A 66,025-nucleotide genomic window follows, 5' to 3' on the forward strand; every position below is an offset into this window, starting at 1 on the left:
GGAAAAACACTTAAAACCCAATTAAAAACAATTAGAGAAAAAAATAGAATTTTTTTAGTTACAAGGACCACTGCACGAAATGTGCTTATACACAAATAAATTTTTATCTTAGAAAGTTACAAAGCTACAAAGCTGAAATTTGGCACACATTTCCACGTGGGCCATCTAGACATTTTGAAAAAAACCGAACTGAGAAATCTCCCATAGGAAAAAAGTTAGCTCAGGAAAAGTTGCCGATATTCTGCTCTTATAGGCCATATAGACTGAAAACGCCCTATACCTAACTTTGCGAAATAAACCGATTTGGCCCATGTTTTGGACTTTCCCCACTGATTAGACCCCAGGGACTTGGAAAAACACTTAAAACCCAATTAAAAACAATTAGAGAAAAAAATAGAATTTTTTTAGTTACAAGGACCACTGCACGAAATGTGCTTATACACAAATAAATTTTTATCTTAGAAAGTTACAAAGCTACAAAGCTGAAATTTGGCACACATTTCCACGTGGGCCATCTAGACATTTTGAAAAAAACCGAACTGAGAAATCTCCCATAGGAAAAAAGTTAGCTCAGGAAAAGTTGCCGATATTCTGCTATAATGATTGTATACGAATTTAGTCCGTGCTATTTTTCAAAATCCTTTTTCTGCCTCCCTTTTGGGTTTTTGAAAGCCTACTTATTTTTTGTTTAGATTTGAAATTTTATGTCTGAAATTGCATTTTCTCTCAGGTTTTGGGAGATAATGATAGATTTATAGGCGGAAGGTTATTTCTAAAAATAGTGGTTTTGTGAGCAGTCCAAGTCAACTAAGTGTTGATATCCCGTACTGGTCTATTGGCTTAGTTGAGATTTGTTATGGTCATGATAGGCCAGGCTTTCATGTGACATATTGGAAAGTTTTCAACGAACTTTCTGGAAAAAATTATAGAGGTTTTTATTTGCTGTTTTAATATGGAAACAGATGGGCTAAATCCTGTTTGAACCCACGTAGGCCTAAGTTTTTTTTTAAATTGCTATTTTTCAAAAGTTGTGAATGATTTTGTATGTTGGTGGCAGTCTTGTGTTGGCTTTGCCAGAGTGGAGATGTATAGAAGAACCATGTAATTATAAACAAGACTAATTTTCTTTTCTTTCTCATTTTCAGAGGAAATAATACATTTTTAACTGGCATGGCATAACATCATTGAGAATATGAATGATCTACATCCTGCAAAGCACTTGGTAAGTCCAATTCTCTTTTTTTGTATCCATTAGGTGTATTTACTATTTTTCGGAAATTCATGAATTTTAAGAGAGAAGCTTTGTTCTCTTTGCTTTTAGTCTTCTTTCATTTTCCCCGTGGCACTCTATACTGTACAGTGATTGCAAAGTCTTAGGGGATAGGTTTGCCCCTAAAAACTCTGCCTTGGTCTCTGTGACCTTCTTTATCCCACTATTGGATCTTAGAATTGTAGAAGAAAGCCGTCCCATGGCATTTCTTCACACTCTTTGGAAGCGAAATGTTAATTGACTTGCTTTTCTGCATGTCTGTTTTGAAGAGTGTTTTGTCAATGGCCTCCTCAATCTGTCATTCATTTGTAGACTAGTTGTTTGAAGCAAGAAACATAGATCTGCTCCACCAGGTGTTACTATGATGCCACCACAGACCACAGAGTTAGAACGGCACCTTGAAAAGTCACCATCATAACACATAACTGTTGATTTCAGTAGTTTTGGCAGCTATTTTTTTTTATTTTTTCAATTTTTCGACATCTCTACAGTAAGTAGAAACAGCTATTTGATGGCAAGACTACACCTGGACTTAATGTGTTGACTCAATGTTTCATTTCTTTCTCAGATGTAGATTTGTAGATTTCCTGTGCATCCCTCATCTCCAGGACAGTTAACATCAATGCTTGTGCCTCTAAGCCACACCCTTGTCCAACAAAGTTTATTTTGCAACACAGCACTTATGATATATTTCTTATCAGTGTTTGCATCACAAGCAATACCAATAGGTTGAGATGTTGCTTGGTCTGGTTATTCACTGTGTCCTATGGTGAGACAAGGAAATGTATCCACAATTGAGGCATTTTAGTAGATATTTCCATCCAACTCCCCTTTTGTTTCTGTGTTGATCTTAAGCATGAGCCTGAATGGCTAAATTCCACTATTTTTTCCACATTGATTATCCTGTTGCCTGATACTTCATTTTCATCATAATTGCTTTTTTTCTAAGCCTTGGTTGAAAAACCTTGTAACTACCCAGAGAGTCTACTTCCATGTTAAAATTGTTCATTTTTTTCTCTTCAGACACAGAAGAAGTAGATGGAAGAAAATAATCAGCTTGTGTTACCTGGCTAACTTTCTTTATATGACCAGGTAAAAATTGTGAATTTTTTCTTTTTCTGTCACCCTTCATTTTCAGAGTTTTGAATGAGAAATAAGTGAATTTCTCATTTTAGTTGCTGCCATATTAGTCTAAGACTTGAGGGAAGTGAAAATATCAGCAGAATGATGTATTTATTATTTGACAAAAGAATAGACATAACAATTTCCATTTACAAGGTGAACAGGATACACCTATAAATGAGTTACATGATAGTGGTTACATTCCGCTTTTTTGTAGGTCGAACAAATCTGTGAAAACTCTACCAAAACCAAAATCTACATGTAACTTTTAAAATTTTATGCTTTTTGTACGCTGTTACAAAATAGTGAAATAAACGCCTAATTTTAGAGTTTTCTAAAGATTTCAACCAAATATACCGAGCCATTATAAAGCCAATCACCCAAACCGCTTAATTAACAATTAGTACTCTCAGTTTTTAATCAACACTTTTAAAACAAATTCAGTTTAATCAAGTAGATACGAAGATATAAAAAGCATACTTAAGAAATATTTTCAAGTATAATTTATGTTTGATGGAAATGTTTTACAAAGAAGCGGAATGCCCCTTTAAACTCACTCACTAATTGAAGTATGGCCTTTTAAAAGTCATTCTAGAAAACATTTTGGTCTATGTTATTTCTATTCCTGCAACTGTCATTTAAGAAAAATTGTGGTTGTTGAAATGAAAACATGTGGAATCAAGTTTACTATTCGTTAATATAGCATAAACATCCCCATTTGCATACTTTTAGGTTTATTTCACAATTTTGCGACAGGTTGATCCAAAGATGCCAAAAAAAGAAATTAAGACAATGAAAAACATTTTGTGTCCTTGTATGTATATATAGTATTCTGTCGTTGACAATACATCTATTAATTACTCTATGTTGACAATACCACTTTTCAAAGAAAGAAAACAACAATAGGCGAATGAACTTGACCTCCATTAAGGTCCACAACAATAGAACAGTAGCCTATATTCAAATAATGACTAAACCAAAACATTCGGTACTTTCTCATCTTTTTTCCAGCGATTTTCAAACGCGTGTCGTTCCTCCGTACTCTAAGTTTATGGTAATTTATCTGGTGTTACATGAATATTACAGAAGGGGATAAAGACCTAGAATTAAGTAAACATAATGCACATAATGAATATTGTTCGTTATATCTCAATTTCTTAACAAGGCAACACTTGGAAACTTGTATGATCCGATATAAATTTAACTTATTTTAGAATTTCATTCGAATCGATCGAAGAGTAGAGCAACCAGGCGTATGATGTAGTTTGCTAGAGCAAGGGAGGTAACTCAAAACTCCCTTGTCATACATATTCAGAATAACTAGGCAGTAACATAGTTCCTTGTCGTTTTTAAGATGTTCAGGTCTATTTTGGGCCTGACTTCTAAATTATTTTCTGCGATCTACAAAAACAGGATCCAATTTTCAGCAAGATGTATTCGATAAATTCAGAGAGTGTCAGTACACTTGCGCCAAGAAATATCCCCATTTGTCCACCAAGAGTAGCTGAAGAAAAAACAATACTTCATTAATTGTGTGAGATCTGCTCACAGTCTTTGCAAGAGCTAACCTCAAGGGTTGGTGGATTTACATGTGAATGGTTGGTACAAGAGGTACACGTAAATGGTTGGTAAAAGAGGTACACGTAAAGGGGTTAGTACAAGAGGTGCACCGTAAAATGGTTTGTACAAAACTACATATAGAAGGGCTACAAATTAAGGGTTGTTAACGAGCTACATGAAATAGTTGGTACAAGATGGAAACGAAAATTGTTGCTACCAGAACTACAGGGAAATGGTGTACCCATGAGTGGCACAAAACGTCGGCAAATGATTGCAAAGGATTAGTGAAAGATCTAACCGTTGGAGCAACAGCTATATCATATGTAGAATGCTTGAACAAAATGTTCGCAAAGGGAGTCAATTTAGGGATCAATCCCAGTTCAAAATTATTGTTATATTAGCCTATATAATTATTTGAATGCGTATATAGAGAGGGGTTCACAGAAGCCGTGGCATTCTTTTACAACTTATAATTATATAGAACCTATCTCCGAAAAAATAAGGAGCGACCATCGAAAGTTAGTTATATTTCATCCATATTATGCTTACCTAAAATACTGTCAAATGAATAAATGGCGCTTTGGTGTACCCTTGTTTCCACCAAATTTTCAAAGAAAATTCTCAATTCAGCAAAATTACTTCTCCTGCAAAATTATTGATGGTTCTTATAAAGCCTGGTTGTATCCTCGTGGTCAGAGAAAGAATGAGAATGCCACAAAAAGCAGAAACGGAAGAAACTTTGAAAGGATACCGAGAAAAGAAGAGAAAAGACTCATATATGAGTAAACTTTTAATGCTATAGAGAATGGCATCAAATTTTCCAAAAGCAACCGGTGTTTCGCCTCGTACTGTTGTTTTAAGTCTTACTTACTTTAGTGTCAAATTAGGAAATATCTGTTCTAGGTGTTTGATGTTGAGATCTGATGGATAGAGAGCTGTTGATAGTTTGATATCAAACTGAGTTGATTCACATGGTTTACCACAGCTACAGATTTCTTCCTTCACTTGATTAAATCGAACTATATTTGAAAATGGACATATCAAAAAATTGAAAAATACTTGTCATCATTGTCGCGGTTGAAATTTGTAACGTGGTTAATGTTATCGGTGTCGATGTAGACGTCATCAATAATAGCCTAGTGGTTGACGTTAGTAGTTTCGTTTAAGACGTCATCGGTAGTATGATCGATCATTGGTATCATTGAAGACGTCAGCGATATCCTTGACGTCATCAGTAACGTTGTTGATGTCATAATTGTCATCGGGACCATAGATATCTTACACTAGACTATATTACTGTATTATAAGATCGTTCCTGATGTTACGGAACTACCATTGGATTATTCGTTGTTAGTGAATCGATTTTGAAGATATCATTGTCGCCTCAATCGTTATATTTGTGTCACATTCAATTTCGTGTGTATTTCATCGCCATTATAGTTTCATCATTATCATCATCACCATCATCTATGTAGAAAATCGTTTTCAATGTTAATGCTGTCTACGCCATCGTAATTGCCGTTTATGTTATGGTCATCGTTGTCAAGTATAGATTTCATCATAGAAATGTTCTATGATTTCATTAATTAATGTAACTCAATGTTACTTACGTTTTTCATATTGAAGACATGTATAGACTTCCTTAAAGCTACATATGGTTTCAGTGCCTAAAAATGCAAAAAACTTTTGTTAGATAGAGAATTGTCTAGGTACGGCTGTTGCACAATGGGATAGAGCTTTAAATTTGGTCTCAGTTTGTCATTGTATAAAGTGGTTGTTTTCTTTTTCTTTTTCTTTTAGATTGATATAATAATGTGTTACCTCTGTCCGTATAGTCCACACAACCGCATTTTTTCATGAGAAACGTCGATCTACACTCTTGAAAACAGATCGTTTCGTCGTAAACGCCCGTCGTAGTCAGTGGATTTTGGAACACTGCATTCTTCGTGTCTAAGCAGTAAGTATTGTCAAATGCCTTATATGGAAATGGCATGAATTTATACTGGAATATACAAAATACGTACATATTACGACTTGATATTTTCGTTAACTTGATAATATATGGATATGACTGTATATGGAAATTTGATTTTGATTTCAGTAAATATATTTGATTGGCTACGACGCTGTAAGGTCAAAGTTCGTTTGATTGTAAAATTTATTTTGGGCGGGTTACTTCAATATACTTTAATATCTACAAAATAAGGATAAGTAAATCTAGATGAATGAATGAAACGCATTGCAATTCAACTTGGCTCACTTACGTTTATGACATTCGCGCTAGCATAAGTAGTAAAACCAGGCGGAACTAGAAATCCTTTATTAACTATATCCGGTTCTGTCCCCGTTTGGTGAAGCATCACCTAAAATTAGAAAAATAAATTGTAGAGAGTCCACATTATTTTTTTCATATATTACATTGAAGAAAGAAGTGAAATTAAGTGGAGTTTTATCAATAGAACTGACGTGAAAAACTTACTTTGAAACCAGACGCCATGTCGTTATTGTAAACGTAATCATCCTGATTTACAATTAAAGAAATCTGCAGACCTCTTTGACTTCCGGTCATCTTGGTGGTAACTCGGTCTCCATGATCCATCTTTCTGGTGGTGAAGCACAAGCCCATGTCCGTCAGCCTTGTCTCAAAAATGTTGCCACATACACCTATAGAACTGCCCTCAAACGAACAATATGTTAGCAGCGACGATAAGTCGTTTGACAAATTTAAGTAGTGTTCTTTTGGGTGTCGTTCAAGGGCGAACTGGAACTCTGGGAGGCTGAAGTTTATTTGATCCATGAGCCAACCAGTTGGTGACATGGCAGCCATTAGAGTCCATATTTCTGGGTTATAAGAGTCGTTCAGTTTTGTAGCGCTCAGAGGCGAAATACTGCATATCGTGACTTGTGGATATGTCTGTGCGGTCACACTGGCCACGCTCATTTCGGTCCTCGTTGGATATTTGTAGTAGTTGATGACGATGTTGCTTATGGTGTAGGTTAAAAAACTCGCCATTGCTATTACCCCTAACAGCCACACTGTCCTACAAATCAAAATGCTCATAAGTAAATATAGAAATACGAGTACAAGTAGAAATTCAATAACTCGCTGGAATCTTGTAGACAACACAGTCCAGAAAGTCTACACACTGGATGTCACTTGTTATGTTATCCAATCTGGAATATTTGATGGAAGCCCTTGCCGATATACTTACTATCTCAGCAAACCCATAGCTACATGTATATCAAACTCCGCTATACTTGATGTCACTGATGCACACGGAAATTAAAAAGAGAGTGATTCTGATATGTTGATATCTTGTTTACGCTTCAGGAACAACCGTTGTCGCTCTGAAATTGCGGCATCGGAAAAAGCAGATCTTGATCGTCCGGATTTCTACATCAAGAGACAACAACTGGGAACTGTCGTATTCATAATCAAGCACCCCTTGGCGTTCTCTTCGATGAGCTGTTGCATAATGAGAAAGGATGGAAACACTCCTGATGATTTATTTCGAATGTTTGAAGATCCACTACTAGGTGTCGGTATATCCTGTCTAAATCTGAAGTCACTGTTGGCATCGTCATGCATCCAGATTAACTATGGATCTCAAGAAACCTTTTTGTAGATGTCAATAGCATCTTGGTGCACTACGAAAACCTCATGCCACTGATATGTGAATGATTTGGATAGCATCGCCTGCAATTTGGATGTGACCAGGCCCAAGATAAAAAAAAAGGTGGAAAGAGGGCAAGCCATCCACTTACCTCCGAATTCTGCTCCTTCCATCGAAAGCATGTTTAATACCGTGGAGTGTTGTTATCTGGGTGAACTCTGGCCAGTCTACGATTTCTCTGGGTCTCACGTCTAGTGGTCTGGGTTCTTTATCTGTAGTTTCGATTGGGTCACAATAACTGGTCACTTTGATTGTAGGCATTGTAACTTGAAGAACGGCTCTATGATCAAATAATGTAACTCGTCCACATTCTGTCCATACAACAAAAAGTCTACAAGATGATCGGAAGCGTGGAACAATTAACCATACGCATATGAATACAAGTCATACAGCACTGTACAAGCGTACTCAAAGATATACACTTGCAAGCCACATGCTTAATGATTTACAGGCGTCTTCAAAGATGTACACTCGCAAGCCACAAGCCATATGGTTTACAAGCGTCCTCAGAGACACTCGCCAGCCACGATATTATGTCTTATAAGTACAACTTTTTATTCGCGCTCACAGCGATTGAAAACGGCACACAACGATGTACAACACTTTTCGTAGACGGAACTCATTATAATTCATTTATAATGCGAAGTTTTTTTAACTGTTATGTGAGACATAAAATTTAACAAAAAGTGGAATAAGTATGAAAGGTTGGAGGCACTGAATTGGATCCATGTAAAGCTATCGTAACTCCATCATCTGAAATCCTATTTATTTGAAGTTTCTATCTGGAGAACTACACACCTTTTAGATATCTCGTTCCCTTTAGATTCGGTCGTTTGAAATATGAAAATAACCTATGCAGAAGATTATATGAAATACATCACTGACAATGGTTAGTTATCCACTGTAATTCGAAACAGCCAGACAGCATTAGTTGTACCAAACCAGCAAACCATCGAAATACCTAGTATGCGATATCCTTCAGCTGGAAACGGAAGTTGACTTGTCATCAACTAACAACTACCTAATCTGCGATATGTATTAGCTGGAAGCTTACACTACCATCTACCAACCAACAGAATATTTTTTTGTCGGTTTGTGCAGCACGAAACATCGACTATCACTCAAAAAATATATACTGCGGCGGACAATGGAAGCTATTAAAGTCTGCTATTATTTCCATCGATCAATGCCATTAACACAATCCAATGACTAATCGGAACAACTAAACATTGTAGACTCTTTAAACATTCCTCGCCCGATAAATCATAGAGGTCAGCTATTCTAACGTATTGTAGCCCGTTTATCTATTTCTATTGTTTCATATTTTGTCATTCATCTTTTTAATCAGATAACTGAAAATACATTTTTGAAACATCCACCGATAACAGAATATTGACAATATGGCATACAATTACAATCATAGTATTTTCCGATTCTATTGCTAAAAAGAATCTGATTTCTATTATGATCCTGAAAACATTTCGTTCGAGAGACAATGGTAATTTTGATGAGATCTCGGATAATTTGGATAATATTGCTATGAAAAATTCAACATGTTTATCTGACAGTAAAATGAGATGTTTCTGAATTAATGTTTTTGAACTACAAATGCATGAAGAACTTAAATTTGTAGTTTAGTAACTAAAGACTATTTTGTCTACTATGATGACGGCGACGGCGACAATATTTTTTTATATGTAACTGTCCATGGATCTTTCACAGTCTGTAGCTGTTGTGCGCCAAATACCACATATGAACTTATGTAAGTAAAGTATTAATGTTCTTTCAACCCAAGAAGGAACAATGCGTAAATTTATTTCAGTAATTGTATTGTATCGTAAATAAATTGTTATATAAGTCATACCTGACACGTGTTTTTATTTAAAGTGGAAGTATAGGTCGATTTACAATCTATATTTTGAATTCATTATATCATCTTGGTCTTAAAGCATACGAAATGAGTTCATCAGTGAAAAAATTGGAAAATCCAACTGTTATTGACATTTAATAATGCATAATAATGCATACGAATTATCGGTTCCCCAAAATATGCTGTTAGCATTAACAGAAAAACAAAAATCTTGTTCAATGGCAGAATAGATTATCTCCAAGCTCCTGATATTTCAAGCTTTCTTTGACAAAATGTCTTCAAAACTGGTAGTTTTATCTTGGATGGGAGAAAAGATTATTTTGCATCTCCTCTTAATTCCAAGCTTAATTTGTTACTATAAAGTTTTTTTGTTTTTTGTTTTATGTAAATATCAAAAGAACGTAACAATGTCTAAAACACTAATAGTGTTATGTTCAATAGGAGAAAAGATAATCTCAGCTCATGCTACAGTGAAGGTTTTTTTTCTGTAAATAACAAAAGAACGTAACAGTGTCTACAAAACTAAAACTTGTCATGCTCAATAGGAGAAAAGATAATCTCAGTTTGTGATACTTTAAGGGGGTTTTTCTGTAAATAACAAAAGAACGTAACAGTGTCTACAGAACTAAAACTTGTATGCTCAATAGGAGAAAAGATAATCTCAGCTCGTGATACTTTAAGGGGTTTTTTGTAAATAACAAAAAAGCGTAACAATGTGTACAAATTCGTAGTTTTACGTTAAATAGGAGAAAAGATAATCTCAGCGCATGTAACTTTGGAGGGTTTTTGTAAATAACAAAAGAGCGTAACAATGTCTACAAATTCGTAGTTTTATGTTAAATAGGAGAAAAGATAATCTCAGCTCATGTAACTTTGGAGGGTTTTTGCAAATAACAAAAGAGGGTAACAATGTCTACAAATTCGTAGTTTTACGTTAAATAGGAGAAAAGATAATCTCAGCTCATGTAACTTTGGAGGGTTTTTGCAAATAACAAAAGAGCGTAACAATGTCTACAAATTCGTAGTTTTACGTTAAATAGGAGAAAAGATAATCTCAGCTCATGTAACTTTGGAGGGTTTTTGTAAATAACAAAAGAGCGTAACAATGTCTACAAATTCGTAGTTTTATGTTAAATAGGAGAAAAGATAATCTCAGCTCATGTAACTTTGGAGGGTTTTTGTAAATAACAAAAGAGCGTAACAATGTCTACAAATTCGTAGTTTTGTGGTAAATAGGGGAAAAGATAATCTCAGCTCATGTAACTTTGGAGGGTTTTTGTAAATAACAAAAGAGCGTAACAATGTCTACAAATTCGTAGTTTTGTGGTAAATGGGGGAAAAGATTATCTCAGCTCAGGTTACTCTAAGGGTTTTTTTGCAAATAACAAAAGAGTGTAACAATGTCTACAAATTCGTAGTTTTACGTTAAATAGGAGAAAAGATAATCTCAGCTCATGTAACTTTGGAGGGTTTTTGTAAATAACAAAAGAGCGTAACAATGTCTACAAATTCGTAGTTTTGTGGTAAATAGGGGAAAAGATAATCTCAGCTCATGTAACTTTGGAGGGTTTTTGTAAATAACAAAAGGGCGTAACAATGTTTTACAAAGCTCGTAGTTTTATGTGGGAGAATGTATTCATGACAGCTTGTGTTAATTGAAACTATTCCGCACAGCTACTTTAATTGTTCAATATATTAGAATAGGTGTCTCAATATTTACTTTTCTAGTGAATGAAACAGACCAACAAAACAATTTCCTTTGATTATATATTGTTTGTTAATTATGTTTACTTATCAACTTAATCTAGTGCTTTTGACACGTGTTTCAAATTACAATACAATATAATTGGTTATGAAATGATGTTATAAGTTCTAGGGACATAAGAACTAAGTAAGTGGATTTAGGGCACTCACTCATTTGCACTAAATAACTTAACAGCTTGTCTTTTGGACACAACCCGGTAATTCACTTGCTATTTGTTAAATCACGAAATTCAACCGTTTCCAGAAATCTCGTTGAAAACTTTCCAATATGTGACATGAAAGCCTGGCCAATACTTAGTTTCTGGAGAAAAATTCAATATATCATGACCGTGAAAATCTTGAGCTAACCAAACTGAAAGTAGACCTCTACATTTTATCAACATCCGCTTGACTATCACTGCACACAAAACAACTATTTTTAGAATTATTCTCTGCGTGGAAATCTCTCCTCATCTCATAAAATCTGAAAGAAAATGCAATTTCAGACATCAAATTCCAAATCTAGACCAAAAAGTAGTCAAAAATAGGCATGCACAGACCCCAAAAGGGAGTGAGTAAGAAGATTTCTAAAAATAGCACGGACTGCAATCATTCGCATAAAATGTTTTACTGGGGTCGGTCTTATATAATGTCGACCTCGACAGGTGTCCCCCCTTCCCCAGTGATCTTTCAGCCGATTTAACAAAATTTGCTGAACATTAGTTTTTGTTGGTATAACTCTGTGACTCTTAAACTTTGAGACAAAAGATCAGTTTTGTTCAAAAAATTATTTCAAGAAACCGCAGACGTGACATAAATGGTGTATGGGGATTATTGAATGGCATGAATATCCCATCTTTACGAATGTATCTGGCGGGTCTGAATTAAATAAATAGGTTTAAAAAAAGGCAGTTTTCGAACAAAAACAGTTTTTTTCTGTCTCTACACCGGCCGACAACTTTCAAAATAGCTTTCAATGGCTGCAATAGAGGAATATGTTTCACCCTATATAAGGATATGATATTTACGCTAGCTCTAATGATTGTTTTTCATCAGATATGTTAATCTTGTTTATTTTGTTAATTGACTTTAATCAATAATTACCCGGTAAACACTAAAAAATGCATAGTAAATGCATCAGGAAATCCCCCCATCCAATTCCATTACTACTAACCATTTTATTGTGTATTCTGATCTTATGAAGGAACTTTCTACATGCATAGGACTATCGCTGCATTCTAATAAAAATTCCATTCTTTTGTTACTGATATTTTCGTTTCTATTGTGATCTAATAAGTTTTTTTCCCACAGTCCGTTCTATTTATCGTTCTTCTGTTTAACCAAAGAGTAGGACGTAAAACTCCATTCATTTCATTTCATTTTTTAACCAAACAAAGAATGTCGTGTAAACCTTTTGGCGTTAACATAATGAATTGTGAGATAACCAAACCCAACGTAGAGCAATATGACAACCTTTTTAGGTTCCGTGTTACACAATTATTCATCCTCGTTTTCAAAAACGACTGGTTAAAAAATAACGGCATCAGACTGTGGTAGAAAACTTGTTTGATTACAAATGGAGACTATAATAATTGTATGAATATAATTATACGAATGTATTAGATTGATAAAAATTTGACATCTTCATTAGTCTTGATATCTTCGTTTCTCCCATCGCTAATATGTTCAGGTAGTCTGATTTAACTTATAGACTGACACCTTCATTATTTTGTGAAACTGCCTCAATAATTAAAAGAAGTCCATGTCCTGTAATCAATAGAGTAGACCATCATTCTAATTAAAATTAAACCAAACCTTCGTTCGGTTTTGTTTTATTAGCTTTTATTTTGATATAGCCACCTCAGTTCGGGTCTAACAACAGCCCTCTTGAACGTTCGTCAAATTAACCTTTTGACCTAATCTGATGCCAGCGCTGGAAAATGGAAAATTTTGATTGGTTAAAGCAGACGTCATCGAGTTAGGTTAAAAGGTTAATTTGATGAACGTTCAAGGGGGCTGTCGTTAGACGCTATAACGGTGGCTGTATTAAAAATAAAAGCTAGTAAGAAACCGACGAAAGTTTGGTCTGATTAATTTAGACTAATGAGACCATTTTATTGGGTGAATTAGTGAACAATCATTCCTCATATATGTCGCTAGATCACCGCAGTCATAGTATTGTGATTAGATTGTCAAAAAAGTTTGAAGTTGTACAACGTCGCGAACGTGAGTTCTAATGAGCGCCTTGTGGTTTTGGATTCTGAAAACACATCACATAATCTGAAATCCATTCGGGAAGAGTCGGTAAGAATCTAGCTAAGACCTGGGCATCATTCCCCACTACATAGCGATATTTCGGGTGCTTCGCAGATACTGCGTGAACGTATGCGTCAACGACTTTATCGATGTCGGAATCAGCTTTGTTGATTACTTCTACAATCAAATCTCTGCCTGAAACAATAAACAAATAGCCTAAATAAGAGCTATTGAAGAAGTGAACAGAAAAATGAAAAGAATGAAATAATCAGTTTTACAAGGATAACTACTTAAGGTGACAATAGACAATGTATGGTGTTCGTGTACGGTGCGAGATTATCGATACAGTAGAAAATAGTAATAGCATGTGTTCACTTCTTCTATTTTTTTTTCTACGAAAGTTAGTTAAGTGATGTCATCTAACGCTCTAAAAGACTTCGACCGAAACAGCCTTTGGTAGTAATTTTGACAGTTATCGTTTGGAGTAGAGACAGGAAAACTATGCCCTGTTTTGTATATATAGATGGGTGGAAATGTTTGTAGTTCAGTCATCATCATTATTGTCACGTCTGTGGTTCCAACAAAGTTTTTTCTCATCGGCCAGTTCAAAATCCCATACATCAGAGCCTAGATTTTCTGACTCTACTCCAGTCGAAAACTGTGAAATTAGCTGTCAGAGGCTTGAAGTGAGGCAGATGTTTCGGACTATAATCGACTGTACTTCAGAACCACTGCGTGGCATGAAAACGATAGAGAGGGGGAATTGGAAGCAAATCCGAACACCAACGAGCAGTACTCACTCTTAGGTAAAAACTGTGGACCGAAAAACTGCTGGAATTCCACACTGCCTTGACTAAAATATCGTTGAAGTTTTTCCATTAGCGACTCCGGGTTGATGATATCCGTATGGAAAAATCCTGGTTCTAAAATATGAACTGTGATGCCTTGATGGTAGACTTCCCGTCTGAAACACAATGAAACGATTAAAGTTACTGCGAAATCCATTCTCCCAGTGTTACAAATATATGTGTTTTTGTTAAAAGGACACCTTTATGTGTTATGTGCCATCTTTATAAAAACGTGAGTTTGAAATTCTTTCTTCCAGTATTCAACAATATATGTTATTATTAAAATGGGAGTGGGTGCCAGCTTTATATAAATGGGAATTGGGACTAAATCCTTTCTACCAGTGTTTATCAATATATTGTTTTTGTTTATATTGATAATTTTGTTTTTTCAGATAGTGTCTGGAAATGCTAACCGTGCACTATGGGACACCTAGTTCAATTGGAATCGTACCGTAAGCAGTCGGAGTACGCTTCCACGCCATATTTAGAGATACAATATGGTGCAGGAATGCTGGAGATGCGTCCAAACATACTGGCAATGTTCACAACTCTACCACGAGCCTTGCGGATTAATGGCAAACAGGCTTTCGTCACGTCAATAACTCCAAAAAGATTCACGTTCAGGCATTCCAAATAATCTGCTCGGCTTAAACATTCTGAATAGCCAACTGGTCCACCAATACCCGCGTTATTTACTACTGCCCACAATCCTTAAAATACAGTCAAATTTTAAGATTACGTTTTCGCTAAAATACGCTTTACGACGTCATTGATCATGCTTTTAAAATGACGTCATTATTCAATTCCTTAATGAGGTAATTTATAAGATTAACATTACAACGTCATTGATTAGATTTCTCAAATAACGTTATGGATCTTGCCGTCATTGATTAGATTTTAAAGGTAATATCCTTTACTTGTTGACGACAAACCATAGAACTGCATATAGTATATATGGAAAAACTATGACGCCATTAATCGTGTTCAGTATATGACGTCATAGATAAAATTTCGAGTCGACGTCTTTGATAATATTGTCATGTATATGACATCACTGATTTCCAGACACACATAATGTAGTAGCATAGCGTATACATATTATTTACCTGCATCGGGTGATAAAAGAGATTTGACGTGTTCAACGACTCTAACAATTTCCTCTTCATGAGCTACGTTCAACTGTACCGTCTTTAATCGGCTTGAACATTTGTTTTTGAGTGTTTCAATTCCTTCGATGGTGAGGCAGGCAGCTATGACGTGGAAGCCCATACCGTCCAATCTTTGTGCCAAATGATGACCGAAACCCGAATCGCATCCGGTGATAAAAACATATTTTTGTGTGATGTTGGTGATTTTGAATTTACGACGCAACCAATCGAAAACAAAATAACCAACTATTGCTGTCAATATCAAAATCCACATTTCTACAATTAAAAAAAAAACAATGAAAAGACTAGATTAAGAATCTGTTACATAGCTTACAATGGGCTTAAATATACCTTGGTCAGATTCGCCCAGTGGCAACACCGTATAGTCTGCTTTACAGTGTTCAAATTCATCCTCTACAGAGTGTTCAAATTCATATACAGAGGCAAAGAATTACCTTGCTCAAATTAATAGCCTACATAGGCATAATTATCTGAATAGGCTTAGAGTTCAAATTTATACAAAAGCAATGCATTACCTAGTTGAAATTGATAATATATATAGACCACAAAAAGCAAACTGTAGTCTAATTAACTGTAGTCTGATTAACTGTAGTCTGATTTTCTGTACACCTATGTAGTCTCCCTTGTGGTGTGTTTATTTGTCGCGAGAACTAACCCATGAAAAAGTTAACTGGACATGCAATAAACAGGGATTTCATATGCGATTTGATATAAATAGCTAACATCCAATATACTTTTAAAAAAAAATTCAATGGTAACGGAACTTAAATAGTGAAAAGACTTGCCTGCAATTTGTGGTGGAAACGAAACTTTGTAGAACGGCCTAAAATATTTTAATCACGTGACAACTGATATGGGTCAATAATGCTGATACACTAGTTTTTATACGCCCACATGGAAATGTGGACGTATATTGCCGTTGGTCCTGTCCGTCTGCCCTTCTGTCCACTTTTTTGTATGCACGATGCATGTAACCTCTATCGTGCATACAACTTTTATCTGATCTGTATGAAACTTAGTATGCATGTAGGCCTATATAGATGACATCTCAGTGCTGTTAAACGCGTTCACTCCTGAACATTTTCGGCCTTTTTCATGGTCGCCCCGAGTTCATTCACCCTGTGCCCGTTCGCTCCACAATATTTTGTGAAACAATAATCCATAATCCACAAGTTTTGAACAAAATGTTTAAATATGTGTTAAATTGTCGAAGTTATTCACTTATCAATTAAAACAGCTATCATGTGACTTAAAAAATAATGACTTGCTAGTTTTCATTGAAACCATTTCCAATTTGTCGTCCAGAAACTTGCCTTCACTAACACATGTTGTTTCTCCAAACGATTCTTTATTCCTTAAAGTGTCTAGAATTAACATGAACTTCGAAACAAAGAAATAAATTATGTAAAAACCGCAATTCCTTAAAATTCTCGAGAAAGTGGTAACATGGCCCACTTTTCAACTCGATTCATGCAGCATTGGACAATTTTATTGCACCCAGGACAAATATTTTTTTTTAAAGGGACAGTTACGCCAATTTTTTAACTAATCATACTTTAGTCTCAGAAACGGGATTTTTATTGTAGTAGCAGTTTACTGTAGTATGTAGTAGAGGTCAGTAATAATACAGATATTGGCAGTGTTTGACTGTAGTTTGTAGTAGAGGTCAGTAATGATACAGATATTGATAGTGTTTGACTGTAGTATGTAGTAGAGGTCAGTAATAATACAGATATTGATAGTGTTTGACTGTAGTTTGTAGTAGAAGTCAGTAATGAGACAGATATTGATAGTGTTTGACTGTAGTAAGTAGTAGAGGTCAGTAATGATCCATATATTGATAGTGTTTGACTAGTATGTAGTCAAGGTCAGTAATAATACAGATACAGATATTGATAGTGTTTGACTGTAGTATGTAGTAGAGGTCAGTAATGATACATATATTGATACATTTTGATTGTAGTATGTAGTAGAGGTCAGTTATGATACATACATTGATAGTGTCTGACTGTAGTATGTAGTTAAGGTCAGTTATGATACAGATATTGATAGTGTTTGACTGTAGTAAGTAGTAGAGGTCAGTAATGATGCTTATATTGATAGTATTGGACTGTACTATGTTGTCTAGGTCAGTAATGATACAGATCCTGATAATGTTTGACTGTAATATGTAATACAGGTTAATACTGATACAGATATTGATAGTGTTAGACTGTAGCATGTAGTAGAAGTAAGTAATACAGATATATAGATTAATACTACAGTCAAACACTATCAATATACGTTTTGTTAACCATAAGAATTGTTTCAACGTGTATTTTGAACTCATCGTTTGCATTCCGTAACATCTGCCAAGAACTGAAGAGTGTGTTCAAGCTTGAAATAGAACGCTTTTCAAAAAACAAGGAAAATAACTAATTACATACTTTTCAACACTTTTAATGAGATTTCTAAATGGTTTTTATCAAGTTTTATGTAAATTTATCAAAATTTATCAATAATTGTGCCTAACTCACTAACTCAGATGATATCAAAACTATCTTTATCAGTTCATAAACATTAATAAAAACCCTGTAATGATAATATTAAACAATTAGATATATATACAACACAAATATACAATACTATATCTTACAATTATCACAGTAATATTATCACAGTAAAGCCTAATATAAATCTATGCACATAAAATATCTATTTACACTTACACTATTACTATGTTAACTAATATATGCCATGGAGGGAAAACTTATGAAATGGACTAATGAAATATATAATATAATGTAAAATAAAACTAACCCTTAAGATGGGGTTTTAAGTTGATATTGACATTTACAGTATATAACTAAACTAAACTCAGTACCAAAACCTGTGAACTAATTATAATTAAAGATAATTATAATACAAATAGTTATAGATAATATAAGTTTAATATTGAAAAAGAAGGTTTATAATTCCACAAAGCATATAAATTAAAGATGGCTGCCATTACTAACTTTAAACTACCATGGTTACAATTGCACATCTCTCATACAGACAATTACCCTAGAAAATACCCAAAACACACATACCTGTGAAGTTATTTAAAGAAAATAACTAAATGGTGAAACAGGATAAATTTGAAAGTAGGAAATATTTCATAAAAGGTTGAAACACACTTCCTTCAACTTCAAGGACTAAGATAAAAGTAAAGTTTCTGACTGGATAGGTGATGAAACTCACTGAAAGCTCAATAAACTGGCCAATCCAAAAGGTGGCAAGGTCAGGTGAGATCAGTTAAGTTAAGAAACTAAGAGAGGGCACTAATTAAGACTTTAGTATTAGGCCAGTGTAAGGTAATTATGTGCTCATTAAAACAGTAGTGGTGCATTAAGATAAAACAACAATTAAATAAAACAACCAGGTTTTTACAAAAATGCACCCTGCCACACTAACATGGTGACATTGGCCTAATTTAACAAGTTACCATGCCGTGGTATATAGCTGTAAGAGGACTTATGACTATTTACCACGCTTACCACGCCAGTGGTTAATAAATGTGCACGGCATGTAACATACATCTTGTGATCTTGATGGGTTTCGATAGGCAATGAAGTTAAAAAACAATTCTTGAGTGGCGAGAATAGCTTACCCCCCTTTACCTCAACTGGCGCCGTCACCGCTTGAAAGACCTCTTCAAAACTCAAAGACAAAACATCCCAAAAATCCAAAAGCAATGTTTTAATCTCTTAATTTATGCTCTGTGTTCGTTTGTGAGAAATATTTGTTGTCTGGAGTTTTCAAAGGGAAGCTACTTTATTGAGGACTCTCCGGAAGTCGATTGTTTACATTGGAAACAATAACATTGCTATCATCGTTTAAGTAAGTGTTTGTAAATTTTACGTAATTTTATGAAATCCTGGCGTGTATTTCTTTCATATTTTATTTGTTTTGTATGAATTGCACATTTTCCTATCCCTTGACAAAAATTGGTGTCTAGCCCTTCTCTGCAGTGACCCCCTAAATAAATCAAAAATAAAATGCATTTGCAGTATAAAACACTGTCAACAAAAACAAACCTTATAATATAATTCTGTTCTTTTGTTCTTTTGGATTTATCACAAATTACAATTAATACTTTAGTCTTGTAAAATTTATGGTACTGTAATAAGATTTAAAGCACAGGATAGACTGTAACTATCTTTTGTTTTACACAGTAGCCTTTAAGCAGTCTGTTTTTTTTTTCGCTACTTTGAAGGCACATCAAATTTGGCTTGTAGGCACTATAGAGGCTACAGTTTTATTCTGATCTAAATGAAACTAAGTATGTTGTATATATGGAAGACATCTCGGTAAAATTTGAAATTGGTTATAATCAGATGAATTGTTTCAGACTTATTGCCTGTGACTCAGGAACACATCAAATTTGGCTTGTAGACACTATAGAAGCTACAGTTTTTATCCAATTTTAATAAAACATGGTATGCATGTTTAAGCTTATAAGCTTATATTGATGAGATCTTAGGTTTGAATATTGTTTCAATCAGATAGATTTAAGCTTCATAAAATTATGAAAATTCATTTTCAAGTCACTAAAGATTTTGTCATCATTTCTGGCAGCTGGTAGTGGGCGTATTTAAACTTTCATAGCAAGCTATCTTTCAGTTTTGAATAGTACTGAGAGTCATAAAAAACCATGGAATTGATAAATAAGCGTAATATAAAGTTTGGCAATGATACATTCAGAAATTTTAAAGATAGCTTGCCAGGCAAGGTAACATACACCCACTGGCAGCTGTCAGAAATGATAAAACAGTCTTTAGTGACTAAAGTATGAATTTTCTCATAAAGAAATTTTAATAGTTTGAATTCAATGATATATATATTTACTGCCAGTTATTTATGCTGAGAAATACCACAAAATTTTTAATAATCAATATCATTAACCCAAATACATCAAATAATTAAATTAATATACATGATCACACCATGTTTCATTAAAATCAATTGAAAATTGTAGTGTCTAATGTGTTCACAAACAAATTTTGACACGTTTCTCCTAAGTCAAGGGCAATAACTAAAAAAATGTTCATCGAAAGATCGTCAAATTGGAACTTGACCAAGATCTCATCAATATAAATGATTACACCACATTTCATTAAAATCAGTTAAAAACGGTAGTGTCTAATGTGTTCACAAACAAATTTTGATGCGTTTTTCCTAAGTCAAGGCCAATGACTAAAGAAAAGTTCATCGAAAGATCATCAAATTTGAACTGTTTTTTTGCAGTAAGGACAATGTCAAAGGTGAGTTCAGCTGATATTTTTTAACAACAGCAGCAACCATTACCATCATCAGCAGCAAAAAGATGAATCAATATAGATCTTTCTCTGACCTAAGTGAACTTGGTTACAGTGGAGCTGCTTTCAGACCAAAGTAAGTGTATTTTATAGTGGTGAGACCCTTCAGAAAAGCTTTTTTTCCAAAACACTCACCCGATAGTGCCTGAACACATACTCCATCGTCTCACACACAGCCAGCTCACCCTTAAAGACATACTCCATCCTCTCACACACAACCCGCTCACCCTGAAACACATACTCCATCATCTCACACACAACCAGCTCACCCTTAACGCATACTCCATCCTCTCACACACAACCAGTTCACCCTGAAACACATACTCCATCCTCTCACACACATCCAGCTCACCCTAAAACATATAATCCATCCTCTCACAACCAGCTCACCCTGAAAAATATACTTCATTCTCTCAAGCACAACCAGCTCACCCTGAAACACATACTCCATCCTCTCACAACCAGCTCACCATGAAACACATACTCCATCCTCTCACGCACAACCAGCTCACCCTGAAACACATACACCATCCTCTCAGACACAGCCAGCTCACCCTAAAACACATACTCCATCCTCTCACACACAACCAGCTCACCCTAAAACACATACTCCATCCTCTCCCAAACAACCAGCTCACCCTGAAACACATACTCCATCCTCTCACACACAACCAGCTCACCCTGAAGCACATACTCCATCCTCTCACACACAACCTGCTCATCCTGAAACACATACTCCATCTTCTCACACACAACCAGCTCATCCTGCATCCTGAAACACTTTCTCACTGCAATCCTATCTGGATAGCCGCTTTTGCACATGTGATATTCTTATCAAGATAACTTCTTGTTTGATTTCGCACTGCTACTTTTTAGGATCATATCCACTATCCAGATGAAATAAACCTCTAGAGGTAGATTTTTCTATCTGGATAATTTCTGGTTGTAAGTTTATTTGCCAGAGTGAAAGCAACTGGAAGTTATTCGGATAGAACTGGATCATATAACTGAATTACTTATGAAATGGGAAAAGGGTATTACTGGCACAATACATTCAATGAATCAATATATTGTGTTAGGACATGCCATGCTATGCTTTTCATGTATCATGATTTTGTATAGAATACTTTATGATACCAGACAAATATATACATATTTCTTTTAACAAAATGTCATTCGAATACAGGCTTAACTTATCAAGTTGTACGGAGTTTTTTGTGCAATCGTGTTAAGTACAGAAACATTGTACAATATCTAGTAATGGACTCATTAATGGTTCAGCTTTGTGATCTTTTGTGCCTCTAAACGTTCCTATATCCCATCAATATTTCACATCTGAGGAATGGTTAGAGTTAGATTTGTCTGGCTACTATCTGCATTGCACAAAAATAGTTTTGATAACCAACACTTTTACTTAGATTATGGATAAAATATGGATAAAAGTGTGATATTGAGCTGTTGAACTGATTAACATAGCTACAGAAAAACAATTCTCACTTCTGAGATTAGGTACAATTGATCAGACAAGGATTGAACATTCAGCTTTAATAATCCTTTTTTGAATATAGTCAAACATAAATACAGACTATCATATGACTCATTGTACCTGCCTTTCAAGTTCACCCATTGTTTAATTTTCAAACGTGACATGCAATGGAAGTAGAATAGAATAAAAGTTGAATAATAAAATGAAAGTACACAGAAGGCAATAAAATCATTGTAATCAATAACTAACACTGTGTAAGAAATCAATGAAAAAGTTCATTGAGTTTTGATTAATTGTAGTTTAGCAGGTGAAGGCCTAGTACAGCAGATAATGTGCAGACGACACTTCAAGTTCCACTCCAGCATTAGCAAGTCACAATCTGTTCATGTTGAAGGTCTAGATATGAAGTTCTGTAGCAGATGACAGTCGTTGTTTCAAATTTTGATTGGATCAAATCTGGATATGACTAGTCTCAATCTGTTGATGTTTTAGGACTATACGTCAAGTTCTGCAGTTTGTGTTTCAAATTTTGATCAAACTACTGGTAGCTTTTAGTTTGACATTGCACATGACACTGTGTTCTGCAGAAAAGATTTGATCTATAGAAAAAAAGATTTTTCTGTGAAAATAGTTTGGTATCTTCTCTGTAAGACATTGAGTATTTCTTGTATCTGTGGCTCTATGGAATTTCTTACTACCCTGATACACATGTCTTGGATATGAAAAACATCATCAGCTGATTTCAAAATGTTCTTTGCGATTCCACAAAATTAATTTGAGTTTTTTTATATTGGTATACTTGGATTACTTATCTAAAAATGTAAGTTTTGGTTTTTGTGACTACTGAAATGATGCTAGATGTTAGGATAGTTTGACAAATGTTGACTGAGAGAGAAAAGCTACCGTATTGTTAATTTCTTCGGTCGATTTTCTGACTAAAAGGTTGAGATTTTTCAATCCCTTTTCTCAGAAAGACCCCATAATTGATTAAGATTTAATCAAGGGATATTTAAAGAGTCAAGCTAATGAGAATTTCTATCAAAGCACACTAACTCAGTTAAGGAACAGTTGAGAGTTGTCAAACTCATTTCTCAAGGGGTAGCAGATCTAAAGCGGTGGGGGGATTTGAGAAAAGGCAGAAGTGGGTAAGTGAGTTAGACGCTCAGTAATCTCAAGGTTCAAGATTCAATCCCATAAAAGGTCGAGATATTTTTCGGAATTTTCAACAAAGTTGGGTGGAGATGGAAAAAGCGTCTAGTCGTTTGGATGGGACAATAAACCAAGATACTATGTGCTACAGACTGTGCAGTGTGCACGTTAAAGATTCCTTGATAGTTGGAAATCAAAACAGTATAGGCTAATGTCACTGCCCTGGAAAAATTTCCCTCATTGCACACTGCATGGCATTACCCAATAAGGTGGAGAAAACTGGGCAGTACAACTTCATATATTTGATTTCATTTCATTCTTCAGATGCATAGCCAATGTTTTTAAGATTTGACAAGGTGTTGGTTCTCAACCCGATTGAAAACTGATTGAACAATGAATAGGCTATTGATCTATTGATTAGGGTGATTGATCTATTCTATTTCAGTAATTTGAATACCAGAGTATTGTATACACTAACAATAAGTAACCATGTAGTGTATAAATGCTTTTTTACTCAATATACTATCAGCCTGTATATAACCTTTAGGCCGAGACAACTTTTAATGGCATATGTATATTTGAACATTATGGGGCCTTGAATTGATTTCAAAATGGAAAGATGTTATCATTTTTTTAATACTGGTATACTACTTAAAGGTATACTACCTCTTAGGATGACCAAATATTTGAAATTCCAAAACTTGTTAAAATGAGTCTTTGTTCATCAGTGGACTTACCTTGTAACATAACTATACAACATTATCCCTCTACATAAAACCAAGAATATTATTCATTAAACTAAGTAATTTTGAAACATGCTTAGAAGAGTGTTTCCATAATTATTTTAGTTTAATGGATAAGCTTATATCGTCTTATATAGTGATTTTATTCTATAGTCAGACACCTGGTAAGTCCAAGTGATGGATATACACTTGTCTTGTTGACAAAGTTTGAGACTTTAAATTTTATGAATATGCTTAGAGGTAGTATCTCTATTTCCAATATCGAATCTTTGACCAGGATGTAATACCATCAGCATCAAACATGTTTAAATGTTTTTTTTCAGGTCGTCACCTGCCAAAAGATATCATGGTAAAAAATCACATAAAATCAACAGACCAAAGACTGCTGCAGCTGTTTTACTCAGCAGAACAGAGTAGGTACCTGCCAAAATTGGCTTGAATGAAGTTCAAAATGGGATGAGCTTTCATGATGCAAATTAAAACTTGGCTACGATGGTTTGGACTGTTGTCATTTCCAGGTTGGCATTTCAGGTTCAGTACCCTCGACAATAAGTGCTCATAACATCATGAGCCATTGTTTCCACAGAATTAATTTTATAGCATATGAAAGGTATTAATAGTTGAGAGCTGACATCGGGCCTTCTATCCGAAACACTGGCTGTGGCATGAGAATTGGAGGAGGATTCAAATGCCAATAGCACCTTATCACCTTGCAGTCAACAATCAAACTCGCTACCACAGAATGCAGGGTCTTTTGGTGGCTTTGAAATAGTTATAGTGGTGTAACCAATATTTGTGCATATAAGGATTCAACGCCAATTAATTAAAAAAAAATAAAAAAATTTTCTTCAGATATTCTATAAAATAATTAAAATTGGTTTGTTTCGATTTTCTTTATGAATCCCCCACTTTGACCCATATTTCATGAGAAACCAACTCGACAATGGCTGCAAAATGCATGTACAATGTTTGATCTATAAATAAAGCGAGAAAAACACGTTGTATGCATACCCAGTGGTATAATTAACTTCTCTTAGTATTTATCTTTAATATCAATTCATTATAATTATAATGACAATTCCTTCAAAGAACAATGATTTAAAAAAAAAAATAGTGACTGACAAAATATCAGATAAGTAAAACGTTAGAGTGTTTTATTGCTAAAAGTCATTGAAACATAAGAATATGACCCACATTGTGTTCGATAGAATTTTTCTGCTGACACGGAATCCGCTAGTTAGTCACATGACTTGGTTCATTGGACTATATTCTAGCTGATGACACTTGGAATTCCGATTACAGCTTGGGATTATAAGGAAAAACAGCCTGTAGAAAATTGTGATATTTGGTAATAATTGGAATCGGCAATTTTGTATTTGTCAAAGTATACATTAATACATTTTATCTTGCTTGAAACTACTGAAAGCACAGATTATTGAGTAAGAATACATATTATTTTTTTTAGATGCGATAGAGTAAACCAACTTCAACATGAACCAACCAGACGCCATAATTTTGAAAATCATCTTCCAGTTCGTAAACCAAAAACACCGGCATGGCAGAAAAACTTAGATGTAAGTATTATCAGTGATATGTACTGTGTTGGAATGTTAGTCCCCTTTTTGGAATGTTAGTCCCCTTTTTGAAAACTAGCTATCCTAATGATATTGACCGTGAAGAAAATATTACTTTGACATGTAATCAATTTTGAAATTTTGATAATCGATAATCAAAATAATAGATTCCTAGCGATGATAATTGATTATTTTACTCAGCTCTAATCTTATTAAGGTAAATGGTTATCAAACAATTGATCATCAACCAACAACTCTCACCCTACCCAGTTAGTCAGATGTGATGTATCATCACTTGATAGAGCAAGACATCAAATGTCTTATATCCTTTTCATCCTGACTCATTTTCTGGCACTAGCTTTTGAGCCATTCCCCATGACAAAAACCAAATTCGTCATAACTTTTGGTATCTATACAAAGCTGAACCATAAAACTCTTAAAGACATTACCAGATATTCTACTTACACCTTTCCCCTATAGCTATTGACCTTTAACCTTTATATTTCTGTATATTCAAGCCTCCACCAGTACCTATAGTAGTGACACCAGGCTATGTTTTATCTAAAAGTAAATCAAAATGTTCAGTTATATTGAGAGAAGATTTTTTTGATCCAGGAACAGAAAGTCCTGTTTCACCTTCCAGCCCACTGTCTACCAGGTCAGTTTTTAAAATCTAATAATCTATGGATCAGTCTTCTTTTTCCTTATTCCAGTCAACCCAGCTGTAAATGATTACTGAATAAGTCATCTTTTAACATTATTCCAGTAGACCCAGCTGTAAATAAGTACTGAATAGGTCATATTCCCCCAATAATTTAAGTCAACCAGCTGTAAATGGGTATTGATAATACTGGAAATATCAATGCCAAGAAGTTTTGGTCAAGGAACAGCTGGTCAAAGGGATTCTCTTGAACCTAAATAGTTACCCTTGAAAAGGGTTTTTTTTATATCTTAATTCACCAAAAAGTCTTATTGATGTATAGATGTATATATTTGGTTTTTTTTTTGCTTTTTACTGTGGGCTACCTCATTCATTCTTAATCCTTTTATTTTCTACAGTTTGAGACAACATTCCTTTAAAACTCAAGTTTGACATTGAATTACAGAAATTTGGTTTTTTGTTTCTTTTTTAGAAGAGCTGTGAACAAGGGTGATCCTGAAAGGTAATTTTATTTTTCAATTTTTTAATTAGAATAAAGTGACCTTTTCTGAATACTTTTTAAAGTGAAAGATTTCTCATACGTTTGACTTGTCGTTACCTCGTAACTTAAATTTTTTAAGCTAAGATTAAAGCAGAATTTGATATGTTTACAGAGATAGTTTGATAGCCACACTACAAGAACAGATTAACGATTTAACTTTATATCTCGAGGAAGAGAGGCTAAATCATCGTCAAACCAAACAAAAGGTAGGAAATTCATTGTCTTGACTTCTCAACATTGTTTTGACTTCTCAACATTTTTTTGCTCTCTCAATATTGTCTCGACTTCTCATGATTGTTTTGACTTCACAACATTGTTTTTACTTCACAACATTGTTTTGACTTCTCAATACAGATTTTTCTTCTCGATATTGTTTTGACATCTCCACATTATTTGGATTTCCCAATTGTTTTGATTTCCCTATTGTTTTGATTTCTCAATATTGTTTTGACACATCCACATCATTTTGATTTCTCCACATCATTTTGATTTCCCTATTGTTTGACTTTTCAATAATTTTTTGACTTCTCCATATTGTTCTGATTTCAGCCAAATATTGTTTTGACTATTGAACATTGTTTTGATATCAGCTGAACACTATTTTGACATCTTAACATTGTATTGACTTCCTTATGATTTTTTCTCATTTTTCAGAGTGAAGAATATTTAAAAGATAGATTGGAAGATTTAGCTAATCAACACAAACATCAAATCAAGTAAGCAACTGTTTTTGCTCATAGAGAGAGCTTTATTTCATTTGCTTATACTTCAGATTCGCCATTGGTTTAACCAATCTTACTTTGAAACTTTGTGCAATATACCATGAGGGAAATAGCTTAATATTACTGATTTCCAGCAGATTTCCCTAATGGTAACAGTCTATAGGGCCTTGAGTTATTGTCCAATCCAAAGGTTTTTTCTGGGCCTCTCTGACTTGCACCTTGGCTCTTCTCAGTTAGATAGGAGCTGTATCATTTAGTTTTTAGTTTTTCCATCCAACATCAAAATTGACTGTGTGAAGAATAGAACCTTCAAAGAAATAATGTATATGCAGGTACCCTTGATATGTCTCAGAATGGAAATCTGATGTGTGATAAAAACTGTTTTTGAAATTGAGCTCTATAAGATGATTCCATTTTTCAGAGAGTTAAAATCAGAACATAAATATAACTTGAAGAATTTAGAAAATGTAAAAGAACAAGAATTTAATGATTTTAAAGAGAAATCGGACCAACAGATTCGTAAGTATGCAGTCAATTACTCAAGTTTGTCAAAGAAGGTATTTGTAAAAGCACTTTTGATATTTGCAGACCAAGACTGTTTGATATAAGTTCTTTTTAACAATGACTAGAGCCTTTTTACATCAGATCCTATGGGACAGGACAAAAAATAAAATGAGGATTTCTGATTTTCTTGTTATATTTTCCAGATAAAATGGTGACTGAAATTGAATTCCTACAGGGGGCGTTTGAGTCGTATAAAGGAACATTGGAACAGGAAATGGAGTTGAAATGGAGCCAGAAAGAAGAGGAACTTAAACAACAACTAGAATCGGAAAAAACTGATGCTTTGGTTGAATTCAGTAAGTTTCATTTCCCAAAGTAAACTGTTAAAGGAACAGTATGCTCTAAAGATTTCTAAAGTATGATATTTACATCTATGTATCTACTTGATCAAACTGAATCTGTTTTAAGATAATCTTTGTAAGACATATAGAAATAGGAACATTAAGAACACAAGTTATGTGGATCAAGTAAAATGTATGTAGTATGTAATAAACCTAGAAGTAATATATCCATATATCTTGTGTTGTTAATTGTTTCAAAATATTTAGTTGAAAGGAAGAATACAAATTGTACAAAGTAAGTAGCTTTAACTAGTTTTGGTGCTAGGTCTCATAATAGTCTATGTTTTTAGTTGAAACCTTTAGAATTCTTAGGAGACATATTTCTCTACAATTCCGCATTTATTTTGCTAAATTCCGCAGAGTGGTTTTCTTTCACCTCCGAAAGAGCATGACAAACTTCATAAGTTTTGTGGTTAAAAATTTATCTGCTGGATTTATTTAGTTAAGACAGATAAATTAAGAGACATATTTTTCTAGATTTTAGTGTATAGTTTTCATAAATTTGAGTATAAAAATGACAGTCTAGTCTGATGATTTATCTTTAATTCTCATTTCAGAAAGCAAAGTTCAACAAGAAAAGACGTCTGATAAGTCTAATTTAAAACAAGAATTTCAACGCCAGAAAGAGGTCATGAGGAGAGAACATAAAAAGGAAATTGAGGTAGTTCACTAGATGTTTCAGAAAAAAAAGTTGGCTTATAAAGATGTTTTGGCATTATTTTCCTCATTGTACACTGCAAGACACATTCTATGACAATTATCCCAATCAGTTGTAGAAAAATAAGACATAACTACATATTTCAATTCAAATTATACTAAGGTTATTTTATGCTTCTCATAATGATTGTTTTGAATCTGAAACAAATAATATTGCAGGCTATGATACGAAGATACGCAACTGCTGCAGCTGACCTTGAAAGATCTCAAAGATTGAATGCTGAGCTAGAGGTAGGTTTACAAACACTAAGTGACGTTGAAAAAACTTCCATTGTGCCAAGAGGGTATCCAGTTAAAACAGTAACAAACCAAAACTGTAACAAATCTTGATAGTCAATAATCAAATGGGTTACACAAAATTTGTTAAAACAGTAATGTAATGCTTGCTTTTTTTTCTTTAGGAAGTAAAAGCTGAGTTAGCCCAAGTTAAAGCTAGTTATTTGGAAACTAGTAGCCAACTAAATATAACCAACAGACAACTGACTGATACTGTAAGTATGAGCTTGTTGTTGTCTGTAGCATGATTCAACAAGTAATAGAGTTTTCTCCATGTCAATCGTGCTACAAATGATACACTTTGGATTTTTCAAACTGGTTATCAATGTATGTCAGTTGGACTGATATTTAAAGCATATGGTTTTTCCAGTGGTACATAACCTAAGACACTGTTTTCTACAGTGATTATTCAAAATCCCTTTACAGTTTTACTCCAAGGAGTATTTGATGCTGTCCTGGCAAAAGTTCCCTCATGGAACACTATATGACTTTGCCTATTTTTATTAGCTTCAAGGAGCTTTAGTGGCTCAATAAACTAAAGGTCCAGGGTTCATCCATAGGTCAAGATAATATCTTCAGATTTCCAACAGAGTTTCCCCCTATCAGTGATTCACATCAGAGGGGCTTACAATTTTTAACATTAAGTATGATTTAGGTTTTATTCTTTTGTCAGAAAGTACATCTGTTAGAATATGAAGAACAGTTTCAAGACAAAGTTCAGATCATCGATGATAAATATCGGCAAAAAATAGATGATTTGATGAGACAAAATACAGAATTACGGTAAAATTAGAATAATGTCCTTATCTTCATTGAACCATATTGAAATTCAGTGAATTACTTTTGTATCTTATGAAAGTTAGAGGCCTTTTGGTATGAAAAATGTCTTATTTATGTTTAATGAATTCAGTGTAGTTCTATTTATTTAAGACAGAAATAGGAAGTTAAATTTCTGGATGTTTTAAAATTATTTTTTAGACAATTATATGTTAAGAAATGTGGCCAGTTATTTGATGAGAAAGCTGTGAGTGAGCGAACAGTCATCAATAAAGTTACCACAGCCAAACAAACCATGAAGGTAAGTCCTGTTTATAAAATGAGCACCAGAATATTATTAAGCATGTTCTTAGATGCAATAAATTACATCAGTGAAACAAACCATGAAGGTAAGTCATGGTTTTTAAATGTGCCAGAATGTTATTTAGCATGTCAATAAGAACAATCAGCTTATAAGAAACACCACAGCACATTGCAGAATTAATGTCTAAATTAATATTGTTGTCCAGAAAACGTTGTGGTGTTAGTGTTATTAGAACTGAGTGCAGCATTTGATATTGTAGACCAATCCATTTTAATAACGCGATTACAAGAAAGGTTTGGAATCCAAGGTAGTGCTCTGAAAACTACATGACCAGACTCAGTCAATAGTGATTGTAAATAGTGCTTCTGACCCAACTGCATAAGTATAGTGTTTCCCAAGGATCTTGGTCCTCTACTTTTCTCAGTTTATACATGACCTCGTGATATAATAAGAAACTGTAATCTGGGATATCATTTATACACTGATGACACCACCCAATTATATTTATCATTAAATCAGCTGAATGACAATTAGACTGAACTAACGAAAATAGGAATGGGATGAAACCTGGTAAACATAACTCAATAAATATCTGTGAATCAAATATGTCATACAATCTTGGTGTATTTTTTGATTATAATCTGTCAATGAACTCTTACATTAATTATGTTTTTAAAACTATAAAAATAAAATGACTAGTCGACTGATAATAAAAGAAAAAATAAATCACACGATAACGTGCAAATAGTAGGTAAAAAGTCGATACAATTAGAGTAAATGTAGCTACGTTTCGGGACTAATCCCTTTATCAAGCGTAAAAAAACAAAAAAGCGAGAAAGGTGCTATCTCTACGAAGAACAACACAAAATATTCAGCTTAGATGAAAGAAAATAAGTTTCTCAAGGGAGATAATAAACTCAAAAGATATAGGTCACAGAAATATGAGAACTGTTTGTTCATCCCTGCAGGTGCTAAGGCTCCAAGACGATGAATAATATTCATCTCACTGCGTTTCCTATTAGACTCACCTCCATAGAGGTGGGCGACACCAGTTACTGTGACGTGGGCTATAGAGTGTCCTGGTAAGTTAAAATGAGTTGCAACAGGGATAATGTTATCTGATTAATACTTAGGAGATAGTATGTACTTATATAGATCATATTACACAATTTGTAAAACTATTAACTTTTATTTGTATAATATTGGTAAAATTAGGAACATGATCAATAATGAAACCGCTAAGTTGGTAGTGAATTCTCTTGTGACTTGATCAACTTCAAAAAATTCAGAACAAAGCAGCCAGAATAGTATCAAGAACTAAACCGTGGGTACATATTACTGCTGTCACTGGTTCCCTTTAACTAAAAGAATTAAATGTAAAATTCCATCAATGACATGCTCAAGCATAAATGTAGATATTGCACCTCATTACTTGGAAGACCTTGTTAAGCCTTATAGCCCAGAAGATAATCTACGCTCCAGACAATCTTATCTGCTATTTGCTTTCTAATATGCTGCCCGATATCTATGGAATAATCTACCCTCTAATCTAAGAAAAATTTACACCTTACCATCTTTTAAAAAACAGCTCAAGTCAAACACAGATATTTTACCTCATCCGCATACCGTCAAAACATAAACAAAACTAGTCAATTTTATTTTCAGATTATAAAAACTGAATTATTTTAAGAGTATAAATCTTAATGATGTGTTATTGCTTGTAATATTGTTTTAAGTTGATAAGATTTTAGGTTTCATTGTTTTTTGTATATATTATGTTAATTTGTATATATGTTATGTTAATCTGTATATATATATTATGTTTTTTTGTATATATGTTATGTTAATTTGTATTATGTCAATATTGTATAACAGCGCCATAGAGCAGCAATTTTAGTTGCTGGATTAAAGGTGCTATATGAATTTATTATTATTATTGTATCAGTGTTTATTAAATAAGTATTACTTAGAAAGTCTTCGGGTGATAGACCCAGATGTTACATACTAATATCATAAGTAAATCATTGTTACCAGCAGTTGGATAATATATTCTCTTTATTTCAGGAGTTAATTAAGGTCAAAGAAAGATCAAATGTGAATTTAATAGCGAATGATCCAGATTTAGAGAAACGAGCAAGGAAACCAAAAACCCGTCCAGGAAGTGCTCCAACCACTCATATTGAAGGCATTACTGCGCACCTTAGTGCTGGCGAAACAGATCATTTACAAAAACATGCAGAATTCATTCGACCAAACACTGTTTTACCTACGGATACACCAGAAATTGAAAAGTTACGCAAAAACTTGTTTGCAGAAGGAGTTAAAGAGTACACAAAAGAAGACTTGTTAAAGGTTTTGCAGTCCTGAAGTTCTAGATATTTTTCATCATTTTTATCTGTGATATAAATTTTTATTTATTGTGTTAAATTATTTTGTATTTTTAACATAATGTGTATTTTTAGAAACAATATTTTTACTATATACTGTCTAATTTTATTTGCTCAAAATAATATATGATTTCATAGCCTTGTATTCATTTAAATACAAAGTCATCAGTAGTAAACTTATATTCTCATTTATATAATTGTAGAATTCTATTTATCAATGAAAGAATGTGGACAGAAGATTATTTTTGAAGTGATATTAAAGGGGTCCATTGATATTAACATGTGTTGGTAATGCTACCCTCTTGTCAAGACTGCAAGTGCAACCAGTTGCACAGAGCATGCCCTAAACCAGATGAAGGGAGCAGACTCTCACCTACTTGCAGCAGGGTTTCTGCAGCTGGGTGATAGCATTTATGTGTCTACCCTCTGCATTTGGATGATAGCATAAGGGTACAGGGTATCTTGCAAATGGTAGGGAGCATGCTCTGCAGCTGAGCAAATCTAGTCTATGCAGGTTGGTGACATAGTCTCTGCAACTGAGAGCATGCTCTCGACCAGTTGCAGAGAAAACGCTCTAAAAAACAGAGCATGAAAAAAAATATATATATATTAATTGACATTTATTTTAGTAAATATATTACAAACAAATTTATTTGTTTACAAATAGAGAGTCCAAGGTTGATTCCTGACCACATCCACACATCAACTGACTCTTGCAGGGAAGTAACCTTCTGAACTCTCAGTGACTAGATATAAATAGGACTTAATTTATACAAATAGAAAAAAGATTCGAACTTGAAACTTGAACTTGAAACGGTTTTATTTCCCACTCCTTAAAATTTTCTCAAAAAAAAAAATGTTATAAAAAAATTCACAATACTAATATATATTTTCAATGCTTTTGAAGCTAAAAAAAACTTCTTTAAATAAAAAGTAAGTTTTCTCTCTTGGATCCATGATTTGATCCCTGGCAAGGTATTTTTATTATGCATTACTATAAATCCATAAGCATTAGAACAGTGCTGGGGTAATTTTGCCCCAAAAAATGTAAAATGATGCTAAAAAAAACATTCCCGATTTTTTGTGAACAAATTTTAATCAGCCCCCATAGCCTATGAACCCCATGGGTTTAAAAAACTTTGTACAATATTATGCTTAAGAATATATTGAAGTACTACCTCATATCATAAGATTTCAATTCTGATAAGATTGAATTTCATCAAAAGTCTTGCCTCCATTTTAATTAAATCTTATCTTTCCTCCATTTTAATTAAATCTTATCTTTCCTCCATTTTAATTAAATCATATCTTTATATGATTGGCAAAAATAAAATGTTGGGTTGAAAGTCACCCAATCATATCACAAAAATTCTTAACTCAGTAGGATTAGAAAATCTCAAATATGATTGGACAACTTTAAACCCTCAATTTGATTTTGGCCAATCACATCATGCAAATTCTAAACTGGTTACAGTTCGATAAGATTATCTTTAATATGATTGGTTCAATGTTAATCAGATGGACCATGGAGCAGGCATTATAAGCTTTAAAGGAAAAATCAAGTCTAATTTTCTATTTCAATAGTAAGTTGAACCAGTTTTACAATTTAGAAACAAAATAATTTTTTGGTTGCTTATTCCTAAAATTGCCTTTTATATAAATTTGTGGTATCCTAAAGTCATAAATAACAATTTATTTAGCAATCTTTTCTAAATCAAATGTTTTTCAAGAAATTTTGGATGCAACAATGGCAAAGATCAATACCCTTTACTTTAGTGAATAAATAGATTTTAGGTCAGTTTTCGGATATAAATTTGGACAATTAGACATGACAACAATTAAAGCTTCTACATAATTTCTATGGAAAACTTTTCAAAACTTTCCTTTTCAAGAAAAAACTAAACAAAATATTAACTTATATCCATTAACAAAAAACAGAAAAACAATAATCATGTATTATTTTAAATTTGAATAAAAACTATTGATATTTAGATGCTTTAGAAGTTATTGCTGATAAATAGAATATTCTTAGTATTATCTCTCTGTTAACAATTGTTGAATCCAGTGCATTTTTCCAAAATTCAAGTGAAAAAAGTATAAGTTTAAAATTTTGATCATTTGAGACTAGAATCAAAAATCAAAAAATTTACATGAATGGATTGAGGTCAGAAAATCATCCAATCATAATTCTTCTTGTTGATCAAACTGGTTTATGTAAACTGTTGTGATTCTTTTTCAATTTATTTTCAAAAAAAATGAAATAACTATCATTTTAACAGGACAAAACATGCATATAACATCAACAACAAAAATAAAATCATCATTTTTCTAAAATGGCACATCACACTTTCCGAGAAACTTAAAACAGCAGTTATAAACAGCCTAGCTTATTATAAATATATTATATAAAATTATTCTTGTACCCTTTTATATTCATATTTGCGTATAATTGGTAAAATTCTAAAATAAATTTCAATACATTTTGGTAGTATTTTGTTTTAATTTTTGATCATTGAGTACCGGTAAGTAGCTTTAATCCCTGGCTGATATCTACAAAATAATTTCTATTTTTCGAGCACCAGAGGTTGGAATAACAATGTCTATTTGTAGAATTCAAGAGGTGTGGATATATATACTGTCTCTTTATAAACAAAAGGGTACAAGAATTTCTAGAAAGTTAAAATACTATTTACAAGTAAAATATATATATATTAAAAACAATTTCACAATATCTCACTATCTTACATATTGATTAATTATTTTTGGAAGATGCTTAATTTGATGTTGAATGATGATGGTAAGAATGGTGAAGAAAAATGTGATTTGAAAACTGATGTTTAAGTAATGAATGCATCAACCTAAAATAAAATTCCGCAGAATTGATTTCAAAATGGATGACAATTAAGATTTTGTTTTATTTCATTTACTTTCATCCAACTCTGATCTCATATCAACAAATGTTCCAAAGGAACTGGCACCAAACAGTAGGGTGGAACCAGAAATTTATTTATCGCCCCAGTTTACATGGAAAAACATAGAGAAATTAGCCTGGGTGTACTTAAAACAGCATCAGATAACTAAATTATTTGGTTACAGTTTCTTTGGTAACATGTTCATTTACAAAGCATCTATCCAAACAATTATCTTTTATCTGTATTTTTTAAAAATCTTCGAAAATTCCGCTAACAATGGATTAAATAATACATTCATTAACATAACCACACAAACAAACTTAATAACGAAGCAGAAAGCTCCTCGTCAAGATTATCAACCACTTCCAGAGTGCCAAGCTTCATGCTAAAGAAAATCTATAGCGTGAATTCAATCATTAAACATTCATGATCTTGTTGTTTACAAGACTAGATATAATAGACTATAACTATACTTTATTTCTAGTCTTTGATTCAGGAAGTCTCATCTCATGTTGGCTTTTGGTAGCAAACACACTTCAAAATAAGCAGAAACTAATTAACTGTACTACAGCCCAAAACATAATCAAAAATCAGATGAATCTCTCTCAGAACTCTTCACCACCACAGTTCCATTTGGCAAAACATTGTAGAGAATAAAACCTAGACTATTTTGCCACTTTCATTGATCATATTTTGTTCAATCTTACCTCCCATTTCAATTTCAGTTGAATACTATCTAATTTCATATCTTGAAAAAAACTTTTTATTTTAACTTCACATGAGATTTGTAAGCCACTCTAAATCATCACCACAAATTTAAGATTTACTACAGTCAAGAAATATTCCATATTTGTTCAGACTGTTTACCACGGCCACATACCATGATTTTTGTCCATTAAATGAATGAATGATGATAATAAATAATTGTTCACAATAGAAAAAAATTGATGCTTGAACATGAACAAATGACGAATCTAATTCACAAAACAATACCGTTTTTATGCTGCATTAAGAATTTATACTTGTCCCATCATCAATGGGGGGTTAACTGTGTCTCTTTGTTTCTCTTAGGGGGAGGAGGGGGCGGTTTTGGTTTTCCGTTAGTCATTGCTTTCACTTCCCCAGTAGTTTGATAAATATCCAAGAGCTCTGGAGGCGGTAATGGGAGATCATTTATGTCCATGATGCCTTCACAATTTTCGTAAATCGGATCAATTATTTGTGGTTCCAATTTGATTTCGCGAGCAGAATCTGACGATAATCGTGTATGTTGGCTGCGTTTTGGAGGCGGAGGAGCTTTTTTACCATCTTTTTGTTTGACTGCCGCATTTCCTGCAGAAGCTGTTCTCCTGTGATTCCGAGAGTTAGGAGATTGTTGAACATTGTTTGATGACACATTTTCAGCAGGCATTTTATTATGATTGTTCATTTCAGATAAAAATGGTAGCAACGTTGGAGATGATGGTGATTTTGGTCCACTATTGTTATTGTCCGAGATAAACTGTGTTCCCGTCGACGGATACTTCACATGCGATATTTTGGGTTTTGGACTTTCATTTCCTTCTGACATTTTCGGAGATATTGGCGCATGGTTATGATTTTGACCACCATTTTTCAAAACAGGAGCTCCATTAAGCCGAGGATTAGCATGATTTCCATTTTGTTGTGGCTTTGGAATCTTTATAGGTCCTTTAGGAGCCACAGCTGGTGCTTTCGGTCCTGATGGTTTGGTTGGATTATGATCTGGAGCTCGTGATAACTGAGGACTCATCGGAGAGTTGATAGGTTTTGGTTTGATAGCTGGTGGATTTGGGGGTCCATTTTGTGTTTTCTGCATAGTGTTTTGTGGTGATGAATTGCTCTGTGGTTTAGGAGCCACTTGTGGTGGTGGTGTTGGTGAAGTCACTGGGGTTTTGATTAGTGGTGCAGGAGGAACACCATTTGTTTGTGGTCTGTTGCCAGTTGGAATAGGAGGAGGGGGTGGCCTAGCATGGGGTTGATTCTGTGGCTTGGTTGAAGTGGGTGGTGGTTGTGGGGGTTTTGGAGATTGCACAACTGTATGAGGGGGTGATGAAATTTGCTGAGGCAGAGATTCATAAATAGCATCTGGTGGCTGTTGATAAAGTGGCTCCTGTGGTATGCTCTGGTATCCAGGTGATTGTGGTTGTCCTGGTGACATACTCTGGTAATCAAGCGATTGTGGTTGTCCTTGTGGCATGCTCTGACTTCCTTGATGCTTAGGAACAGGGGGTGCAGGTGGTGCACTCTGGGGTTTCATTGGTGGTTTTGGTGGCATTGGTTTGGCAGTTTCAGCTTGAGGAGCTGGTGGAGTTTGAGGTTTGTGAACTTGACTATATAGTTCTTCAGGAGGAGGTGGTGGGAAAGGATCCTCATATACTGGAGGGTACATTTCTTCTTCCTCCTCAGGGCAACCATTGGTATACTGTATCGATGCATAGAATCCTTGATTTGGTGATTTCAGAGCTGAAGGTGGAGACTGCCCATAATGACTCTCATGCCGGATTGAGCCATGTGATCCCTTTCGGAAAGATCCCCTGTGGTCATGGTTACTACTGTCAGATCCTCGTCTCTCTGTCAATGAAGAAGAAGATCTTCTTCTTTCATTTAAAATAACAGAGCGTCGGCTTTCATCCACAAAATTGTCATCATTGGTATGAAACATTTCTGACAATTGTCGTGTCGTTTCGGTTGTGACAGGCAGTTTTGCTCTGATCTTTCCACGAGGAACTGAACCATGTCGTCCTTCACCACTAGATGTGGAATCTTCGCTAGAATCTGTTGAGGCGCTGGTGATCGAATCACGGTGACGCAGTGGTGGTGGCAAAGTTTCCTCTATGGTGGGATTGATCACTGAATGGGTATTACTGAAGGACACTCTTTTCACTGGTGCTTTATGCTGAGGTGACTCACCAGAAGGTGTTCCAGATCCTTTTCTTTGAGGAACAGGGGTAACATCTATACTAGTAATCTCTCTGGGATTATCAGATGAATTACGCACGAGTGATGCATTGACTACAGTAATTATCGAATGTCGCGAGCCAGGTTCTGGGATGGACATCTGACTATCTTGAAGATTTCCCACGTTTCTTAACAATGGCTGATCTATTTTTTCTTGCATTTGACTTGGCTGTTCCTCACGTTCGTCCCATGTAACAACATCCAATATCAATTTGTCAAAATTGTTCTGCAACTGTTTACCAAGCTGAAATAAACGACAAAGAAATGCAACTCTGACTGAAAATGTGTGAATCAAGTAAGTTTATATAAGATGTTTATGATGGTTGGAATACAGACAACCATTGTCACTATCACCGAGAACTACTAGAAGTTGGATTTCCTTTCGGAGAAATTTAGCTCTATCAGAAAAAAAAGATTCCATTGAGAAACAGAACAATTAAAAGACAACATACCTTAGCCATTCTAATACCAGTGATCCACCTATCTAAACTATATTCTGTCTCAGCACAGAAATAGCGGATATATTTGGATGTTTTCTTCTGTATCTGAGGATGCTGCAATGAAACATTGTGCATGAGTTACACAGTCATCTTCCCCTATATTAACAAGCCTTTTTCTTATTAAAATAATATTACTTTTAACCAATCAAAGTGTGATTGTAGAATTCTTTCTAAATAAAAAATATAGCAAAACCCAAAGAGGCTGATAAGTTGCTACTTTGGGTTTGACTATCCCACCAATCTTCCTTGTTATCAAGAAACTAGTCCTTAATGACATGATTTAATTAGTTGAAGTTACCATTATTAGAACTAAACTCTATTTTTATTATTAGTCGCATTTCTTTAGAGACATGTTGACCTACCTTTAAAGCAAAAGTAAAGTCTGTTGGTGAATGATATTTTTTCTTCCAATTCAAACCGTGGTATAACTCCACAAAATCAAACTGAACCAAACAAATCAAATCTTTAGATGCCTGGAAAATACAAATCACATCCAAATTTTATTGATTGCAAAATAATAATCATTTTGTAAAGATAGAATCCTTGACTTAAAGTATAGCGAAGAGCCTTCCAGCAAGGAAATACAAGTGAGATACAAAGAACTTTAACTTAGCACTGGTATAGCAATTCCACTTCAAACAGGCTAACTTGTCTAATTTTAAATCATAGCAAACAGCCTGTATGAAAATAGAAAATGCTTCCAGCTTGTTTTTTCAGTGATCTCATGCTGTCACTTTTAATTTCAGTGTAAAATTTGCATTATATTAGCCAAAAGAAATATAGAAGTTTGTTGCCCCTTTTAGTATGTATTGGGGCCATGTATTTGCATTATTCCAATTTTCTTAGAAACATTTAGTTGTGGTAGAATTGAAAGAACCACAGATGTCTGGCTTAAAATTGGAATAGTGCAAATTGATGTTATCAATATACACAAAAAGTTAAGAAAACCATGTTACAATCCTTTTTAGTTCATTACCTTGCTGATTTTTCCTTTAGGATTATAATAAAGGCCTGATGCTCGTAACACAAAGAAATATTTCTTCCACGATTTCTTCCCGTCTGCCTTTAGATACAACATACCCTCCACTTCTGGGGCATGGGCACCTCCTGCTGAATAAAATTCCTGAAAACACAGAATTAGTTGGTGAAATAGGCTATAATACATTCAAGGTGGCATCCCTGTAAATTTTTAGAGAACCCTCCCTTTCCCAAAAATTTGAAGTTGAATTGCTGCTTAAAATACGTCGAGGAAGAAAGTTCAGGTTCACTGAGGATTCTTTCTAACAGCTGTATCTTTGGCATCGAACTTTCCCGGATTATCTGTACTCATTTACAGCTGGGTTGAGCAGGAAAATGAGTGAAGATGACTTCTTCAAGAGCATAGAACTTTCAGATTAGAACCAATACTTGTTCAATGTAACCAAATGACATCATGTATAAAACGACTGGAACCTTTCATTTACAAGGTTAAACTAGGTTTAAAAATTAAAGTTATGATCTTGCCCTGTACCAAGATAGATTCTCTGACCTTAAAATGAACAAGTTAATCATTTCTTTAAATGATTCCTTAAACTTACATCCTACTTTTCTGTACTGAATTGGGATGAATGAAGAAGGGCAACAACATGCAGTGTATTAGGGAATTATCATGAGATTGAAGCCTGGATCTTTAGATAGGAGCACACATCCAACTCACTTACCTCCTAACCTGCTAGAAAAGTCAATAAAATGCAAACTCACCTGAAGAAGTCTATCTCTCTGTCCTCGAGGTAAACTGACATTTTTCTCAGTAGTGGAACCATGCAGTAAATATTTCTGTAAAATATCAAATAATGACTTTATCTTTGATTTGTCACAATGGTCTAATACAGGAAGCAAATATTTTGTTTAAAGAGGTAAAACCAGATAGATTTCATGTATAAAGTGGATTTTAAATTTCAAAATTTGTAAACATGAAATTGCTATGAGATGGAATTTCAAACCCTGCTTTTCTGCATCATTGCCAATACCATGCAATGAGAGAAATTTTGCTCCCATGACTCCCAGATAGTACCTTCAAGAAAAGGACACTCTATAGTTGATGTATTCAAATCTGGAATGTTTATGACATCAAGTACACAGAGCACAAAATAATAACACTAAACATTCGTCTTTTAACTGCTTTATGTCAAGTTTTGTCTTTATTGTGAGTGTTGTCACTTTAAATAAAATATAAACAAAGTCTATAAACAAAACTAGAAGTAGGTCTAAGTTTTACTCTAGGACTTCCTGATGTGTTATTAACTTTAATACTTAATACACCACAACACTCATTCTCAACACAGAAGCCTGCCAGTGTGTCAAGAATGGTTCTATGTATCTATGCCAATCCATTTTTTAACTTCAAAGATCAAGTGTGGACCACTGCCAAAAGTTTGAAGTCAAGAAAACAAACATCAATTAATAACCATTCTAAACTTTTCAATTTCAATTAAACTCCTATTTCGTAAAAGAAACCAAACCAAAACAAAAAGACACAGACAATTTCAGAATAACCTCACAATTTCCAAAAATTGCCAAAACAAAATACGGCATAAAACAAACTCAAAATTTAAATAATCAGGTTATAACATAAAAATGAGCACATGATTTACCAAAAAAAACATCACAATTCACAAAAGAATGAACAGTTTCCAAAAAAAATCCTCGTTTCAAAAAAAGTACACAATTTTCAAATCAAAATTCACAATATAAAAACCTTCACAACAAAATTCACAATATCAAAACCTTCACAACAAAATTCACAACATAAAAACCTTCACAACAAAATTCACAAATTTGAAAAAGACGTTGATTCAATTTGAAAGCGTAAGTGATTTAATATTGATAGGCTGAGAATATCATAGCTGGAAACAGAAAACTAACTTTCCATTACGAAAATACAACATTTAATTTAATATATTATCTTAAAATTTGACTTTATCTTGGAAAATATGTAGAATGACCTGCCAAGAGAGATATATTTTACTAATTTTATGATAATTAATGTTCTTAAGTTCATTCTGGTGTTACATGATCATAACTCTTACTAATATCTTAATGGAGGGGGGCTGTAGCTCTAACAACTAGTACTTAAAAACTTTACATTTTGACAGATGCATTTATGGTTCAGATTGCATAGAAACCAAAATTTGGTGAAAATTCTCATAAACTAGTAAATGTTTAACCTTACCTGTAACAATGTCACATCAATATAATAATACTATCACAGTCTATATCTTAAATAAGACATGACTAGAAAACAAGCATCAAAAAAGCTCACAAAGAACATAGTAAACCATAGTTTAAAACTATACTACCTATCTATCCATAGGAAAGACAAAATTTCAGTTCAACTTGAGAGCTGGTTAATATGACTAACACAGTATAGTAATAATTGTATACTCAATAATTTCCTTTCAAATTATATTAGTCAAATATTCAGGAAATATTTCTAAACAATATATACTAGTTTCTTTCTTATTCAATTAAGGTGGGTAGCAAAATACGACCTTGAGTTGGGGAGGAGTGATTTTGCTTTATAAAGGGTGACCAGTTTTTGAAGAGAATATTTAGCTTGTTGGGAACAAAGGTTGGGGATTCAGAAATCATATAGGAGAGAGATAAAAGATAATACAATAAAAATCTGATCAATATAAATTTTATAGAAGTCGACAAACACACAACTACCAACAAATTATTTAGCTTTGTAGACAAAATAAATGCAAAGTTTAAGAACACAATTTAAGAGTAATATAAGGTATTGCAGAGGGGCAAGCATACATTGCCCTACCCTCATAATAAATTTGTACAGCTAATATAAACCATATTCCAGGAACTTTTTTGTCATCGTCTTTATGACTGAAGCTAGGTATGTTAATGTCGATCAAGTTGTTTTACCGGTCATGTCTAACCAAATTTGAAAGAATTGCCATGAACAAGTCACTGTTGAGTTGAGTTTATAATTTTCGAAAAATGTCCCAAATGCATTTAGTCATATCTAACTACATTGGAGCACTAATCAAACATGACTGGCAAATACCACACCAACATCCCTGTGTATTATCGACTTTGTATCTCAAAACTCATTCAAAATGATTTATAGAGTATTTATGTGTCCCAAATTTATACTCAAGCGACCCATAATTGTACAAGTGCTCTTCATGCATAACCTAATTGCTTCTTATTTGGGTCAAAAGAAATATTTCCCAGACATAGTCAACAAGAGTTGAAACTACTTGAATTTTCAATCCACCTATTTTTTACTTTTCTGCACCTAATGGGCTAATGAAACTGAACAACACATGCAGGGTGCAATGAAGAAAATTTTGCCAGTAAAGCAACATTAGCCAACCCTTTTCTATTTTTTTTAAGGGATCTTTAACGTGGACAGCCTATTATTATATCCCATCTGAACAACAAGAAGCTTTTGCCATGTCAGCCCCTCTGATCTGCATCAATGACAAAGGGAAACCGGTATGACAAATTCTAAGGTGTTATCTTGACCCATGCCTGGATTAAAACTTGGACCTTCAGGTAACAGAAATTTTCCTGTTTTTTGAAATATGGTAGCTAGTTTTAATAGACAAAGCTATTTCTGCACATGAAAGTAAGATCTGTGTTGTGATCTATGCTATAGCTACATAAGATTTTAAAGTCAATATGAAATTTCACCATTTGACCAATCAAACTGTAGTTTCAGAAATGTGACTTTTTTTCAGCTAACTAATCAGTGATAGTGTTCACAGCTCACTGTCACATGTATGTATAGAATTATCCATGTTTGAAAGATAAAATGACCACTCATCTTTTCTTCAGACTTCCATAGAATAGACATATTGAAATAGAAAGTGAAATTTATAGTCTGAGGTATATTTGAAGATATTTACACATATTCAAGACCCAAATCAACCCATATATCAATCAAAATATGTTAATGTCTGCATTTGGAAAGTTAAATTGTCTGTCCTAAATATTCCCAGAAGAGTTTCTTCAAGTAGATTCCATTATCTTAAATTATCTTGAAATTTTAACAAACTAAAACTAATACCACTTAACTCTTAACTCTAAATGTCCATAAAAAGGTCTGGAAATAGTATTTAAGTTTTGTCCTAGACACATTTTTTAAAAAGTTTTTGAGATTTCATGAGATTTTAGTATTTTTGTCTTTGAGGTTACCATTTTTAATTTCACTAAAAGGTTTATTTTCAAAATTTTGTTTCACCATTTGCTTTAAATGTCTTAAAGGGACAGGTTCTTTGTTTGTTCGACCAATCGTATTTTAGTCTCAAAATTCTTTAGCTCACCGTTAAAATTTTAGCCTTCAAATCCATGTGTATCCAGATTTATATTATTTTTTTTTTCGGATTTACTTTTATTGAAGACCAAAATCAACCCTCAAAAATTGGGAACCTGTCCCTGTAATTCATTCTGATTTCCAATACTTCTAACACACAAACCATTAACACTTAAACACATCAACACATGTGCAATTGGGGATTGAGAAATTACTTCATCATGTTTAATGGTAACCAAACCTGCCAATCAACACATTTTATATTATCATTTTCATAATTAGCTTTGTAAATATGAACACAAATACAAAATCGTGTATCATACAAGTATGAACAACACATATCATATGAAAAAAGGTTGTGTTGGTTGGTTACAATTCACCACCTTATCAAAGCTAAAGGATAAAGTGAACAACAGTCCTGTCGATGTAAAGTTCAATGTTCAAACAACAATGTACATACACATTCTCAAAGATATAAATTCCTTACCTCTGGTTGGTTGAAAAGGTCATATTTCTGTGAACGTTCCTCAAATAATATTTTATTTTTAGAATCACGTGTCCACATGACCATATTTTCCACTAATGAATCATGGTCCTCTAATACTCGCTCTGAAAGCAGAAGATCAGAAAAATTATAACATAAATTAACAAGGATTACATATCCAAAACTATGTAAGATCTAATGTCCATCATAGACTGTATATTCTGCAATTGCAGGGAACAAATTTTAAGTATTTGATTATTTTTTGTGGAAAATTTTTGGACTTCGATCTTAGTATTTTGCTTAAGAATTTTAGAGAAAACAATTTTGTTTTCATAAGGAAACCATTCGTGATGAATCTATGGAGTAATTTTCAAACGTGTAATTAAGATTGTATCGTCCAGACCTCTATGTGATTAATTACACTGGATTGATCTGGACTAAACCCTACACACTATTACTAGTAAATAAACGTCTATATCTCAAAACCAATTCATCAACCGCCATTCCGCCATCTGGCACCAGCTAATTTCCAGACATTCCTAATTCTAATTTGGAAAATAATCCGAAGGGAATTTGACGCTAATCGAATGTAGCGATTGAATGAAATATTTTGGTTGGAGATTACTTCGGGATTGTCAGGAAATGAAGAACTATTTACGATTTCCTTTTCAAATTTCTTCCAATTTACCATTTTCTAGGTTTTAGTACTGTCAAGATTATTATATATTCTAAATTGAACACAATTTTACACATAATACTTCTACATGATTTGGATGATGGCGCTCTAGCTAGCAGCCTCTCTAGCTAGCAGCCTCCCACTGAAAGTTAGCTAGTCAAAATTCAAGGTTTACCTCGATTTAACTTCATTTTTAGTTTCTACTTTTTGTTTCATCCTTGGGACTTGTGATGTGCCTGCAGTGTTGCCTAACTGTATCTGCGATATTCAGTGTTATTTTGTCATCTGAAGTGTTGAAAGTTGGTCAAGTCATGATTATTAAATATGGCCGTCTTGAACATCTCAACTGGCATGATTTTCTCAACCAGCGTAACCGGCTTGATGTGACAAAATGGATAACTTCTCTCAGATTGGACTATTCCACGGTTTGTGGTCATAAGAGAAGAAGATTGAATAGACCTAAGGGTAAGCGAGGAGGTTTTTCAAAATTTCAACGCCATATTGCCGCGGTTTGCGACATGTTCACTCATCAACCACCGAAGCCCCAGCGGCATCCTACGCGCACTAAAGTTCCCCTTCTTTCATCTTACAATCTTCAATGCCTATGGAACGCCCGTTAAATGGAAGGTAAAATATTAAACCAGCACTTTAAATATGATAGGCAACAACAAAAATAGGACATTTCTCTATGTCCTCTAATGTCCTCTATGGAATACACGATTGAGATTAATGTTAAAGGTCATCTCATTATGATTAAAGCTGGTCAAGGACCATGATGTTTATCTAAAACATGTCCTGTCTAATTAATCAATCTTTTCCAAATATGGACACATAATTCCCTTCAAATTGGCATGGTAGTGCCAGTGGCATTCAATGAATCATAGAGCCAAATAGTTAGCAAACCCAAAAGTACCCCTAATTCATTTCCGAGAAATTTCAAAATGAGATTTGTATATGATTTGTGTCAGTACACCAAATCAATTATATTTTCTGGTTGAGACCTTACTAGACTTGATATCTCAACCCCTATCTCAGCTCTAACAGTTGTCCTCCCATTGAGTCAGTATGCCCACTATTTGTGGCTAGCACCACCACTGAAGACCATATTTTTTTCTATCTCTTTCTTAAAATGAATACCTCATTTATGTACAAGACAGTAAGAAAATCTTAAAATATATTTTTATCAGTACGACAAGCCATACTGGAATCATTCCAAGAAAACATCATGATTCCAAATGTAAACTGTCAGAACTTTTTATTTTGAAAGATTAATGAAAAACATATGCTAATAATTACCTTATTCCCTGCAGAAACCAAAAAAACAATTTTTTATTTTACATGCTCAATTTACTTTCTACAATATTTTTGTACAAACAAATTTTCTTCTGTCTCAATTTCCTGGTTAAGATTATTAATTTCTATGCCAAGGAGGGATGTTGAATTTTTTTGCATTTGCCAGTCACTTCTGAGAACATTTCCTTACGTTGGTAATCATGGCCTATTTGTGGAAAGTACAAAGAGTTTAACATGACTGGTAAATACATCCAAATCACCAATTTAGAGCCCTTTTGTAAATACAATCATATAATCAGGCTAGAGCTTTAGACATAATCAATCAAATTTAGCAGGATTATCACTTCAACAAAACCAAATTTCAATCATCTTTGTATGAAAAATCAACATCACTAGCTGATAGCAATCAATCATCTGTCTGTAATACTTATGAATGAAAACAGAAATGCAGTTTGCCTACAAGCAAATATTACTGATATTTATCATCATTGTCATTAACTGAACAAGAAGATATCAAAATAAATAGCAAATATCCCTTTAATTCAATTGTAACATCATTGAAATTTGGTGAAAGCAAAACAATGTTTTGTCAACATAATTCTATTAAATTACAATGACATTATAAAAACTCAGATTTCCAGATGGGTAAAAACTATTTGCCAACACCATAAAAAATGTTGTGAAAATGAGTAAATTGGAGGGAAAGTCATTAAAGTTCTGTTAAGTATAATGATCAAATTATCTAGAGTAATCTCCTCCCTAACAACCCCATTATTTATCCATAGTTACTGCTAAATATAGATCAACCTACTGTTAAGAAAGAAACAACTATATTTTACAACAACATCAACTTTGGTTCACTTAAGATCCTTTCTACCTTGACCAAACCTCATTGATCTTTTCAATGCAGGAGAGTATATATGTTAAAAATAAAACTCATCTTGTTGAGCCAATGGGTCATCAGACTTCACATGCTGAACTCATGACCGCCATTTGTTCTGCATAGTCAAGCAAATGACATCATGCCCACTTTGCACTTAGTGAAACTTTCATACTTCATCTTTTTCATTTACATACCCAGTTTTAAAACTTGCTTCAAAACAAAGCATTCAGTTTTGTAGGTCTCTAATTTTCTTTGCTCAAATTTATGAAAACTATAAACCAAAATCCCTTAACATATCTGAAACTTTTAACTTAAAAAATCCAGCTGTTTATTTTTAACCCAAAACTATTTAAAAAGATTTATGAAAAAACTACTGTACAGATTTAAGTACAAAAACTAGATCAAACTGCTCAATTAACAATAAGTACTCTCAGTTTTTAATTAACACTTTGAAAACAAATTCGATACATAGATATAAATAGCATACTTTTGAAATATTTTCAGGTATAATTTACCATGTTTTTAATACTGTAAATTTTGCAAATTGCCCCTTTTAATGTTAATCTTAATTAATCAGGTCCCTCTACCTTTCAGTAGATTTCTTGTTCCTGTTTCGTTTCTTTCAGAATGCCTTTGCGTCACAATTTGCATCTTGCAACAAATTTAGGTCAAGGATGAAAAAAATAATGACATGAAGCAGATGACGTCAGCAAGGTATTTTGACACAACCAGGGCGATATTTGACATTAACATAAATCCATGGCATTATTTATGACAATAAAATTCAATAGAAATTGTCTGCAACTATTCCAAAATTTATCCTTTAAGAAATATAAAGATTTATAGTCTGGTAAAGGGTATTGATTTGATCCCAGGTTCAGTTCTGGTCTGTCATTACTGGCGTCGTCTGATACCATTGAGATGAGTTGCCAGAATTTTAATGACACTGTTGCAAGTATTTCAATAAGCTGAAATAAACTCAATATAATTTCTGTCTACAATTTAAGTTTATAATGACACGAGCTTTAAATTCTTTGAATCCGCCATCAGTTTAGTCAGTCACAGAAATGTGAATTTTTTTATTTTTAAGCTAATCAGAGATGGTGTTCAAAGCTCACCATTGAAATTTGAGCCTATAAATTCATGTGTATCCAGAATTGTCCGCTTTTGAAAGTAAAAAGACAACTCAGGAGTCTTATTAAGAATCTAATGCATCAAACTGCATAAAAAAATAACAGTTCCACTTTGTGAAGGAATACAGAATAAAGAGAGTAAGTAATAAATATCAGTACACAATCCCCTTGACTCTAGTTAAATCAGGTTCTTCATGTATAGATGTATATGAAATTTCAACAAGTTTCTCAAGAACAGAATCTAAATTCTTGAAATTCTGAAAAAAATCATCCTTCAAATCCTGAATAATGAAAAACGATCGTTCTTAATTCTGTCAACATGCTTCGATTGAAAATCCATTAAGTTATCCCCCTTGACAGATAAATGAGATCTGATATGTCAAATGACGACAAAGTCATGTCAGGCTTTTTTAATTCAATTTTCACTGTAGTATTGATAAGTCAAGTGTTAATAGAATTCTCTGTCAATCTTTAAAATGCCTTCAGAGCAGACATGATATTGAAGACTTCAAGTTGCACACCCACACAAAAATCTGTCTTTACAGATTGGGCACAGCTCCTTCTCTGCCACTCTTCAAGATGCTTTCAGAAAAAACTTGATATTCAAGTGTACTTGAAGGAGCACAACCACATTTATATTGTCCATTCATGGAGTGTATCTGCATAAATTTATGTTATAACATCTACAACACTTTAATTTCAGTGTTAAAATAAAATGGTTTTTTGTGTGCAGCTCAACACTTGTTGTTTTTAAAATGTTCATGCTTGCTATTTACTTGAAAGTATATTAGACTTCAGGTATTGAATTAGTAGTGAAAAATCCTTTAAATTTGAAAAACAGTTGGTGCTATAACATTAATCATTAGTTTCATATTTACATGTTGTTTTTAAAATGTTCATTTTTCTATTTGAAATCACATTGAATGCTTTCAACATTTAATTGGCTGATGAAAATCCTATAAATTTGAAAAACAGTTGATACTATTAAAATAATGATGTTATTTAGTAAGAATATAATTATTTGTTGGCAATGTTTAAGACCAGATCTGCACCTCGCTGCATAAATCTTATTATATATATTAAGATAACAAACTACATGTTGGGTGGGAACAGTTGGACTCCTGCCAGCAATGATTCAAGTGAATTTAGAGTTTATTAACTAACACAATTACTTTGAGACAAATGAAATGGAGTTTTACATCCTACTGTATTGACATAGTTTAGCTAAAATTGGTGAAAATTTGTTAAAAAAAAAAAGATAGCTTGCCAGGCAAGGTAACATACGCCCACTGGCAGCTGTCAGAAATGATTAAACAGTCTTTAGTGACTACAGGGTTGCACAATATAGCTAATAGAGTGAAACGTCAAGTCAGACACGATATTTCGGTGAAAAATTATCCGATCATCACGAAAATCAATAGGGATCATCTTCATAATGACATTGACATACAAAATAAAAATCAAAAGAATCCATAAAGAACTGTAGCCTGTAGAGTGAGCACGAGCCAAATGTGAACGGACGGACGGACGGACCGACGGGGTGATTACAATATACGCCCATCTTACGTGTGGGCATATAAAAAGGCAAGAGGTCAAATGAAATCAGATGAATGGAATTTTCCTAATCTTCAGAACCTAATTGGACTAATGAAAACAGGCAACACAATGCAGTTTGTAAAATAAGGGTAATTTTGCCAGGACAGCAGTTTACTCTTTTTAATTTCCAACTGTTGAGGTACCTTAACATGCACAACCTGTAGTATGCAGAGTGTCTCACATATGAATGGCTAGATGCTTTTTCCATTTCAGTCCCTCTAACCAGCATCACTGACCCAATAGAAAAATCTAAAGGTATAATCTTGATTTATGCTGGGATTGAAACCCTAGACCTTCAGCTTAGCAGAAAAGCATCTTGCTAGCCATGGAAACTCCTGTCATATATGGAAATAAACAATTGGATAATTTCTTCTTACCCATAAATAAATCGGGCATGTGTTCAATGACTGCTAGGTTGGTGTTGAGTGGTATGTGGTTTTTATCAGCCAGGAGTCCAGTTACTTGACCAACAGTCATCTTTTCATCCACTAGTATACTCTTACTGCTCCCATCAGTAGCAAATACTCGCACAAATAACTGAAACATATAGAATGAAAGAATGAATGAATTGATATGGTTACAACACTGGTAAATACTCATTGAGTACTCACTGTAGTGAGTTAACCATCCAGCCAGCAGCTGCTAGTTGGCAAATCAGCGAGTTAGCCATCCAGTCAGCTTTCAGTTCTCAGAGTTACCATCTAGCAATCCAGCCAGCTGCTAGTTGGCATATCAGTGAACGAGTCACTCAACATGCATCCCACGAGTGAACTAGCCACCCAGACAGCAGGCCAATGAGTTAGTCACCCAGACAGCAGACCCATGAGTTAGCCACCCAGGCAGCAGGCCAATGAGTTAGCCACCCAGACAGCAGGCCAATGAGTTAGCCACCCAGACAGCAGGCCAATGAGTTAGCCATCCAGACAGCAGGCTAATGAGCCACACAGACAGCAAGCAACAAGCCAGTGAGTTAGCCACAAAGAAAGCTGGCAGTAAGCAAGTGAGTTAAGTGAGTAAAATGAATGAATGAATGAATAAATGAGTGAATAAATGAATGAAATTTAATTAATTCAAAGCATGAAGTCCTACTTGTGGATTATCTGTGTTAAAATTGAGCATTACAGGCTGTCCACAAAACTCTTCCATTTTTCACCTGACAATATTTCCTACATTTTTAATCCCAAGCTACAAGTTCCAAGTCCCTAATTTCAATCACCTACTTTGAATTGATCAAATTTATTGAACATTTTTCCCACAGTCAATGAAGAAAAAATTCCTTGAAATGACAACTTGATATTTCAAACCCAAAATTGATATGATATGACCTGATTTTCATCATGGAAAAAAGTCTTAGTAAACAAAAACTATCACTTATACTTATAGAACATACTGAAATGTCTTGATGGATTCATTATTGATTCAGATTGTATTTGATACCAAAAATTTGGCAAATTTGGCTTTTGTCACAGTAGAAATCCAAAAATATATTGGACCAACTTTCATAAAATGGGTATTTTTAAGTCTGACCCTAACCATGACAAAATCAAAATCTTAAATCACGTCCAAGGAACTGGTAGGGTCAGATTTGTCAGGTTATTGGTCAAATTAAAGATCAAATTTCAAGCCACTTTCAAAATAGTTCTTGAAATAAAAAAAACAAAACAAAAACCAAGCTTCACCCAATCATGTTAAACTAGGTCCAAGTTGAATTAAAAATATGACATATCCCACCATCACAGAGTCATAGGGTCAATAGCTCCATTTTTCAATATACAATTCTTTGAGATCCAAAGTTGAACCAGTGTAATAAAGCTAATAACGATCACAAGACTTTGTAGTTTTCTTAGAAAGTCAAAGTGAAACAGATGTGACCATGTTTTATTTAGATAGCCCACAAAATGTCACAGAACCCATTTAGTCTTCTGTTAACATATTGTAAATCATTAACAATTTTGTACTTTACAAATAATCTTTGCCCAAATTTTGTTCGCTGGTCATTTTAGTCCATAGTACTTGACCAATTTTTGTCTTATGTACCAATTACTAAAATAAATATCCCAAATGAACAATAACAGTGTTAACTCTCAAAAAGACAGACAAAGTTAAGGAAGGAACATCATATGTTTTGAATGATTGTTTTCTCTTACTGATGCATTTAGTTGGATAAAAATTATCACAATGTATTGAGACGATAATTACTAGCTCTCTTAACTTGAGAAAAAGATTGCAGGGAAAACTTAAGAGAAAATCAGTAATTAGTAGGATATAAAAGGGGACAGATGGTAATGCAATTAATCAAGGAAAGGGGCAATAGAGGATTGTTTTAAAATCAAAAAAAAATTTGAGACTTGGTTTGTAAGGATGAAGAAGCAGAGTCACCAACTCAATAGCTATGTGGACTCTCCAAAAGGGATGACAGGTCAAAACACCTCAAAATCAAGAAAATGTTTGCCTATAGTGTCAAGTTAAAATAATTACCTTTCGTATTTTAGCCTCTTTAATTTTTTCCAGAGCTATGCGGATCTTCTCAGCTTTCAGACGAGCCTTCTGTTCCTCCTAAAATGATATAACAGTTTGATCAGTTATTGATATATTGGATAGCTTGAAAATGAAAAATAATAGGGGGCACACTGACATAATGGGAGACAACTGTCAGGATTGAAATTCAAAATGATAACACATTTTGTGGCAGTTTCACCTAAATGCTTCACAAATAACACCTCTGTAAGGAATATTCATGTCAAATACCAATAAACCAGATACGAAGAACTTAACGACAGAATCTATAAAAACTTCACCTAAATGCTTCACAAATAATACATAATCATAATTATTAAATACCAATGAACTCAAACCAATAACTTTCTTAATGAACCTAAATATAAATAGAAAGTGTACTGAATAATTCTAGGTCAACAAGTTTGAAGCTATTTTTGTCCAGATTAGAAGTCTGTTTCCACTTGACGATATTTTATTTTCAACTGAAGTGTAATATTTCTGACTAAAATCAACTTATCATTTTAATGAGGGTAATATATATATTGTATTGTTATACTGTATCCGATTTTAGAATTCCATTTCCAGAATTAAGACACTGAATAAGTTAATAAACAACTTAGAACAATATTTCTAGATTCAAAACACTTTAAATCATATGTTTTATCATCTAATTGGATTGTTAAAGACAGGCAGCACTGTGGAGTGTACAATGAGGAAAGATTTGCAAGTTTCAACTCCATCTGTTAATAAACCTTTCATAAGGACAGTCCACTACACATTCTGTTAATTTATCTATGTAACTGCACTACTAGATTCATATGAATTGAAAAACACAATAAATCTGACCTTTTATGGTAGCAAACCCTAAGGCCAACCATGAATGAAATGAATGAAATGAATGAAATGAATGAAATGAATGAAATGAAATGAATGAAATGAAATGAATGAAATGAATGAAATGAAATGAAATGAAATGAAATGAAATGAAATGAAATGAAATGAAATGAAATGAATGATATAAATGAATGACTATCACAAAAACCAGTTCCTTAGTTTTTTATTATTCCCAAAGAAAACATTTCAAAAACAAAAGGAATGTGATCAAAGTCACAATCATGCACAAAAATTGAAAAGCAACAGGTAGCCATTTAGTAACTATCATGGAGACTGATAGCTAATTAGCTAACTACAAAGAAATTCGTGCAGAAGATAATGTTTTGAAAATAAACTTCTTGCAAGTCAAATTTCTGCCAGCCTTATCAAACTAATTATCTGAAAAATTTTGTCTTATTAAATATGATGATGCCAGTCATATCTGGTTTGTGGCCACAAATTTTCACCTAAAATGTGTTTAGTTTTAAAGGACAAAAGTCTGGCTGGTTAAAACACTATCTATCAGTTCTTTAATTTATTTGCCAGTCATGTCTCGCGTTCAAAACTGAACAAATTTTCAAGACAGCATTTGCTTGCTTACATTTTCAAAAAAAACTTTTTACTGAAAATGAAACGAAATATTTCAAATGTAAAAGACATGGTACAGTACTTGAATTCTATTTTGATAAAATTGTGCTTTCAGACAAAAATTGTCACTTTCTAAAAGTTTCAAATTTTTACCACAACAAAAATATTTGTTATTACAAAGCGTGTAATCAAAACTCAACGTGATTGATAACTCGGTATTTAACTCTCATTACTAACGTTTCAAATATCCATACTACTTACTAGTATCAGGATATTTCATTTCCTCAGTGATATTTTCATTGGAAATGGCAGTTGTATTGTTGAGTTGACTGTCCTTTCTGACTGGAGCTTAAGTTTGGCTGCATTTGACAGTCATGTTCATTAGACCAGATTTGTCAGGTCGGTCTGGCTGAAGCTACTAACTGTCAAAGATAGGTATGTTTGTGTGTTTTTCTTCCTAATTGAAACCTAAAAAAACTTTTAAGAAGTGATTCCAACCCTTTATACATCTCTAATCAAACATGACTGGCAAATAAAACCAAATCAACAATTTAGAGCTGTAGCCAGTTATAATTACAACAAATTCAACAATTACAGCTGTAGCCAGTTATAATGACAACAAATTCAACAATTACAGCTGTAGCCAGTTATAATGACAACAAATTCAACAATTACAGCTGTAGCCAGTTATAATTACAACAAATTCAACAATTACAGCTCTAGCCAGTTATAATTACAACAAATTCAACAATTACAGCTGTAGCCAGTTATAATGACAACAAATTCAACAATTACAGCTGTAGCCAGTTATAATGACAACAAATTCAACAATTAGAGCTCTAGCCAGTTATATTTACAACAAATTCAACAATTAGAGCTCTAGCCAGTTATAATGACAACAAATTCAACAATTAGAGCTCTAGCCAGTTATAATTACAACAAATTCAACAATTAGAGCTCTAGCCAGTTATAATTACAACAAATTCAACAATTACAGCTCTAGCCAGTTATAATTACAACAAATTCAACAATTACAGCTGTAGCCAGTTATAATTACAACAAATTCAACAATTACAGCTGTAGCCAGTTATAATTACAACAAATTCAACAATTAGAGCTCTAGCCAGTTATAATTACAACAAATTCAACAATTACAGCTGTAGCCAGTTATAATTACAACAAATTCAACAATTTGAGCTCTAGCCAGTTATAATTACAAAAAATTCAACAATTAGAGCTCTAGCCAGTTATAATTACAACAAATTCAACAATTACAGCTCTAGCCAGTTATAATTACAACAAATTCAACAATTAGAGCTAAAGCCAGTTATAATTACAACAAATTCAACAATTACAGCTGTAGCCAGTTATAATGACAACAAATTCAACAATTAGAGCTAAAGCCAGTTATAATTACAACAAATTCAACAATTACAGCTGTAGCCAGTTATAATTACAACAAATTCAACAATTACAGCTGTAGCCAGTTATAATTACAACAAATTCAACAATTACAGCTGTAGCCAGTTATAATGACAACAAATTCAACAATTAGAGCTAAAGCCAGTTATAATTACAACAAATTCAACAATTACAGCTGTAGCCAGTTATAATTACAACAAATTCAACAATTAGAGCTCTAGCCAGTTATAATTACAACAAATTCAACAATTACAGCTGTAGCCAGTTATAATGACAACAAATTCAACAATTAGAGCTAAAGCCAGTTATAATTACAACAAATTCTACAATTAAGAGCTCTGGTCAGTCATTACTGTTTAGGGCTCAGTCTAGGGCTCTATTAGATATAAATGACAATTACAACCAAATCAACAATCCAGAGATCTAGTCAGACATGACTAACAAATGCAACCAAATCAACATGACTGACAAATACAACCAACCAAACAACTGTAGTTCTAACAATACTCTGTGAACCTGCTAACCAAATGAATTAAAGATGCTACAGGCTACAATTAGATGAACCAACAAACAGATTAACTTCCGGCAGTTTCCACTAATAACATTATCTCCCTCCCATTCAGTTTGAACCTTAGGTCAAAGTGAAATAAATAAAACCTCCACTATCTTATCGATGTGAAAATCATGGTACCTGTTGCTAAAGGAACACCAAAGAAAATGATGTCATGTAGAAAACATACTGTGTATTATAGAACCTCACAAAAATATGTTTATTTAAGCCACCCAAACAACCCATATTCCTATATATCATTATATAAAAATATTCAAAACTGGATCTCCTGATGAGGATGGTGTTACCAGCATGAGGTTATTTCTTTTCACTTAGATTGTGTTTATTGTGATAGATGGTATTTTCCAGCCATTGGGAATATTGTACAAGATAATTAGTCTATATTCCTACTCTCTTTTCATTCATTAGTGACCTATTGCCAAGGGTTTATTTTTCTTAGGAGGTTTATTTTTTATGGTGTCCTGTTTCTTTTTTTTTTCATGGAGTAAGTAAGTTATCAAAGAAATAAACTATAAGTATGTGTATCAAATTAATTGGACTCTAGAATTTGTGGAAAAAAAATTAATACCCATTTTTACCCAGAAATCATCACATACTACTGACATTTGCTTCATAAACACCATCCTCATCTACACAAGCTTTGGATATGATATGGTTTGTTAGCAATTTAAATGATCAGGCAAAATATACAAACTCACTGAACAGGAATGAGAAGTTAATAACAAGTACATTCTATAGTATAAAAACTCATAACTAAGTCCTAAAATTCTGTCAACTTTGCCAAAAATCATTTATCTGTCCAATCAACCCTTCCTAAACACTTAAATGTCATTGATTTAATATGGGATGTTTATATTTACACTAAAGGCCAACATATAGTTGAAAATTTTAATATGACTAAAGAAATAAAACATTTGAAAACAACTTATTTCTTTAGGAGTGTCCACAAAGTTAATAATGTTTATGGATAACAACACACACATCTACAAGTCTCTGTTAATGCCTTTAGAATGGTATCTAAATACTACCAAAGACAAATTACAGCTCTCAAGTAAAATAACAACTTATTTCTTAGAGAGTCCACAAAGCTGATTTATGTATTTGGATAACAACAAACATAAAATCCATCAGTTTATGTTTATAATATTCCAATTCGACAGACAAAAAACCTGCTGAAAACACAGATCATGTGTAAAATAAGAAGCAATTAAGGAAATTGAAGAAAAACAGAAATTAATTACTTACAACCACTCTCGTTAAAAAATCCCATAAGCCCATTCTGATGCTAATAATAGTAACACTCTTCACGATGTTCACATAAAAAACACAATTGTGAGCCTTTTAGTCAAATTAATCCATAAAATACAGTACACCACAGGAAAATCAAAGATGTCTGCCTTGTTTACATACAGAGTTGTATTTTTTCAAAGATTATAGGAATCAAATCCAGTTGGTATTGTCAAGAACGAATCACAATGTTCACTATTGCAAATCCTTACAAATTTTTTTGTAAAAAATATCCAGTTACATAGGTTACATTTAAATCCACAACAAGTGTAAAACACAATTGCAAAGCAACATATCACATAATATGTAAAGCTAATGCACTAATTCTAGTTCCTCACTTCCTCCAAAATTTCAAAAATGAAACAAATCTGTATCCCCTCTGAAACGTTCCACTATTCTGTCGTACAAAAAAATCATGAAAATCCAAGATTTTACGTAAGGCAGATCATTTATTCGCTTCAGGGAAGTATATAATGAAAATATAGAATTATTTTAATATAGAAATTATTATCATCAGTCACACTGTTACTATAAGGATTCTAACCCTTCGGCGCTTTCGTATTTAAAAGATATTATGAACATCTAGCCATAAAAACTAATCAAATTGCTTTAAAAGCTGATCTGATTTCAGTAATATTACTTAAGAAGGATTATTTTAATATTCTGAAAACAGGAAATCACAAGATGTTATTGCATGATTATAATTCTTAACAATATGTCCAATAAAGTATATAAAACTTTCATATACTTATTTTGCTGTTTGTTTTTTTTTTACTCTAATGAACAGTTTTGAATTATAAAATTGTTTATGTTTATCCTAAATGGCACACTTTCAACATAACATGATCCAAATCAAAAAGATTAATGAATTAACACAGTTTTACATCAACCGTAGAAAATTAATTAGAAATTGGCAGGCATTAAATTAGAAATATTTGTATTACATATACTGTATATTAATCAGTTCATGTACATTTACCTTCTTCAGTTTGTCAAATTGAACTTGTCTAAATCAGGTATACAAAGACTGAGCAAGTGATGAATTTCAGCTAGCGCTTCCAAATCAGAATTGAATGATTTTTCCATTTAGCACATATGGTTCATATAATTAATCGAATAAAATTGAATTTGCTGCCTTGTACAGTAATGATAATCAAAATATAATTCAGCTCTTCTGATGCGACATGTATTGTGCATTGACATTAACAGCATGTTTGTATTTGCTGCTAGACTCAACAGCACTAACGATTACTAATAACATATTAAGTACTCAAAAGACACACAATCTAAATTTTTTGTCAGAACACTATTTGTTGCAATGCACTATAGCCACGCCTATTTCTGCATCACATCATCAATAAGACTTCAATCTAAATTTAACTTGAAGATATCCTTTAGTTTATGTCTAAAAACTTTCAAATTTTCATTACCGGTAGTTCATTTCAATATTTACATGATGTAAATATCCCACATTAAGTGCAGGTTTTTGTAACTTTCAATCAGAAGTTTATACACTTATAATTATCAAAATCCAATTTCCCAAATTACACTTCACTCAGTACACAAATAGTTTTGTTTTCTACCTTTGATTTCTGAAATATTTTGACCAGTCATAATTTCACAAACAATATCTAACAAAAAATGACTGCACTTTTCATTCAGAATTTTGCATAAAACATAAATAATCCAAAGACAAAATAGAGTTGAGTTCCTTAATCTTTCTCTAAGTCTTATGTATGAGGTATGAGATCACAATTTTTCAGATTTTTTTCCACATTTGACTTTCATCTCTGCTAATTATTGAATTTAAATAGACAAAACCAACAAGTACATCACACATTCATTTTCCAAAGATAAACTTTACAATGCAGCACTTCACATCCACTAGTCTGGCCTAAATCAGCAATAAATTGTCACCAAATGACCTCAGCAACCTAAATTACAACTTAACAGGAATAAATCAATTTTCAAAGTATGCTATAAATTCTCAGAACAAAGGCAGTTAAATTGTGGCACCTTGCTGTGTTATTAACAACCAGAGCACGAGGCTAGTCCCTAACCCATATAACTCTACCACACTTTTAAAACTTCAAAACAAGTTCAACCTATATATAAGATGAGTTTTGTTACTTGAGGCTAAATCTTCAATTGTAAGATGGAATAATATTTTTCAATGAAAATTCTTTGAAGTCTTTCAGAACCAAACATCAAATCTTACACAAAATCACAAAGATACTCCAAAAATAAAATAATTCTGTCTTTCATCTCCTTTTAACTTGCAGAAATTAAATCTAGCATGTAGAATCAAATTCTTTGAACTTTCAGAAACCTTTCTTTGATTTCAAATTTTTCATTAAATTTCAGACAAAACTGACTTTTCCTCAGAAAAAGCACATAGATTCTATTAAATCAATTTTTTCCAAATAACCTTAATTCTTTTCAAATAATTACACATTTTTTTTTCAGGTTGTTTATCAAGCATGTAAGCTTATCTTTTCACACATCTTTTTCCATAACAAATTTTCACAAAAAATTCGCACTTAGATATAGTAGTTTTAGCATCAGGCTATACTTCCACAATTGTCTTTAACGTTTCAAGGATATTCCAATTGTCTTTAAACACCAACAAAACCTAGTATTCAACGTTTCCAAATTTTCACTTCATAGAAGAATTCTTAGTTCCATTCAAAACTTTGACAGTTCCATTTACATCCATTACAAACAGTGCCAAACATTTTTAAAAACCCCAATAGTGCCTATATTTAAAACATCTCCATTGGGAGAAGAAAAATTGTGTTATCTTTATAGCGCCAATATCTGGTCATGACTTCAACCTACGTCAATGCCAATTCAATGCCAAGCGTGATAAAGTACAGTCAGTGTGTATAGTACCACATCAATATCAGTCTTCTATCATTGATATAGTCAATTGTACATACAATAATATATAACTCTATAAAGTTGACATCTCAAGTGCAGAGTTCTATCAAGCGTGATAAAGTACAGTCATTGTGTGTAGTACATCAGCATCAGTCTTCTATCATTGACGAAGTCTATTGGTACCATGTCAATATGGTAGAAGGTGTCTGCTAGGATAGAAAAAAACCTAATTTTGTGTTAATATTCTTTTTACCAGCTGGTCCTTGGCCAAAACCTTTTGGCCTGGATTATCTGTACATTAACAGATACAACCTGCAAAAAGGCCACCAACACTTTATAAATGGACAAATTTATTCTACAATTACTGTAAGATCAAGGTTGATGTAGTAATATAACTAACTAACTTGGAATCCAATCACAAATTTCACTTCCAGAAATACTGTCTATAAATTAATAGCAGGAATGATAATGCCCCAAAGGCACTAGTAATCATGATATTAAAGATATAGTTAGGTTCATGGAAATAGTTGATTATCACATATATTTTGATTCCCCAAACAACAAAAGCAATGGCAATGCCAATTGTGAACGGTTTTGTAGTATTGCTTTCAGAGAGTCCACAAAGCAATAAAAGTTATTTTGATCTGGACAAAGTCATTTTCAAAATATTTTTGCATTCAAAATTCATAATTCTCTGACTAATTATGCAGCTTGAGGTGACTGACATGGAAGTCTCTTGGATGGAACAATAAGCTATAATGGCCTCCTGTGCTACAGGATGTGTACATTAAAGAACCTTAGACAAATGGAAATAATAAAAATAGTACACATTTACACTTTGGTATTTTCAGAATTCATTAGGTTAGGTTAACATAAAAACTTTACCAAGTTGGTGTATCCACCCTTAAGTTATTTAAGTATTTAAACTCTGAACCCAAACTATGTCTTTAATATTGAAAATAATGAATAAACTACAGATATAAACCTTGAGAAGAAAAACAAGTCAGGATTGCTACAGAATTATTTCTAAATCTTTCATCAACGAGGCACCTTCAAATTAATCCAGACCTAATGAATAGCTAACTATAACCTCCGGGCAACATGTAACAACTTTAAGTTAACCCAAGATTAACATTAAAGAGGAAGCCACAATTAAGTGCAACCATAAATATACCATATAAAAAGGTTAGTCATTTGAATATTGGTGGGCATGCCCATTTAGGCCCCAATCCCCCAAATTGGGTGGGCCTTATCTGAGGAACAGTAAGTCCCATCAAGATAAAATTAGGAATATCAGCTTTTTCAGCGCAAATAAGCATATAAACCAAATTACAGCAAAATCAAAGTGGGTACACTTTACTTTTTACTTTTTTTGGGGCAGATATCCTCAAACAAATATGTAACGAATAATTCATTTCTGGGCTTCTGTAAGGCTTTTGCAATCAACGTTGTAGCTTTCTATTGGATTTCTTCAAATAGGTTACAATTTCTAGTTCCAAATGGCTGAAGAAAAACTATTTAATTTGTACTGAAGAGTCCGTAATCCCATAACATTCTGGTCAATGTTCTCTGAGTGTTCTAATCGTTCAAATTTCAAGCGTTCCAGGGTGATTAACATGTGACTATCGCAGGAGGAGCATGTAACAGCGGCTAAGTAAGATACCCATGAAAACCATTAGCGTGTGCTGATGTGTCACTGGCGCGCGACGAATGATTTGTCAACGTTAGACGAGCATGTATAAAACCCTGATAATCACAGTGGATTCAGTTGTTCTCTTTTCATTTTCATACTATCAATTTTTGCACAGTCTGCAAGGCATTCTTGATAGCTATCTCTTATCTGTCTTATTGTATTGTATCTTATATTTTGTATTTGTACTAATCAAACCTCCAATTTCAGCTAAAATGGCCTCCCAACAATCCACCAAGGTTAGCTATGCCGATATTGCGAGTCGGCCAGATGCTACCATGCAACCCAGGGTAGCAAAGCCGGAGTTCTCCAACATCGTAATAGTGAAGCCAGGCGGGGGCAAAACTTTCGGCAGCACGAAGTCGAAGGTCATCGGCGATTTCATCCGGAAAGAGTGGAAGTATAGCTCTCTTCCGGAGGTCAAAGTCCTGTCCAACGGCAACGTGCGGCTGAACTTTGAGTTCCTGGCAGATGCGGTTTATGCTGCCAACCAAACCGCACTGTGTGGGATGAAGGTGGACTCGGCCATGTCCACCTTCAACAAGACGGAACGGGTCGTCATTTATGGCGTCCCCTCCGAGTACTCCGAGGGTGAATTGCTGGAGGATCTTAAGCTCCACAATCACGCTGTAGAGGGTTTATACCTCTAGCAACTAGGGAAGGCTAACTGGGATTTCTTTAGGCGTCATTTCACTCGTTCCAAGCTAGATCTGGCAAGGGACGAGGACGTCTCTAGTTTTTCTGGGAAGTTGACTCAGGTTATTACTGATGCTGCTATGGGCTCTATTCCCCGGACTAAGGATGGCATTGCACGTAGGTCACCCAAGTCCTGGTGGTCCGATGAACTCCAGGCTGCCGTGGATGCTCGCAAGCGGGCTCTACGACGGTTTCAGAGGAAATCGGACCGTTATACCAAGGCAGGATACTTAGCGGTCAAGGCTTCTACAGCTGCTCTGTTGCGTGAATCACAAACAAAGCACTGGCAGGAGTTCTGCAACTCATCAAATGAGAAGACCAACCTAAGATCTGTCTGGGGTAAAATAGACTCAATGCTTGGTAAAAAATCTAATTCTTCCATTCCAACTCTTTGTTACAGGCATTCCACAGAATACAGCAATGAAGGAAAAGCCAATTTGTTAGCCAAGTGTTATGCTGACGGCAGTGCTGATACCAACCATACCAAAGAATTTCTAAAGAACAAGAAGACCTTCTACACCAACCACACTCCAATTCATCATTCGCCCTTAGAGGATGAACGGGATCTTAACGCTCCCTTCACCCTCGACGAGCTGAAGAAAGCACTGTACAGTAAGAAAGACAGCGCTACTGTTGAAGATAATATCAAGTACAGCATGTTAAAGGAGTTACCAATGGAAGCGTCTACAGTTCTACTAGAATTATTCAACAAATCATGGTATAATGGTACAATTCCGGAAAGTTGGAAAACGGCAATGGTCATTCCTCTACCAAAACCGCAGAAAGATAAAAGTCTATGCAGTTCATACAGGCCTATTTCTCTGACCTCGACTCTATGTAAAACATTTGAGACGATGGTCAATAATAGACTTAGATACCACTGTGAACTAAATGGTCTTATCGATCCCAACCAAAGCGGTTACAGAGAGAAACGGTCAACAATGGATCAAATCGCTCGACTTCAACACGACATGGCCGCCCAACTCGGAAAGAAGAACTACTTCAGTGAAGTATTCCTGGATCTGTCCAAGGCCTTTGACTTAGTCTGGGTTGATGGTTTGCTTTTTAAACTTAATAAACTTGGCATTCGGGGTCGCATGTTCAGGTGGATCCAAGACTTCTTAAGGGATCGCCAGATACAAGTGAACGTCGCCAATTCTCTCAGCGAGAAGCACTCGTTGGAGAATGGCACCCCGCAAGGCTCTGTTATTAGCCCAACCCTCTTCAGCATTATGATCAATGATCTGGCCCTGGATTATGTAAAGCATATAGAGCTCTCGGTTAGCACGGCTCTATATGCAGATGACAGTTCGATATGGACTGGTCACAATGACCTCAATAAAGTTAAATGGCGTATGCAAACTGCTCTGAACCAAGTTGCTAAATGGGCAAACGACTGGGGCTTCATTATTTCGGAAGCTAAAACCGTCGGTTTGTTCTGCAGCAGAAAGAAAGATCACGACAGTATTGACCTTAGACTGAATGGTGTGAAGATTAAGCATGAGAATTCAGTAAGGTTCCTGGGAGTACACTTTGACAGGTGTCTTACTTGGAGTACGCACATTGACTATATCTGTTACCGGTCTACAAAAATCTTAAATGTTATGCGTTATGTTTCAGGTACCACATGGGGAGCAAACAGAGAAACTCTAATGATGATGTACAGGTCACTTGTTCGTTCAGTTATTGATTACGGTTGTATTGCCTATGGTAAAGCAAGTGATACTCAACTGAAGAAACTCGACGTTCTACACATGAAAGCTATACGTATTGCCACCAGGGCAGCTGTAGGTACGAAGAATGAGGCGCTACTTCAGGAGGTGGGAGAGAAACCCCTCTCTCTTCGGAGGGAGGAGCTATCTCTCAAATTCTGGGGGAAACTTCAGTATTTGTCCGAAAGCTGTCCGACGTATTCCAGCATCAGAAGATTTACTCGTGTTGGAAATAACCAGAAGAATCGGAGTATTTCTTACGGGCAAGCGGTCATTGATCTATTGAGAGAGCAGCAGCTCGATCAAGTAACGATCCTTGAACGCCGCCTATCGGCTACTCCGTTTTGGAAGGTTACCAACCCGACAGTCAACACCCAGCTGATCCAGAGTACCAACAAGCACGAGAACCCAGTGGGAGCAAGAGCTCACGCTCTTGATCTCATTGATTCCGTGTACGCCGACCATTTGAAGATCTACACCGATGGTTCCAAGAGTAGTACCGCAACAGGATACCGTTTGTGCATCCCAGCAAAAGGCATCCGCATCAGTAAAAGGATCCCCCCGCACTGTTCAGTGTTCACAGCAGAACTTTTTGCCATCAGGGACGCGGTAGCATGGCTGTCCGTCAATCACACGGAGCATGCCGCGATTCTATCCGACTCGCTAAGCAGCCTCCAATCTATTTTTCTCACCTCTTCTAATTGCAGGTCAGAAGTTATTTCCGAAATAAGAAGAATGATCCACAACTACCAAACCAACAACAACCAGAAGATTGAATTAGTATGGGTTCCATCGCACGTCTCCATTCCTGGCAATGATCAAGCAGACCGTTGTGCCAAAGAAAGTCTGAGTCTGGAGGATATCGAGCCTGTAGAATACTCCTATTCGGAGTTCTGCAGTATCGTATCTTCTAGGATCAACCAGAAATGGTCTGACATGTTACG

At 34.0% G+C, this 66,025-nt stretch overlaps 5 protein-coding genes across 5 annotated transcripts; 2 read left to right on the plus strand and 3 right to left on the minus strand.

Moving 5' to 3' along the window:
• Nucleotides 1–3,441: 3,441 nt before the first annotated feature.
• On the minus strand, nt 3,442–7,887 carry LOTGIDRAFT_173101 (hypothetical protein; the record flags this gene model as incomplete). Its single annotated transcript, XM_009050287.1, has 8 exons — nt 3,442–3,492; nt 4,542–4,596; nt 4,824–4,971; nt 5,563–5,619; nt 5,774–5,954; nt 6,217–6,315; nt 6,432–6,993; nt 7,718–7,887. 8 exons carry the CDS (start codon nt 7,885–7,887, stop codon nt 3,442–3,444), a joined length of 1,323 nt encoding a protein of 440 aa, XP_009048535.1.
• A 4,264-nt stretch (nt 7,888–12,151) lies between these two features.
• On the minus strand, nt 12,152–15,765 carry LOTGIDRAFT_200713 (hypothetical protein; the record flags this gene model as incomplete). The annotated part of the gene is made up of 4 exons (XM_009050288.1): nt 12,152–13,690; nt 14,296–14,459; nt 14,795–15,053; nt 15,450–15,765. 4 exons carry the CDS (start codon nt 15,763–15,765, stop codon nt 13,473–13,475), a joined length of 957 nt encoding a protein of 318 aa, XP_009048536.1. The 3' UTR covers nt 12,152–13,472.
• An 8,332-nt stretch (nt 15,766–24,097) lies between these two features.
• On the plus strand, nt 24,098–27,211 carry LOTGIDRAFT_173104 (hypothetical protein; the record flags this gene model as incomplete). The annotated part of the gene is made up of 6 exons (XM_009050289.1): nt 24,098–24,143; nt 24,553–24,646; nt 25,695–25,803; nt 26,322–26,461; nt 26,937–26,966; nt 27,118–27,211. Coding segments are annotated over 6 exons (513 nt in total), but the record flags the coding sequence as incomplete, so codon positions are not given.
• Nucleotides 27,212–27,661: 450 nt separating this feature from the next.
• Nucleotides 27,662–33,370, plus strand: LOTGIDRAFT_205203 (hypothetical protein). Its single transcript, XM_009050290.1, has 9 exons — nt 27,662–27,721; nt 28,149–28,246; nt 28,435–28,587; nt 29,190–29,293; nt 29,509–29,580; nt 29,751–29,840; nt 30,299–30,408; nt 30,604–30,703; nt 32,771–33,370. Exons 3-9 carry the CDS (start codon nt 28,440–28,442, stop codon nt 33,071–33,073), a joined length of 927 nt encoding a protein of 308 aa, XP_009048538.1. The 5' UTR covers nt 27,662–27,721; nt 28,149–28,246; nt 28,435–28,439; the 3' UTR covers nt 33,074–33,370.
• Nucleotides 33,371–40,448: 7,078 nt separating this feature from the next.
• Nucleotides 40,449–53,419, minus strand: LOTGIDRAFT_140588 (hypothetical protein; the record flags this gene model as incomplete). Its single annotated transcript, XM_009050291.1, has 5 exons — nt 40,449–40,607; nt 41,225–41,299; nt 45,286–45,407; nt 51,241–51,400; nt 53,342–53,419. Coding segments are annotated over 5 exons (594 nt in total), but the record flags the coding sequence as incomplete, so codon positions are not given.
• Between the last annotated feature and the right edge of the window lie 12,606 nt (nt 53,420–66,025).

Source organism: Lottia gigantea, assembly GCF_000327385.1.
Source record: "Lottia gigantea unplaced genomic scaffold LOTGIsca_149, whole genome shotgun sequence".
Lineage (NCBI taxonomy): Eukaryota > Metazoa > Mollusca > Gastropoda > Lottiidae > Lottia > Lottia gigantea.

Bases quoted from the DNA above. Each gene is read 5' to 3' on its own strand.
- LOTGIDRAFT_205203 (XM_009050290.1), top strand. From the start codon at position 28,440: ATGGTGACTGAAATTGAATTCCTACAGGGGGCGTTTGAGTCGTATAAA. The intron at 29,294-29,508 runs GTAGTTCACTAG...ATAATATTGCAG, and splicing joins AACATAAAAAGGAAATTGAG to GCTATGATACGAAGATACGC. The intron at 29,581-29,750 runs GTAGGTTTACAA...TTTTTTCTTTAG, and splicing joins GATTGAATGCTGAGCTAGAG to GAAGTAAAAGCTGAGTTAGC.